Genomic DNA, 70,087 nt, shown 5'->3' with positions numbered 1-70,087 from the left:
CGCCTACTTTCAGGCCAGCTTTCTCCTCGTTTAGGCAAATGGATTGTGTGGAAGGAAAGTTTGGGGTATTTCCACTTTCTGAAGTCACCTTTACAAGCCTGTCCCCAGTGGCCCTGGACCAGTTTCAAGACTCACTCAAACCTGTCGGTACATTCCCAAAGAACGTTTCCCTCCTTGGGTGAACCTTGGGAATTGTATCTACTCAAATTGTATCTACCAGAAAAGGGAACAGAAACATGTTCACAAAGGCACATAAATGCAAAGGAGTCAGCTGCTGCTCTGTGCACCACGCCTTGTCCAAAGGCTGTGGCCCTGCGCCCGGCAGAGCTCCATCCCCAAACACTGTGCTTTCATAGTGGTGGGGTGGCCCTACCTGGATAGCCAGGAAGCATGGAAACTCATGGGTCAGGGATGTGGGTAGGTACAGCTTTTGCAAGGACGTGGTAAGCGTAACCCCTGCTAAAGGGCACACTCTGTCCAAGGATACACACACTGGCAAGGCTTCCTGCCCACCCAGAACAAACAGACAGCCAGAGCTTCCCTGGCAAACTCAACATCACAAAAGGCCAAAGATGGAGGAGGCATGTCTGTGCTGTTATAAAATGTCAGGACCACTGTGATGTCAGGGGAGGACAAGATGAGATGACCTTAGCAAAGCAAGAAGGACATTGCCCCTGGCCACTGCTAATGTGTCCTTTGCTGCAGAAATGCAGAACATGCACACTTTTCACACAGAGGCTTGTGGCCCATTGGCTCTGTGAGTCTGGAGGACAAACTTGCCTGAGACAGGAGCTTCCTTCCGAGAGCCCATCATTACAGTCACCTTGGAAGACCTGCTTCTGATGGTTTTATCATAAGCTAAGTTGGGAGGTTACTCCTTGGGCAAGACACCACCCTCCACAGGCTGGCACTGTGGTCCACTGTCAAAGAAGATTCATGCTATCTCCCCAAGGTGATACAGGTCTGTGCCATAGGTTTGTTTCTGAAAAGGCCATACTTATTCATGGTTTTTAAAATCAATGCAGAGTTAGCAATTCTTTGAAGGATGTTCTGAAGTTCCCTGATTTTCCAGTGCTGGATGAAGGCAGGGACAAGGTGGCCATGAAGGGTTCCTTTGGGACACAAGGGCCACCAATGTTTCTCTGGTGGCCTGGAATTAAGCCTATAACTGAGCAGGTTTACTCTGACTGTGAATAACCTGAGAGACAGAGGTAGAAAACCAGAAATGTGAGGTCATCCCTGATTCTAAATGCTTCTCAGTTGGTGGAACCCCATCCTCACCATTCTAAACCACCACCTCCAAAGTACATTTCTATCTAAACCTAGATCTAAGAGCAATAGAGTGGTTCAAATGCATGCACAGGACATAGGGAACATCGACTCAGACTCTTCTTGTCTTATATTTAGGAGTCTTGGGCCAGCTATAGCATTAATCTCCATAGTGTTCTGAAGTTCAAATAAGAAAACTAAACACACTACAGCAGTACTCTACATTTTCTGTTCATACAAACATATGCACATAAATGCACAGAGAAAGTTCTGGAAGGAAGGATTCATACCCAACAAAGGGGGTATCCATACCACACCCCTAGGGAAAAGGGGTATCAAGGGGCTCAAGATTGGCTAGGATGGGGGTGGTATGTCAAAGGGAACTTTTTTTATCCTCACCTTCAGACATTTTTATTAATAGCCATTGATTTCAGAGAGAGGGGGAGGAGGGAGATACAGATAGAGAGAGAGAGAGAGAGAGAGAGAGAAACATCAATGTGAGAGAAGCATCAGTGGGTTGCCTCCCAAATGCACCCAGACAGGGGAGGAAACCCGCAGCCCGGGTATGTGCCCTGACAGAGCATGGAACCTGCAGCCCCTTGGTGTATGGGATGACGCTCCAACCAACTGAGACACACCAGCCAAGGCTTAAAGGGAACTTTTAATCTCTCAATGATGTTTTCATCTTTTGCAAGGAAGACATATTTATAAGTATTTGTGCAATTTAAAATAATACATATGTTATTAGTCTTCCATTGCTGTGTAACATTACCACAGACTTAGCAGCTTAAAATAATACTCACTATCACAACATTCTGTAGGTCTGAAGTTCAGGCACAATGTGACTAGGTTCTCTGTTCAGGGTAGCCCAGGCTGAATCAGGGCATAGTCTAGGCTGCATTCCTTTCTGGAACCTCTGAGGAAAATAATCCTTTTAAGATCACCCAGGTCATTGGCTAAATTCAGTTCCCTATGGTTGTAGGACTGAGGTCCCCATTTCCTTGCTGACTGTCAGCCAAGGGTCCATCTCAGCTGTGGGGACTGCATGCATTGTTTGCCATACAGCTCCCTCCACCTTCAAAGCCATCAACAGAGAATCTCACTTGTGTTCAACTGAATGAAATTGCACACTTCAGTCTATTCTCCAGGAAGAGCCCAGTCCCTTTTAAGGGTTCGCTTGATTCAGTCAGGTATCCCCAGAATGGTCTCCCATTTTTAAAGTCAACTGTGCTGTATGCATCACCTAATCACAGGAGTCACTATCCCATCATATTTACGAGCTCCCATAATTACACCGGAGTGTGCACACCGGGGAGCAGGAAACGGGTCAGTCCTGTGGTTCTGCCTGCTGCACATGCTAAGTAGGAGAGCCGTCTCAGTGGCTTAGAAGCCAAGCAGAGGCTTGATATGAATTTAGCTGGCACGCCAGTCTGCAGCAGCGGCTCTGGAGGTATGGGCTGGAGTCCCCTGGGGGTCTCCGAGACCTTTCAGGATGCCCATCAGATCACAAGGACTTTCATACTGATGCACACGATCTTTCGTTTTTCATTCTCATTCTCCCATGAAGATACGTTAGAGTTTCCCAGAAGCAGACACGGGATAGCACAACAGACTGAATGCGAATATACAAGAATCCAGCCACTTTCTCTGAAGGCACACATTAAAGAGCTTTGCAAAAATGTAAAATAATGTCACACTTCTTAGTATTCATTTTACTTTGAAACCTTTTAATTTTTATTTTGGAAACTTTTTTCATAAAAGTATAATATTTATGTTAACATCAAACAATAAATGTATTGCTGTTATTAATTTTAGATAATGTTATTAATTTAGCTTTAAGTTCTATATAGTAACCGCCAGGAAATAAAATCACATAAACAACAGCTCTTTGAGATCACCAATCATTTAAACAAATATAATGGTGTACAGGCCCGAAAAAGTTTGAGAAAACCACGGATTGTGAGGAAATGTGTACTTTAGGTTCGTTATCCTTTTTTATTTGTATTTAAAGTTCCACTTCCTCCGTGATTCAAAACATGCATACCCCTATCCAAGACCCCTGTTGGCCACTGGTGGGATATTACAGACACCATGCATTTTTGGCCATTTTAAAAGGCTTTAAATATAACTTAACAAATTTAAATGATTGAGGAGATGGTTAGATAAGGATGCCCCATGGGGCATCTCTTTGGTTGTTTCTTAGAATCTATATTTTGTCAATTTCTACGAAGAATTCATCACCCAATTGTCAAGTTGCTCCACTGGAGAAAATGGTTAGATTGTTGATGCTTTGTCTGTGATGTGGTTTCCAAGCAGCCGTCTCTGCCTTACCAGGCTTTGGGTGGGTCCCAGCGGTTCAGGACACAGCTGTATCAAAGCTGCAATTTCTTGGCGGAGGCCTGATCACAGGGTGCCCGGTGTGGGCAGGTGGGGGGTGGCTAACATTTTCACAAAAACCTTGAGGACTGCTTTGCTTGGAAACCACACTTCCTGTTTCATTTATTTTCACTGCCTCTTTGCAGTTTGTTTCAGTCCTGACACAAATACACAGTGTCAGGGAGGGAAATACACAGTGTTTGTTCCCTGCCCACCACTTCCTCAAGTTGTAAGTGAATCTTCTGAGGTAAAAATCACAGCCTCTCAGCTTCCCAGCCGCCCCGTAAAACAGTGGGCTGCAATTGGGAAAGCAGGAGGGAACAGGTATCTGGCAGGATAAGCCTACCTAGGTTTACATATTTCTCTATAAATGGGCCCTGATTTGTCTTACTCTGTTTTCTTTCATGGGATTCAAATCCACCTCTCTTTTTGTAACCCCCACCTCCTCACTGATGTCTCACTGCTACTACCCAAGCCTCCTCCTTCCCGAATTATAAGCAAGCAGGTCACCAGCAAAGGGACACCCTCTCCTTATAGGGTCCTTATAGGTTGCAGTGGTGAGCATTTGGGGATGTTTCTATTTCGGTAGGTGTGGAGAGGAACTTGGATTTGTTTAATAAACACTCCTAGAAAATCCTGCCGTGCTCAAGCCTGCAGGTGAACAAAGGGCTCTCCAACTGAGTCTAAAATGCTCCTCAGTCTTTCTGTGAAAAGAGAAACCCCAGGAGTGACAACCCAGGAGTGACATGAGAGGACGCGAGCCCGTCTGCTGACCTCAGAGCGCTTGGGTAGAGTTCAGGGTGGAAGGAGGGTTAGTGCTGGCCATCCATGTGGGTGAAAGGTCCGGGAGTCTCTCTGCCGGCAGCTGAGAAGGGCCGGGAAGTCATCCCCCTTTCTGCCTGCAAGGGCCAGGATGCATTTACAGAGGAGTCGATACTGGGCCTTGAGTAACAAACAGAATTTTCTCAAACAAGGAAGGAAGGTTTTGCCAACGAAAGAAAGAAAGGGCTTCCCAGATGGGAAATAACATGAGGAAGTCACCGAGGGGATGGGCGGGTGGGGAACAAGGAGGGAGATCATGTGGGCCTGGGGCCCACGCAGGGAGCAGGGGTAAAGCCTAAAGTTTGGGGCCGCTCCTCAAGGGCCTCGAATGCCAGGCTGAAAACTCTGGACCATAGACTATAGAAAGTGAGATGCCATTCATTCGTCTGCTAATGGCTCATCTGACAAATATTTACTGAGCGCTGAACGTGTTTTAGACACAGCACCAGATGTCAGGGGTGCCACTATGAACAAGAGACACAGACTCCCTGCTGTCAGGGAGCTTACATTCCAGCAGGAGGAGACAATAAAGGAATAAGTGCATGGTACATCAGGGTGATCCCTGCTGAGGGCAATCACCAAGCAGGGAAAGAACAGCAACGAGACACTGAGGCGCTCTTGTGGCCATGGTGAAGGCCTCTCTGAAAGGGCACTTTCAGCCGAGACCTGAAAGGAATGAGAGCAAACCACACGCCCTTCTCCAGCCACAGAAGCAGCATGTGCAGGGTTCTGAGCTGGGAACGTGCTGCACATGTTGGAGAGAAAGCAAGATCAGAGTGGGGAGGGCCGAGACAGCCAGGAAGCGAGCAAGGGAGATGAAATCAGAGACCTGCGGGTGGGCAGGCCTCGCTAAGGAGTTCGGGCTTTATCTGAGTGAGTGATCATGTAAGCGCTCTGGCCAGAGTGTGGGAACCTGACCAATGGGACACACGGAGGAGCTGGGGGCAGGGGAGAAGACACAGGAGATCAGTCAGGCTGGAGATCTAGTGGTGGGAGTATGGGGAATGCCTCTTCTGGTTGCTTCTCTTTTCGTAGTGAAATCCTGAGCAAGGCCATCAGCTGGGAGCAACGGGGCACCGAGAGCATTGGAGCAATAGTGGAGGTTAGAGGAGAGAGGTGGTGCCCAATAGCCATCCAGAGGGGAGTCGGAAGGAGACCTGAGTAGAGGGATACATTATAATTGCCAGGCTGCACGCAGGGCCCACGTGTGGTTTGAGCTCCTTGGTGAGACCAGATGGCAAGTATGAGTGGTTTTTCCTGCCCAAGCTCAGCTTCTGGGTACGGGGGCGAGATTTAACCAGGGTCTATGCCAGGGTTGGGATTATGCCAAGGTCTTACAACGATGAGGGAGAGGGGTGTGAGAGTAGAGGGTGACCACCGGTGTCGAGATTTTAATGATGGCCCATCGGATCTAAAGTGGTTCAATGGGAAGTATGGGCATGAGGGGGTGAGGGATGGGTTGTTAAAATAGGCCCAGGAAGCAAGGATGAACCCCTGAATCAAGGAGTAGAGTGATGGGAATGAATTGGAAACTGTGTGGAAGTGGTGACTGATAAGATCTGGGGGGAGGGAGGAGGAGGGTCAACGATGAGCCCAGAGTTCCTGGTGTGAGTGCCTGGATGACACCAGGAATTAGGGTCTACTCTGCAGGAGTTTTGGTTGGGAAGATAATAAATTTGTTTTTGAGGATGTACTGATGTTAAATGGAAAACCCTGAAACCTCAACTGCCTATTGTGTTTGAAAATGGTGATCCAGGTTACCCAAGGGTTGAATACAAAACCCTTTGGAAGGCCTTCCTTGCTGCCACAATATAGGCCTTAGCAGGCATGTGACAGTTCATCTGATCTTTGAGGGTCACAGAGTTTTTATTTCTGACATTTGGTGGCCTCTAGGAAACTGAGACACAGTGGAAAAGTCTTCTTTGGGTGGGGCTCCCAGAAAGTTATGGTGACAGGAACTACATTCGAACGGGGTTTAAGTCCCTGCTGTGCTATCTATGAGCTGTCTTTGGACAAGCTGTTTATTCTCTCTGACCCTCGGCATCCTCACCTGTAAGATAAGGATAGAAACACCGGCATCCCCCAGTCAGAGACATCGTGAAGGTTGAAGAAAGTGACATTTGCAGAATGACTGGCACACAACCAAAGCTTCATTCATGGTAATTCATGGTGGTTCTGCTGTCTTTGTCTTCCTCTGCCCCATGTCTGAAACCTAAGGGTGTCAGGTATTTTACACAGGAGTTTTTGGGGTGTTTTTTAAAGGGAAATTTGCAAGCTGAAAGTGGCCAGCAACATTAATTTAATACCTTTTGGAGCACCTACAACATGTAGGCACTATTCCAGGTACTGACGTGAGAGCCCAAAACATGTAGATGACAAAGTCATAGTGTGTTTCTACTTGGGGAGATGTGTCCCCACACAAAAATGGTGCCCCCACAAAAATGGTGCCCCAAGGCCACAACCACATGAGTTCCTCATTGTGAAGTTAAGGCTCTTTCTGCCAAACTTTAAGGTCATTTAAATGAAGTTTTCCTGCAACACCAATTTCAAAAACTTTGCACCTGCTTGTTGACCCCTATAAAACAGAAACTGCTCTTTCGGACTAAGAAGGAAATGAATCTGCCTTCTCACCCCATTCTGGGATCAGTAGCTGAAGAAACTGACAATCAGCTTGGTCTCGGAGCCCACCTGTAATCTTTACACGGCGCCTCAGGCCAGAGTTTCAGACCAAGAACTACTGGCTGGATCTGTACTGAGGGCTGTGCTGTCTGAGGGACCCAGGGTTTCAGAAATCTGAGCCAGCTGTTAAAACTCCAGCATTACAACATGAAAATTCAGACTTTGCTGCTTGGCGGAAGTCCAGAGGAGTTGCAAGGAGGGGCTGACCCTCTAGAAAGCGCATGCACCCTCGAGTTAACCTCAGAGCCCTGTTGACAGAAGCACGGACACCAGCAGGCCAGGCGCAGGGGCGTCCCCAGCTCTCCTCCACACCCCGTGGCAAGGAGACGTGGGAAGCTGGCTCCCTCTGCCTTCCTCTCACCCTCCCTCCTCGTCTCACCGACTTCAAAGGAACATGGCCTGCGACAAGATGGAAGGGAATTTTAAAGTAGACCTCAAACCCTTCAGTGATACCTTCTGTCCCCAGATGGCTGGTTCTCAGAATGCAAGGAGCTCCAGGAGCCAGTTCTTTGAAAGCGACCAGGGCCTCCACTCAAGGAGGCGTCTGTTTGCTTCTGTGATTCAGTGACATCAGCGTGTAGCCAAATTGTCTTGTTGCTCTGGCTGCTCCTCGCTAATGAGAACCTTCATTTGTCTCCTAAATTGAATTAAACTCAACTCTCTTGCCCCAGATGAATTACAGGCCCGAGTACTTGGAGAACCCAGGAAAAAGACTTCCGTTGTGTATCTGTGGTCTTGGAGGACCCGCAGAATTTAAAATGGCGCTGGAATCTTAGCGACAGGAGGAAAAGTGTCCCATGAAAAAGCATACAGAGGACCCCACACACCACCCACCAGAGAGCGTAACAGATTGCAGACGTGGTTCTAGAGTGGATTTCAAAGGGGAAGGGGCTTCCTGCTCTGGAAAGTAGAATGACTGGTCACCGTGACCACGCTCAGGTTAACCAAGCACAAATCACGTCGGCCTCGCCCTCACTTCCTTACTCCATGGCTGTGTTAGTCGAGCCGGGGATGGAAATACCCGAAATGGCAGGTCTTCACGGTTCGGAGATCACTGGCACAGGAAAGACCACATGAATAAGTCCACTTACAAAAGAACCCAAAATTTCATATAAAATAGTGAAAAAAAAAAGGTTTGTACTCAGACTTCACCTCGAATAATCAAACTTAAAACTAGGAAAATAGATGACTTTTGTTGTACTTTAAAAACTATTTAGTTGATAAATACTTACTGAGCATCTATTATGCCGCAGCCTCTGGCAAGGAAGACATAGTGCGGAGCGGGGAACATGTTAGTCAAAATCCCTGCCCTCATTGGGGTTTACAGTCTAAGGGAAGACAAGAAAAAAGTTTAAATACATAAATAAACAAAATTATTATAGCTAGTGATACTGATAATTGCTTTGAAGAAAAAAAAGTTGGATAATCACATTTTAAAAGGCTGGCGGGAGCAGGGGTGGGTGGGTACGGTTGCTGCCTTAGGTGAGAGATGGAAAAGGTCTCTGTGAACGTGACATTGGAGCTGAGATTTGATGGTGAGGAGAAACCAGGCAGCCGTGCTCTGGAGGGAAGTGTGGTCGGCAGAGCAGAGACCCTGAAGGCGGAGCCAGCAGGGCAGCAGGTGTGACTTTCAGAAAGTGAGTGAGGGGACGGACCGGGTGTTGAAAAGAGACAGGAACAAATCAGATCCTGTCTGCTATGGGACAGTTTGGGCTTTCACAAATGTGATGGGAAGCCATTGGAAGGCTTTAGGCTGAGGAGGGACAGAACCTGATCCAGGTGTTGAAGAGATGACCACAGGCGCTCCGTAGCAATGGGATGGCCACGAAGGCAGAGTGGGAGCAGGAACACCAATGAGGAGGCTTCACGGGGTCTCAGCAAGTGAGGTGGGCACCTGGCCCAAGTGGTAGGAGGGAGGTGGAGTGGAGTCGCTTCAGGATGTATTTTGAAGATCGACCCAACGGAACTTGCTATTCCATTAAGTGGGTGGAGTCAGAGGCATCATGCTTGAGCTGTGACTGGTGTGGCTCAGTTGGTTGAGCAGTGCCCCACAAAGGGAAAGGTCACCAGTTCAACTCCTGGTCAGGGCACATGCCTAGGTTACGGTTTTGGTCCCAGATCGGGGCATGTGCCAGAGGCAACTGATCAATATTTCTTTCTCACATAGATTTTTTTCTCCCTCTCTCTCTTCCTCCCTTACCCTCCCTCTGAAAATAAATAAATAAACAAACAAATAAATAAATAAAATTAATTAAAAAATAAATAAAATTTTAAATAAATAAATAAATATGACTCTTGAGGTTTTGACTTGAAAATGCTCCTGCCATTTACTGAGCAAAGTAGGGACATCTTTCAAAACAAGTTTGAAATCAAGAAGCTTGTGTTTGGACAGCTAAGCCCAAGAGTCTATTAAACATACAAGTGGAGATATCGAGTACAAAAATATACACCTGAAGGCCAAGTCTACTGATATGATTTGAGAGTCAGCTGCATATGGATGATGTTTAAAGCCGAGGGGCTGGATGAGATTCCTCAGGAAAGGGGAAATGCTGAAGGGAGGAGAGCCAGGACGAAGCTCTGGGGCAACCGACATTTACAGGCTGGGCCTTAGACAAGAAGCCAAGGAAGAGTAGTGCCACCCTGCTCACTCTAAAAATAGCAAAAATAGCCCTGGCTGGTGTGGCTTAGTGGGTTGAGTACTGGCCTGTGAACCAAAAGTTCACTGGGAATCACCAGTTCGATTCCCAGTCAGGTCACACACCTGGGTTTCGGGCCAGGTCCCAGTTAAGGGGGCACCAAAGACAAATGATCGATGTTTCTCTTAAATCAATGATTCTCTCTTCCTCCTTCTCCCTCCCTTTCCCTCTCTCTAAAAATAAATAAATAAATAAATAAATACAATCTTTAAAAAATAAAAATAGAAACAATAATGATCAATCCATTGTCACATTAGGGGTTTTATTGGCATATTTTTCTGATAAAATTATGAGATTATATAATATGAAATTATTCCATTATAATTTGACTTTCACAGCATAATCATAAACAGTATAACTATGGAAAAAAAACTTAAGGCATTTGTTAATTTTTCCAGGTGTCTCTCTTACTCCTCTGAGGTCAACATTGTTTTTGTATGCAGTGTCTTTTTGGCCCTTATCTTCATCAGTTCTCTCTGGCCTAATGCTGCCATTTCCTCATTTGTCAATGGCCTTGCCAGTGACAAGGGCACTTCCTCCAAATTGCTTTCCTAACCTTGAAATCATGCTTATTTTGCAAGAGCGATGGTTTCACTTTGCCATCAATTTTTGTTATTTGTGTTGTATTTGCATGATGTTGTGGCAGTCTGACAACTCTAGAGACAATAATGAATAAAGGCTTCGACTCAATAACCAGGGACAGAAATTTGATTTTAAAGGGAAGGTGTGTGTGGTCAGTTTATCAGTGATGTTAGTTTTACGTTATCATTATGTTATTTGCCTGTAGTGGAGACAGACCACCAGCTGTTTGCTGAATCATTCTCCCCTTTTTTAAGCACTTAGCTAAACAGCATTTCACTACCTACCACTTGGCTAGGTGTGGCCCTGTCACTAAGCGGGCAGCAGCGATACGGCATTTTCAGGCCTGTCTCACAAGTGCTCTTTTGTGCTCTTTCTACCTCTGTGGCTGGACACCGATGACAGCGAGGCCCCAGAGAACAGCAGATCCGCAAGGCAGAGAGAGCCTGGATCCCCGAGTGCCTGCATGGAGGAGAGCACCCACCAACCTGAGTCCCCTGAATTGTCACCCAAGCTGCAAATAAAATTCCATTATGATTAGCCAATGAGTGTTTGGGTCTATTTGTGACTGTGGCTTAATCCATCCTGACTAACACACTGCTCTACTTAACTTCAGGAACAGGGTAGTGAGTACCCAGTAGTGAGGAGCCCCTTACATATTCCAGCAAGGCGCTTAGTCAGTGTCCTGTGACTTCCTATAGACAAGCTGAGAAGCACGGGTGGTTGCGAGCCCGTGTTAGAGAAGCAGTGGCTGACTGGACAAGCAAACCGAAAGGTCACACACATTCTTTGGGCCTGATTCTCAGCCCTGCCCTTTTCAACACTTGTAATAGTGACTCAGGGAAATACAGAGAAAGCATTTTTCTCAAACTTGCAGAAGATGCTGGAAAGAGTACCCTGGATTCACCAAGATCTTGGCGTCGGATTCTCATTATGTTGTTATATCATGACACTAATAGAGGAAGTAATTGACAAAGACTTTGACCCAATGGGTAAGGAAGAAACTTGGCTTTAGAGGGCAGGTCAGTGGGCCATATAGAACATAGTAAGACTCATTGAGGTTAAATATAATGTCCTGCACTTAGTTTGAAATAAACTAGAATGAGATGGAGAAGGCATAGCTTAAAATGTCGCATTTTTAAGAAAGATAATGTGTCTAGCTGCATTACTAAAAGAATTGTGGCTGGAATAAAGAGGTGATCATCTCCCTCTCTCCACCTGAGTGAGCCTCCCCCCTAGAGTGCTGCAGTGCGGTGCTACCCTGGACATGAAATGCATTCAGAGGGCAACATCCAGGACTGAGAAGGAATAGGGATGGAGATTTTCGATTTAGAAAAGTAACTTTCTGTTGGTTAAATCTGTCCTAATTTTAACTGGGCTGCTGCAATAGGTAGTGAGTTCCCTGTCTCTGGAAGCATGCAAGTAAGTTAGCCATACAAAATTACTGCTGTTTAGTAATATTTGAGCTGTAAGTATGCAAGTTCATATGGCTCCACCTAACCGTTAGTGGAAACAGTGGAGGGGTGAGCAAAGGAAGAGAGGAGCGGTAGTGGAGTGGGAGGTGTGTTGGCTCATATAATTTAATAGTGCAGGGGAATCTAGCTTCCAGCATGGAAGCTATATCCAGGAGTCTGCCCCACCCTCTCCCTCCCTCCCCCCTGCTCCCCTCTGTGGTGTCTCTATTTCCAGATGGGCTGCCCCTCATGGCAGACAATTGGGCACCAGCAGCTCCAGGCTTAGGGGAAACCACTTTAACAACCCCAATCAAGGGTCTCCACCCACCAGTGATTCCTGGGACTGCCTCACTGAATGAGTCAGTGTCCATCTCTGAACCAATAACTGAGGCTGGCGGGTGGGGGGAGTAGAATGACTGACTGGCTCAGCCTGCATGTAAGTTGGTCCTGGAATCCAGATAAGGATGGGATGTGAAGAGAGGGGCTTTAGCTACGTGGGTTGAAGTGAAGAAAGGGTGGCTTTCTCCCTACTCCCCCCAAAACAAACAGAAAACCAACCAAACAAACAAATGAAAAACTGAGGGGCCCAGGCCCACCGGAAGGATGAAAAGAAACAGCCAGGCAAAGACCTGGGGTAGGTGTGGCCCAGGCAGAGACCAGCTGGGCCTGAGAAAGGAAGGAGCTCAGGGGGCTTGAGAAACAGAAAGAAGTCCAGTGGTTCAAGTGTCTGTTGCTGTAAAAACAGCAACAAAACGTAATGACCGCCTTGTCTCTCCCGACCCCCTGAAATGGCTGCACTCAGGCAGTGCCCTGTTCCGTGTGGTTCCAGCTGGCCGCAGTCTGGAACATGCAGTGTGGCTCACCCATGTACCTGGCAGCCAGTGCTGCAGCCTGGGCGCCTCTGAGACCTTGACCCAGAATTTCTCCTCCTCTTCCATGTGGCTCTCTGGGTGGCTTTTGTTTTCTCGTAGCATGGGTGCCCGGATTCACAGAGTGTAGAGTATTTACTATCTAGTCCTTTCCAGAAAAGTGTGCTGACCCTTGGGCTAAGCCATGGGGTGCTTGGTAAGTCTTGTCAGGGGATTTGAATTTTATTCTAAGTGATGGGAAGCCACAGGAGGGAAACCCGTGAGCCACACTGTCTGACCTCCATTTTTAAATCATCTGCTCTGGGACGGGATTACAGGAGAGTAAGAGCAAAGCCGGGAGACCAGTAGCAGGCTGCGGCAATGATCCAGAGGGGAGACGGTAGAGAAGACAACTAGGAGAAGTAGAGACATTTGGCACATATACTGAGGAGAGGAAGCTCACAGGACTTGCTGAGGCCTTGGATATGGAGATGAGAAAAAGAGGAATCAGCGTGAGGTCTCAGAGTTTGGCCTGAGCAAGTAGGTTAATGGTTAGTGAAAAGAGAAAGAACCAGGGAACAGCAGGTTAGGAGAAAAGAGCAGCAAGAGGTCTGCCTTGCACAGACTAAGTTTGTGATGTTTGTCAGGTGTCCAAGAATCAAAGTCAAGTCAACAGTGAGGGACTTGAGATCGGATGGAGCTTGGGGCAGAAATCCGAGAATTAGCAGTGTCGACAGAAGAAAGTCCGAACCTGCAGAAAAATTTTATGAGAGTTTATTAGATTCTATTTAAGCCAAACAGATGATACACCTGGGAGCAAGATCTCAACAGACTGAGAAAAATGCTTCCCAGAGTGAGAGTTTGCAGTTGCTGTTATGCACTTGGAATTGAGAAGGAAAGGATGGAAGATGACGTGAAGGTGGGAGAAGGCAAGGCAGGGATTAGGTTACAGGATGGTTAACATCACGTGCTTCCGAGGGGTCTGAAAAGGAGGTATTTCCAAGGTGGGTTAACCTGGACACACAAACACAATGGACAAGGCTTGCTTACAGCAGAGACAGCCTTTCACTAGGGAAGTTACAGATCTGGGGCGTGGCTACCCACCATGACCTGCCCAGTCAGAAATGTATGATCCGATCACCCTGCGAGGTTGCTTTCAATAAGATTTATTATTGCACCGTTTTTCTTCAACTTCAGTAAATAGACAGTGTTGAAGTCAGAGGCCTGCAGGAAATATCTCCAGGGAGATGGTGAGGAGAGAACCCTGGGCTAGGCAAAAACCAGAGGCCACGGAGGCAGGGAAGTCAGTAAAAGATGTTGAAGAAGGAGTAGCTGGTAAGAGAGACGGCAGCTGGGAAACTGGTTTCAGGAGAACCTGAAAAGAATATTTCAAGCTGGAAGGAGTGGTCCACTGTGCTTAACACTGTTCAGGTAAGTGACCACCAAATTCAGTGATACAAAATTTCTCTGAAATCGTGACCAGGGCAATTTCAGGGAGTAGTGAGGCCTGACCGTAGGCTGGAAAACACTGGATGTGAGCACCTGGAGATGGCAAATCCATAAAGACCTCTCATGAGTAGTTTTGCTGCAAAACGGGCAGGTGAAAACCAGAGAAGGCCACAGCAGAGTCACACCTGTAAAGACTCTTTTGATCCTGAGAAGCGTGGACTCTATGAAGCACCTACTATGTGCCAGCTCATTACTTGTCTGCAATGCCAATGAGAAATTTCTCCCTGATGGTTCATTGGGAAGTTGGTTGGAGCACAACAGAAAACCATACCAACGACTTGGAGAAAAACACAGTGAGAAAGAAAGATCTCAGCCACAAAGAGGCCAGTGTGGATGTCCAAACGGGTTTCCTCTGCATTGTAGGAAGACCTGCAAACCCACCAGCCAGCAGTTTCATTTCTGCTGCGTGTGCACACCAGCTCTTCCTTCCACACTTTCCCCAGAAAGCTCATTCATGCAAGTTTCTGGAATTTGCTGTCAAATATAAATGTATGACCCAAAGAATAAGCATATTTCTGTAATCAGGACCCAAATGCATCTTGCAGAAGGCCACAATGTAACATTTTTTTTCAAATCTTTGTGAGCTTTTTTTTTCTGGAAAAGATTTAGTGTCTCTTGGCAAATATCCAGAACAAAACACTCACACTCATGCACAGATTACTTACTGTTATTTTTAAAAATTTCATCACAGACTGTAAGGAAGACATGGAGATAATTTTTTAAGTCTAATTCCATTCTCTATGGTTCTTCAAAAGAGATGATCTGACTCCAAAGTCTGAGCTCTGAACCATTTACCATCCTGTTTCGTAGAGGGCAGGCTGACCGGTGAGGTTGCCGATCTTCCCGGATCTATGAACTGCTGTGTCTATAGTCATACAGGAGCCATGTTCCCGGCTTTGCCCGGGAGCTGGCTTGGAACTCCACATCTGTTTCCTTACAAAGCTGTGTGACTCCAAGAGAGTCTGCAGCCTCTGTGAGCCACGGCTACTTCATGTGGCGACTGGTGATACCAGCTCTGACTTGCGGTTGTGTGTTAAATAAGCCAAGGCAGGTACAGGTCTGTGTATGTGTTCTGAGTACAATAAGTAGTAGCTATCATGAAGAATAGTATCTTTGGGTAGACCCAGTCTTTACTGAAAAGGATAAGCTGTGCCATGAACTGTGAAGGAGGGTCCAAGATCTCCTGAGTTACCGTATCCCGTAGTCCAGATTTTCTGTCTGTCTGTCTGTCTGTCTGTCTGTCTATTTTAAGGATTATCTCGGTGCTTGGGAATCCCATAGTTGGCAGTAATTTTAAGCAAATACCGTCAAGAGTCCCAGGATTTAGAAGGACATCTGTTGACGTGAAATGTCTCCCATAGGTGGCCCCCCAAGGGCCCCTTGCTGAGCCCCCCAACATTTCCTCTCCCTGTCCCAGAGTTCACGGCAGTCATCGAGACTTCTCTGGTTTCACCAGCGAGGAAGCACCTCTGCCCTTGCCTCCTCTCGTTTTGACATCACCGTGGGAACTTCTCTGCTGTGGAAGTAACTGCAGTTCTGGTCTGGGCCCCTTTGCATCTTGGCTTTGAATGTTCCCAAAGCCTCAGCTTACACTGCAGGGGAAAAGTTCTATCCCCGAGCCCTACATGCATCTGGGTCAGCTTCCTTAAAGACTCGGATGAAGAGTGACAACAGGCCTCGATGACCGTCTTCCAGGCCCGACGTTAGCTAGGGAAGCGCATCTCCAACAGGAGCACCCAGGACCCGGACGCCGCAGCACGGCGGGGAAGGGTTCTTGGCCCTTGCCCTGACCTGCCAGCGTGGCGGAGCCCGGCTGTCCTTGCCTGTTCCATCTTCCTGACACGAAGAGACAGCTGCAGGAGTCACAGCGGGCCTTGGGGATATTTTCATTTAAACATGCTTTGTTTTTGTTTTTTGAGGAGGGTGAAGAGGAGAGCTTTTAATTACCATTGTGGAGAGCAGGCGATACTTTCTGCCCTCTCCGCCACACCTCGTCCGCTGGTCTGGGGTTTTCGCTGTCGCCGGGAAGGACCGTCCCCACGCACACTGACTGCGCCCACTTTAAGCACCTGTGGAGTCCCTCAAGTTTTCCAACAGTTTCACCTCATGGCACCCATGAACTAAGCAGTCAAATTCTGTGGCTCACCCAAAAATATACTTTTTGCTGATCTGACAAAATTCACACAGGGTAACTATTATGTTGGCTATTTTTTTTTCTTTTTCTTTTTGACAACCTAAGGGAAAAGAGGTGAGTTCCCCTGACTAAATAGTCAGGTATTGCAGGTTTTAAAAATTCTTGCGGCACACCAGTTGAAAAATGCTGACTTAGCCCTCCCACAGGCAGCCCGAACTATGGGGTGGGGAGGCTAACACTCCCAGGACAGCCCTCAACTCCTGGAGGGAGGGAAAGTCAGTGGAGAAAGGCATCTGGCTTCTGGTTCTTCAGAGATCCAGTACAGGAGGAACATTCGACACCACTCCTCAGAGGGTCCCCAGCCAGAGCAGACCCACTCGCCCACTCAGGAACCAGTGAATTAACACATCTTTTACTGGATCTTTTCTCCCCTTCCTCACCCCTCTCCTGCATCCCAGGTTCCCATCCCAAAAAGGCTACCTGTGCCCAAGAGCCAAGTCTCTACCTGAGGTTTCGTTTTGGGGAAAACCTAAACTGAAACAGGCATTGATAAGCATGATGGGAGGGTTCTTTTCTTTTCTTTTTTTTCCCCACATTCAGCAATAAAGTTGCTCCTTTGTGAACAAGAACAGAAAGGGAAACTGCCACTATTGGGAAGGAGAGCTGTCCTTGAAGCTGCAGAAGGAGGAGCTCTGTTCCAGTGTCTGGAAACATAGTCAAACCCTCAGGTTGACAGGTTGACTGTTGAGAAGGCTGGGCCCCATGTGTTGATGGCTGGGGTTGGAAGAGCCCGAGTGACTCTGGCTGTGGAAGTATTTCTTCTTCCCAGACCTAGTGCTGTGAGCTGGAGGCGGAATGTGTGAACGGGAAAAGGATATGGTTGAGACAGAGGCGAAGGTTCAAAGCAAATCACGAAGACCTGGGGAGGCTGAGCTGAGCTTACAGAGTCCAAGAACAAAGTGGGTAAGGCAGGCTCGTGAAGCGGAGGTAACCTGGATTAACTGTGGGGACCCAGAGTGAAGGCCAAGGCCAAAGCTTCCATTCCTTCGCGAAGACGTTTGTGTGGGGAGCCTGCCACCTGCCACAGAACAATGCCTCGAGCAATCCCAGCAGACCCAATGACACCTTCCCTGGCGGTGGGTCGATTTGAATGGGAGGAAAAGAAAGGGCAGCGCAGAGAAGGAGACAGGAATACAAAGCAGTTGGGCCGAATAAGGGCACCTGCCTCCCAAGGACAGCTTTACCCCACGGAAAGGAAGAGCGAAACAAAAGGCCACCATTAGCAAAGCGGGATTTCCAACAATCAACAATCACCTGGAAATCAAACACTCACTGGCCTTCCTTCCTGCTGATTTTATGAGGCCGCATTATTCACATTTGGATGTGCAGCGACACAGAGAAAATGCGGTTATAGTATATCTGGGGAAAGAAATATTTTTTCAGGTGCTAAAGCTGCAGAACAATTACAGCCCCGCAAGGAACCTGGATGGTCAGCTACAATCACCAACATTGGACAACAAATATTGTAGAATAAATCGGATTGTCCTGCAACGGAGAGAGCAGAGTAGAACCCGCAAGTGAATCTGCACAGAAAGAATCTTGACAGTACTTCAGATGGATGTGCTGTCCAGAACTGGACCGCCTCTCTCCTACCCGCAGTGAAACCAAACCAGAAAGTCCAGCCGAGACCCTCCCAAACTGCAGGTCTTTGTCCACGACACTGTGATTTCTAGGAGGCTGCTGGTAGCTTCAGTTCAATAATCATCATCATCAGACCTCGTACTGCCGATCATCACAGCTGTTCCTCTGCCGGGACAGGATGCAGCTTCCTGATAAAGGACATGCCCTCTCATCTTGACTAAAATCCTCGCTTCATAATTCCTAGTCTCACAGTGGCTCCTTTGCAATGTTAAGTCCAAATGCCGCTGGGTCTGCTGACCACGGGGACGAGACTGCCAAGGCCTCCAAATGGAACTCACTGAGTACATTAAACATTCCCCAGTACCATGTGAAGAACTATTTGTTTATAAAAAGTAAGGATCGCAGAGATGAGTGTGCTTTGATAGGACCCAATTCGACATGTGCCTTTACATGCTTGTTTGTTTCAGTGAGCAGTGGACACTGGCATGAAAACCATTCTCTCTGGATTATTGTTACTAAGCAGGAAACCTCTAGGCCAGCGGTCACCTGCCTTTTTGGCACCCAGCACTGGTTTTGTGGAAGACAATTTTTCCACAGACTAGGGTGCGGGGGATGGTTTCAGGATGGTCCCAGCACATTACATTCAAGGTCACCTCCTGCTATGTGGCCTGGTTCCTAACAGGCCTGGACTGGTGCTGGTCTGCAGCCCAGTCTGAGGCCCAGAGGTGGGGGACCCCTGCTCCAGTCCTGTGCTGTCCAACACAGCAGCCACCTGTGGCTACAGAGCACTTGCAAATGCAGCTAGTCTGAATCGAGACGTGCTATAAGTGTAAGACATGAGATGTTGAGGATTTAGTATGAAAAAAAGAATGTAAAACAGCTCATTGGTAACTTTTTCTGTTGATTGCATGCTCAAGTGAGAATACTTTGGGCATAGAGGGTTAAAGAAAATACTAAACTTCTTTCACCTGTTTCTTTGTATGTTTTTAATGTATCTACTAGAAAGTCTAGGAGCACAGAGGTGTGGCTCCCACTGCCTTTCTACTGGACGGTGCTGTGCGGTGGCTGGTCTTCTACAGCTGGGGTTGGGGGCAATCTGTTGGGACAGGGCTCAGGAGGCCTATCATGAAGTTTCTTTACAAAGCAAGGGCAGCTCTTCCCTAGAGCTTGTGTTTGGGGAGCTTTAATCTTTGGGGTTTGCCGAGGGGTAACTTGTGAGGGAGGCGCTACAACTCTTCTGACCTCAGCGAGCTGTTGTAGGCCACTGCCCCTAGAAGCGGTTTTCCATTTCCTTGCATTTCAGAAATGATGGGGAGTGTACAACTCCCAGGGTTTCTCTGTCTCTGCATCCAACAGCCTTATTGTATAATTTACATATCATAAGACTCATAGTTTGATGGGTTTTACCACATTTACATAATTGTGCAATTACCGCTATAATCCAGTTTTAGGACAATTTCATCAACCCGGGAATTTTCCTTATGCTTGTTTAGACTCAATCTCTGTTCTCAGCAACCACTAGGACACCTTGGTATACTTGCTAGATCCTTAGTTTTGCCTCTTATTTTTGGGGGGGAGGTGCTGTTTTTTCTTTTTACTTTCACCTGAGGATACGTTATTGATTTTAGAGAGAGAGGAAGGTAGAGAGAGAGAGAAACATCAAAGTGAGAGAGCAACATTGATTGGTTGCCTCCCTGCATGTGCACTGACCAGGGATCGAACCCACAACCTTGTCGTGTACAGGATGACACTCCAACCCACTGATCCACCCGGCCAGGGTAGTTTTGCCTCTTTTTAAAGGAAATTTCTTATAAATGGGACCACACAGCACATGGGCTTTGTGCCGGCCTCTTCCACATGGCACCCTGTTTCTGAAGCCCATCCATGACTGACCATCGTGCTTAGCCAGCCTGTCCCAATTTTTAAGCCTGCTCTTATAGGAAACGAAAATGGGAGGTAGGAAATTTGGGGAGATTCCTCAGTAACTTGGTCTGAGCTTAGAAAAGGGGCCAATGGTAAGTAACTAAAAGCACACGGAAAGGTTCATGCCACGTTGGGATTTGATGACAGAAGACTGCTAACCTGTCTTTCCTCTTGTTGTAAAAGGAAAATACATTGTATTCACAAAACAGTATTCATTTCCCCATTTGACCTTCATGTTCTTGTCTACAAACTTACATAATTTATTATTATTTTTATTTATTTATTTTTAGAGAGAGGGGAAGGGAGAGGGAAAGGGAGGAACAGAAACATGATGTGAGAGAGAAATATCAACGGGTTGCCTCTCGCACGCACCCCAACCAGGGACCGTACCTGCAAGCCAGGCACGTGCCCTGGCTGGGAGTCAAACCAGTGAACTTTTGTTTTGAGGGACGATGCTCAGCTAACTGAGCTACTCCAGTCAGGGCTAAACTCATATACTTTATACACTGCTGTACCCACGGTGTAGATTAAAATGTGCTATGCTATATTTCCTTTCCTTTACTATTGAGTACTTTTAAAAATAATGATGATACATTTTCTTTCCAGCGTCCACACCCTCTCACCTGGAGACTGAACAGATGTAACTGCTTTTGATGGAATTTAACACTGTGACAGTCATTCAATTTATTCAGCGAAGTGCAAGCTGTTACGGCTCATTGAAATCTGACTGGATGAATCTAACGCCCCACGGTCATGGGACTTTGCATTGTAAGTTATGGGGTTTGTTTGATTAACAGATGACAGCAACTGAGAAGCACTCCACAAACTCAATTTTTTTTCTAATAAGCAGGTACCAAATAACGAATATCTTCTGACACACTCCTCCCCAAATCACTGAGAAGTTTACCCATAATAGCAGGTGGCTTTTGAAGAGTGGGTGGTTAGAATTTCTGATAAACACCCTTTTAAAGACTAAATCAAGCTGTTAAAGGAACCACCTGTGAAAATCACAGACTGTGACAAGTTGGGGTTTGGGGGGAGAAGTTGAAAGAGTCAGGCTGTTCAAACCCCTTTCAGTCACATTTTTAATCTAATAAAGTCAAAACTAATCTGTTTCGTGCCTCTTTTGCTTATTACAGACAGAGGTGGTAACTTGCCCGCCTCACCGAAGCCGACATTGTCAGTACCCCACCTGTGGTCACCCGTGGCTTTAGAAGACACTTCCGTGCACACTCTGGCTTTCTTTTCCTTCTGTGCACATTCGTCTTGATGCCTGAGGGTTTTTTTCCATCACAGCAGCGAGCAGAGCACACAGACAAGACTGGCCCCCAGGACTGGCCCTCAACCCTCAGGAGACAAGGGTGAGGAGCTGGCAGATGTGTCCACTGCCCCCTCGGCCTCCAGTGGGACAGCTGGGGGTGTGCTCTCCACCGCCTCTTAGAGGGTCCCCAGCGGGACTGAAACCCAGTTACCTTCAGAGGGGACCTGCTCAACAACTACCCTTTTTGGCTTTTCTCTCTTCCCTATCTCACTTCCCCACTTTGCTTCCGGGGGTCACTTCCCAAATATACATGACTTGTCCCAACAAACACATCTACCAAGCTTTTAGGTAAGTATGGACTTTAAAGAAATTTTATTGCTACTTTTTGGCAGAAATTTCTGGGTTATTCTTAAAAAGACCTAGAGGAAAAAAACACAAAATGATGAGAGTTGTAAACACCAAATCCAGATCTGTTCTGGAGTAGCCCCTGGAGGTTGTCACGCCCACTGATTTTGTTATCAACGCAGTGTGACTGGAACCATGGGCACCAGGCCAGGGGAGGGGGGTGGACTCTGTGCAAAAAGCTTTACGCACATTCACTGATTTAATCTTGACAAGAACCCCATGAAGTGAACACTACTATTGCCCTCATTTTACAGAGGAGGATACTGGAGGTTAAAGTGATTGGCCCGCGTCACCCAGCCCGAAAAGGCCGAGGCAGGATCCCAGCCAGGGCAGCTGGTCCAGGTTCTCCAAGCAGAGCCCCTGACACAGCCCTGAGCGTGTGACACACGTGTTGGATCAACCCCTGCTTGATTTCACAGTTACCGCGTGCAGAGGACGAAAGGAGATGTTCTGCAGAGAGTCTTCAAATGCTCGAAGACTTTGAGCCGTGAACCTCTGTGGAGTCTGGTGATTTCCATGGAGTCTTTCCCCGAATAATGTTTTTAAGTGCATTAAAACACACACACACACACACACACACACACACACACACACACAGGAAGACAAAGGAAACCAATAACATCGAAATGCATTTTTAAAAATGTTATCAAAAACTGTGCTACAGCATATAAACACTCACCCGACAGGGCGACTGGAACGGGCCTCACCAGTGTGTCAGATCTCTGTCAGTCAGACAGAGCCGGGAATGGGCGGAGCTGCCCAGACGGCTGGAGGGTTTCAGGATGGACGTCAATGGTTGGCTGCTTCAGAAAACTGAACTAGAAGACCTCTTTCCTCCAAGGCGCCCTTTTCCGTCATTAACTTTCTAAAACACAGGTTTGATTGCATTTCTCGCCAATTCTAAACCTTTCAGTGCCTGCCCTCCAGTGGCCCCAGAATCAAGTCTAGGATGCCCAGGATGACACTGAAGCCCTGTGTGACCTAAACCCAATGATTTACTGTACTAACCAATGCCCAGTGCCCCCCACGTCCTCCACACCCCAGCCACAGTCAATGCCCAGCCTTCCTGCTGCCCTGCCTGGGCCACACCTGTTCAGGGCTCCCTGCTTCCTCTGCCTGGAATAAGCGAGCGCCTGTGACAGAGGTCTTCCTCCTCAGCTGAACTCCTTCCCCAAGTCTTCGCTGTAGCCCCTCTCCCAGGTGGAATTCATCACTCCTTCTCCAAGGACCTCTTTCCATATGGCTCTGTGTACCATAGTTAATATGTTATGTTATAGTCATTATGGACACATGTTAGGGTCTACTGCTCGAACAATACCTTCTCAGTCTTACACAGGACGCCACAGAATACCTAGCCCGGGATGAGAGTTTGGTTACTGTTGGCTAAAATTGATGTGAGCACGGGAGGTGGGTAGTTGGTCTGGCGTAAGTCTGAGATAACCTGCCTGCATTGTCTCAATTATTTCCCACCAAGGGGCACAGATCTCTGAGGGTCTGTGAGCAAAGCCGGAAGCAGCCCACCAAAGTCACGAGACTTCCTTGAAGACTTGTACTACCTTAACATTTCATGTAAAACTGGCCGTCTCTTCCATAATTTATTAACATTTGTTACCCAAGTCATTTCTTAGTTTTGCTCACATTTTTAAGTAAAACAGACATTTGTAAAAAGAAAAATCTGTCCTCTTTTGCCTGTGACTTGTTGTACCCTCTGGCCTGCCAACACTCTCATGGGCACAGATGCCCAGGTGGAGACACTGGGCCTGGTCGGCTCCTCTTCCTGACCCTGAGCTGAGGGCACCGTTTGGTTGACTTGAACTCCGAGTCCCAGGAGGACCCTCCTCCCACCTCCCCCGGGCAGCTGGATGCTAAATACACCCTATCGGGCAGGACTCTGCCTCCGAGCAAACTGTTCAGAGGGGTAATTATTCCACAGCCTATCCAGTTTCTAATCTTTCTCCGAAGTTTTTCGGGGATGACTCATTCTGCAAAGCGAAGCAGCTTGTTGGGTTTTTCCGTGATGTCCTTTTGTGTTTGTCACTGTTTCCACGATGCTTTCATTGTGGCTGACACTCTTCACCCCCGACCGGTGGCTTCCTTCTTGTCCTGACAGGGCACACTGTCCCCTCCTTTGGCTGAGGAGGGTCTCAGCACGTGCCCCAGCCCTCCCATCTACTTGAGTTTGATCTACTTCTTTAAAGTTTAACTGTGGTGGGGTGGCAAGAGCATGGTTCTACGAGTCAAGCAGAGCCCACTCCTCAACTGCTGAGTGGCTATCCAGTAGTGTGCAAAGGGTGTGACCTCTCCTAGCTTCCACATGCCCATCAGGAAACAATGGAACGCATAGATCCATTTCCCAGGATTTTGTGAGAACCAAATGGGTTAGTGCGTGGAAGGACCTTACGTAGTATCGGGCACAGGGTGAATGCTCAATATCTGTGAATTTTTGTTTCCTTCCTTCTTGCACTAGAGCCTAGAAACCTGGGTCAGTGTGGGTGTGTAAATGAAAAGCCAGTCACAGTGAAATCTGCAGGTGGCCCCTCCGTGCCCCCCGGGGGTAGGATCTGTACCTTTTGCCTCAGTATCTGCAGCTCCTACCCAGCTTGGGGCGTGGCACATGGAATGGATTCCACACACAGCTGTTGACTGGATGAATGAATGAATGAAAGGACAGAGGAATGGGTGAATACATCCCTCCAGAATGATAAAGGGTTTGAGATGAATAATTTATTTCAAAGTAATCAAATAACTTGTAATAAGTGAAACAGCTTCAAAAATCACTGACACGTACACCTCCAACGCTGTTGAGTGACAAGGGGGTAATGGGAGCCTACCGCACTCGGTGTGGCGGGAGCGCAGAGGGTGGTGGAGTTCTTGAGGACTTCAAGCACCCCCTGACAGGAGGGCAGGTGGGTGGAGCAAATCACTCACTTGCTAGAGTTGTTAGGGCAACCAGGAGATAACAGGGAGGCGTGGAGAGGAGTTGCCTTGTAATTACTATTGTTTCAGCATAAATACATGTTTTCTATTCTGGAGAGTAATTGCTGTTTCTGGGTTGCAGCAGTAGGTTCTGACTGCAGAGCTGTCTCGGAGGAATGACTTCAGATGACTAAGCTCAGCTTTGCATCACCAGATGGCCTCTGTCACTGTCTCTGGCCTCAGAGGCAGCCTGCCAGCCTGTCTCAGGCGGGCGTCCCTGGTTGCTCCATCACAGTCCCTTCCCCACATCACCACCACAGTGACTTTTCCAGACTGTGAGTCAGGGCTCATGCACCTCCCTACTTAACCCTTCCCATTCTATCTCCATTAGAATTAAAATGCAGTGCCTTTGTGCTTGGTACCAGCCGCTGCATGATCTAGCCCTGGTCTGCCCCTCCATCGCCTGTGCCCTCTGTGCTCCAGCCGGCAGGCCCGGCCCTCTCAGTGGCTCCCCAGGCACGCCAAGGCCATCCCCCCCTCCACACACACAGCTTTGCACTCGCTGTTCCCTCCCCCTGGAAAGCTCCCCACCCCCACCCCCTTCACAAGGCTGGCTCTTCCTCCTCACTCAGCTCTCAGATCCTTCCATTCCCCCAATGTCCTTCCCTGACTTTCTGAGCTGCAGGAGCTCTCTCTGTTCCTCTGTTTCTCTCCACTCTTGCTTTCTCCATGTCACTTAGGACTACCTAAAATCACTGTATTTATTAACGTTTTAGGGTTCTTTTTGTCCATTTTTCCTTCCCCTGTTGGACTATAGGACTCAGGGGTTTACACCTATCTGATTCACTCACTGCTCTATCCCCAGCACAAAGTGGCCATACGAGGTGTTCACTGACTAGTTGTTAGGTGAGTAAGTGAATAAAATCTGTCCCGCTGAGAATAAACAAGCTCAAGTAGCAGAATCTCTGTCAACTTCCCAGCATTCTTTGCTAGAAGATGGGGGTGGCATCATTCCTGTGCGTGGAGAGAGCAGTGTCGGGAGGAGGGCGCATACAGGCTGCCAACAGCTCTCCCAGGAACTTGACCTTGGAGAGGCGATGACTCACACACACAATTATGCTCAGCAGCTCTTTGGGGATCCCTGAAGCCACCTGGTAACTCTGAAGAGCTGGCCAACCTGGAAGCTGCTGCTGAAGCCACTCCCCCAGAATCCTAGCACAAGGCCCAGAAAATGAATTCATTTGGTGTTCTGTCATCACAGCTGACACAAACACCATCATCTGCATCCCCATACTAGTCAGCCCCCTTGGTTAAGAGCGACGGGGGTGGTCAGAATGGTGCAATGGTGGTGAGTATCTAAACAAAATGGGAATTGACCAGGAAGCTATCAGAGCTCCGAGTTCCAAGAAGGAGGACTGGCCTGATTAAGCCGAGGAAGTAAGGAAATGCGGGGCAGAGAAGGTGAGCGATGGGGACACGGAGGCAAGCCAAGAACGTCACAGGGGCAGGAAGCCCATCCTGTTTGCAAGGAGCGTTAGGTGGACCCCTGCCTTCTCTCTTCCGTTCCTTTGAGGACGGAGAAAGAGCGAACTTGTCTGAAGCAGGATGTCCAGGGATTAAGGAAGCAGCGCCCTTTCCCTGCCAGCTCCGCTTGTTGAAAAAATGTTGAAAAATGAAGAGGTGACAGGAACGTAAGTAACATCGGTGTCATCCCCCCGAGGCCAACACGAAAGGGCAAAGTGGCCCCAGCGAGTCTGCACAGGGCCAGGGCCTCCAGCAAAGCAGGTGTCCCAGACGCCTTCAGGGACCAGCAGGCCGGGGGAATGCGGGAAGCCAGCTGGGGCGGGACAGCCTGCGGGGAAGCTCCCTGTGCCTGAGCAGAGATCAGGAGGTGTCCACCCTAAAAGGTATTTGTGGTATGACAATGTGGGTTCTCTGCTTTAATGTGTGGAGGAAATGGATTCATTGTGCCCAGCCTAACTTTGAATCAACCTCTATCTAACAGGGTGAGGCAGACAGCCCTTCCCAGCTTGTGAGAGCCAACTGCTTAATTTTCAGGAATTTTGTAGCTGGTTAAGGTCATGTTGATTGCTTCTAGCACCATTCTTTGCTAGAAGCAAAATTTGCTGCAAATTAACTCTGCTTACAATTAGTCATAGTGGGAATATTTACACCATAGGAAATGACAAATGAGACAAATTAGACCTTTTGTTGTTAAACCAGCAGCACACTACTGCTTGTATTCCTGAAATTAACTGTGCTTGGTCGTATTGTATTGTTATTTATCATTACTAGATTTGCATTTCTTTCCATTGCTTTTAGAGAGAGAGGAAAGGACAGAGAGAGAGGAGAGAGAAAGGGAGAAACATCGATTGGTTGGTTACCTCTCGTACATGCCCCAACCGGGGATGGAACCCGCAACCTCATCTGAGCCCTGACTAGGAATGAAACTCATGACCTTTCAGTCTATAGGATGACACTCCAACCAAGTGAGCCATGCCGGCCAGGGCTAGATCTTGTTTTTAACCATAAATGAGATTGTCCTGTAGCATGTTTTTATTATTCTTTTGAAGGGTACATTCTTTGTCAGCTTTATTTCTTAAAGCTTTCCGTATTTCTTGATGGCCTAGTTTAAATCTGTGATTCTCAACCATCTGGAGAGTATTTCCAATGAAGAGGCTCAGACCCCATACCCAATCAGTCATCAGAATCTCTGGGTGGGACTCACATGCCAGTATTTTTTAAACACTGTGGATAATTCCAATGTTTAGCCAAGGCTGAGAGCCATTGCCCTAGCCTAGTGCTTCTTAAATGTCCAGGTACGTACAAACCGCTTAGGGAGCATGTGAAAATTCAGGTCTAATTTAGCAGGTCTGGGTGGGGACCTGAGATTCTGCATTTCCAACAAGCTCCCAGTGATGCTGATGCTGATGCTGATGCTGCTGGTCCGTGGACCACACTTTGCAGAGCCAGGATGTGAATAAAGTTGTACTTACCTGTATCTAAAAGGTTGGAGAAAGTTCAGCTATGCAGTCCTTCCACCTTCATGCCTTTTCAACATCAAATCTCATCATCTTTTTTAAAGATTTTATTTATTTATTTTTGAGAGAGGGGAAGGGAAGGAGACAGGAAGAGAAACATCAGTGTGTGGTTGCCTCTCATATACTCCCTACTGGGGACCTGGCCCACGACCCAGGCATGTGCCCTGACTGGGAATCAAACCGGTGACCCTTTGGTTCTCAGGCTGGCGCCCAATCCACAGAGCCACACCAGCCAGGGCTCATTATCTTTCTAATAACCTCTTCTATAGTAATTGCTTTATTTAGATTTTTTCATTTTTCCCTATGTCAATTTTGATATTTTTCATTTTGAAGAAATCTGCTTTTCTAGGTTTTCAAATGTACTGCCACGGAGTGACATTTAGTGCTCTCATATTATTATTTTAAACTCTCCTGTACGTATAATTATAACAATTCAAATCCAAAGTTTTTACAAACATTAAGCCAACCAACCAATTATGTGTGGGCTGAGACCAATCCTTGGGCTTCCAACCCTGCCAACCTCCCACCTCCACCCCATCCCCAATTACTTCAGTCATTTCTCTGGCTTTTGAGTTGTCACTGATTCCAGAAAATCCTGTTATGACACATCACTGGAGAGGTAGTCTCAGAAACAGTTTCAGAACTGCGTTATGCTGAACAACTATGTAATTCAATGCCTTCATTTTACAGATGGGAAAACTGAGGCCCAGAGAAGAATGTGACTTGTCCACGAGCAGTGGAAAGGTTGAGATTAGAACTGGGGGCACCCAGGAACCCAATCGGGAGAGAAGATGTATCGCCTCTATATCCTTAACAGAGTGCTGCCATCCAACAGTTCAAGAGTGGTCATGGAACGTGAACTGTGCAGTGTTTGTCTGGCACCAAGGCCTTCTCTATTCAGACCACTTTTGTGTGCACAGCTTTTTCCCATGATCCCAAGGGCAAAGCCATGCTATTAAGGGACCAATGAATGGAACCCCTGTGTTGGTTTTGCATTTGGTATTTACTTTCACGCTATTGGTACAGCCTCTGGGGTTCCTCAAAAAGTTGATAATAGAATTACCACATGATCCAGCAATTCCACTTCTGGGTGTACAACCCCAAAATTGAAAGCAGAGTCTAAAAAAGGTATTTGCACACCTACATTCACAGCAGCATTATGCATAACAACTAAAGTATGGAAGCAACCCACATGTCCATCAAGAGATGGACGGATGAGTGAAATGTGGTCTCTACATACAATGGAGTATTATTCGGCTGTAAAAAGGAAAGACAGGGTGACAAAGAGCGGGGGGGGGGGGGGGGGGGGCGGAGTTTCACCCAGAGCCTGTAAGCGTGCATGCATTCACCACTGATTCGCTGGGAGGGCTGCAGCTGCTGCCACCGCCTTTAAATTCACAGCTTCTCATTGGAGACAAAGCCAAAACCTACCTGTGTCAGCCATTACACCTGCCATCCAAGCTGCTGGAGCCCTTAGCTACCCCAGGCACACTGCGGCCCCTGCCCTGGTACCCCACCAGGGCAGAGCCCACCACCTACCCCAGCTGCTGTGGATGTGGCAAACAGGAAAAACAAAACAAACCAAGAAAAAACTAGGCTTCTCCTTTCTGCCTCCCAACCAACCTCACATGAGTGCTTTGCACTACCAGAACCTCACCGGCAAGGAACCCAGCTGGCAAGGAAGTTTGGGAAATGCAGTTTCCAAGCTGCAGCCCCTGAGATACAGAGGAGATGGGGAAAGGCAGGAACGAGGCCGAGCTGCCAGACAATATGCAGGTACAGCTGCCAAAAGGAAGTGGTGAGGCAATAACCCGGCACCTGAAGGTTGGTCTTGGGATTCAAACACATCTCACCCAGCTGCAATCAGCAGCCCTGAGGTATCGCGGATTCCATTTGGCTCAGCCCTTTGTCTTGGATCTTCCTGTAAAAACTGCCCAGGCCAGAGGAGGCTCTCTTTTCCCCTCCAGGGAAACTTACTGAGCGCCAGCTGGGAGGGACCTGAGTCTTCTGTTAAAGCAGAAAGGGGCAGCCTACAAGCCAGAGGTCCCCTCCCCTCCCAGGTTAGGCGGTGCATTGATCTACTCCAGCTGCCTCAACGGACCACCGCAGGTTGGGAGTCTTAAACAACAGACATTCATTTTCTCACAGTCTGGAGGCTTGAAGTCCAAGATGAAGGTGCCAGCAGCGTGGTTTCTCCCGAGGCCCCTCTTCCCGGCTTGCCGCCAGCCACCTTCCCACCGCGTCCTCACATGGCCTTTTCTCTGCACGCACAGGCCCGGTGTCTCTTCTCATATGGACACCAGTCCTGTTGGGTTAGGGCCCACCTTTATGATGTCATTTAAGCTCAATTACCTCTTTAAAGGCCCTATCTTCAAATACAGCCACAGTGGGGCTTTAGGTCAGAAATATGCTGAATCACTGCCATCCCCTTATCTCTGTAATTGTGTGAGCTGATTCCTTACAGTGAGTCTCGTGTGTGTGTGTGTGTGTGTGTCCTATCGGTTCCACTTCTCTGGCGAGCCCAGACCAATACACAGAGACTATGCAGGGCGGTGAAAGCCTAAATCCCACCTCTAAGGAGAGAAATTTAAATTAAATCTGATTTTTACCTAAGGAGAGAAAATGAAATATTAAAGAATATGGTTTTTGTCAGAAAGGGTTGAGGTTTTGAGGGCCACAAAGGCACTGTACTATCTGAGATTATTTTGCTAATCCCCCATGAACCAATTTTTGCCCCCTCAGGAAACAATATGGCTCCCATGGGGAACGCATGCCTTAGAGAGGTACGAGAAGACGTTGCATCCATAAAACAAGAATAAGTTGCAAGTTTAGAAATGAACACTGAGCCCTGGCTGGTGTGGCTCAGTGGATTGAGCACCAGCCTGCGAACCAAAGGGACGGCAGGTACGCTTCCCAGTCAGGGCACAAGCCTGGGTTGCAGGCCAGGTCCCCAGTAGGGGGATGTGTGAGAGGCAACCACACACTGATGTTTCTCTCCCTTTCTTTCTCCTTCCCTTCGCCTCTCTCTAAAAATAAATAATAAATACAATCTTTAAAGAAGAAGAATCATCATTTAAGACAGCCATTCTCTTGTTCCTGGGAGGTGTTCTGCAGCTCCTGGTGGTGAGAATCATAAAGGCTGAAATGGCATTTCTAGTAGATGTGTCACAAGGATTTTGGGGAAGGAGTTCTGAAGAACTAGAATAACTTTTTTTTAAAAATTATTTTACCTTTTTTTAAAAGGTAAAAGTAATATTTACTCATTATAGAAAATGAAAATTTGAGAAAAGTTTAAAGAAGAAGAGGTATCAGCTGTAATTGAGCAACCTTGAAATAAGTACTGTAACCATTCTGGATTGGTTCCTTCCTATCTGGGTATTTTTAAAAAATATCATCCTACCTATCCTTTTATAATATTTATTATTGAACAGGATTAAAACCATTTTATATATAGTTTTATATTCCCGCTACATATATTATTATGTTACATTATATATTTTATGAGCATTTTCTTATTAAAAGTTTTCAGAAGTTTCAATGACTGCACAATATTCTAATTTATACTATAATTTCTATAACCAACCTCCTGTTTTTAGACATCTGAACTATTGCCATCTTTTCATTGTTCTAAATAGTACTGAGATAAAATCTTTGTATAAATACCTGTGATAATTTCCTGAAATTGCATGCCTATGGGATTACTGATCAAAGATATGCATAGTTTTATGGAATTTGCCACACGATGCTACTTGTGTTCTGGTCCTGTGCTAATATGGTAGCCACTTAGCCACATGTAGCTAGCTATATGTAAATTTCAATGTAACTTAAAAACTAGTTTCTCTGTTGCACTGGCCGCGAGTCTTAGTCCACAATAGCCACCTGGTGCAGGTGGGTATCATAGTGAACAATGCAGAGAACACTTCCACTACTTCAGAAAGTTCTAGAGGACAGTACTGTTTTAAGGATAACATTTTTTTGTTCATCCATAATCAGTCTCTCTACTCTTTTATCAGCTTTGAATACTATCATTTCAAGCCTTGTTTGATAGGCAAAACGGGGAGGGAGTCTCAGTTTAATTCATAATCATGTCTAGTTTGAATTGACCATTCTGCCCATTTTGTCAGCAATAGTTTTTACCTGCAAATGCTAGTCCTGACACTTTCCCGATGGTTCTGGACGTGCTGGGTAAGATACCCTAAAGGACCTGTGGGTCACGCTCCCACCTCCATGGCCACGCCCCCAACCAGGGCCTGTGACGCCTCTACTGGCAAAGTGTGGAAACAGTCGTCCCCTTTCATGGTGACAGCTGTCCCACTCTGTTTTTCCGTAACCCTTCTTCCTCTTTTTCTGTCCTCTGGTGTTCGGAGTGCTTGTGTTTGGTTTCCTAGCTACTGTACTTTGTTTTAGTGGCTGGGCTGTTTCCCTGCCTGTCAGTGTGTGCCCATGCTCTCCACCACCTCCTCCCCCGCAGTCACTCTAGGCAGAGGGCTGCCTAGAACCTAGCGAGCACTGTTTAATGAAAGGCTACACATTTGAGAACAGCAGAAAGGAAAAGTAAAAAAAGAAAAGACTGCTAACTTTATTTTTAATGGAACTTTTGGTCTCAGTAGCAGAGCCTATTTAAGTATGTACTAGATATCTGTTCCCCAATAGCAAATATGGTTCAGTAAAACACTCTTGGTATACACAATTTATTTTACACGTTTCCCGTCTTTGGTTGACAACTGTGAATAGGAAACCAAATGCTATCCGAGGTCACTGTGAACCCTGCATGAAGCAAGCAAGCACCAGTGCAGAGAAGTCCCTTCTCTTGCTTCACCTTAGTCCTGAGCAATAGTGGAAAAAAATGCACAGGATCACTTGGGGATGAGGGGGGTGGTGCAGAGAGATTTTATTTACCCTCAAGAAAAAAATATACAGGATCCTTGATTGGGGCTCCCCAGCGTGCCTGCAGCAGGGGCCTTGCACAGACACTCAGAGCCCACTACCCAAATTTAGTTGAGAGCAAACTACCTTCAGTGGGCAAAGTATTTTGAATGCTGGATAAAATCTCCCTTCCTTAATCCCCACAGTGAGGCCAACGCTGATATTATGAGCTAAAGCTAACCCGGAAAACACATCGGGGAGCATTCTCATTCCTTTTCAATGACCATAAAAATGGACGCGATGAACTGTTATGAAGACGGGAGTTCAGGCCAATGGGCATATTTGCCATCTAGCGCCACCTGTTGGTGACACATCCAAATCCCGGGCCCTTTTAAGGAAGCTGTGATTTAAAAAATGACAGCCCTCTTGAAGAGTTTGGATTTAATGACAATCAAGGGAGAGGTCATTTCCTCGGAGAATACAAACAAATGGAAATAACTAACATTTGACTAGCACTATGTAGTAAATAAAGCGCTGCCACGTGATTTAATCTTGGCGGCAGGCCTGGGCTGCAGGTGGCAGGATCCCAGCCTTGGAGATGTGCAAGACTGAGGCTCCGAGAATTTGGAGACCTGAATTAGGCAAGTCCTGGCCTGGAACCCAGATGTTCATACTCCCAATTCTATAATTTATTATCATTGCACTATACCATGCAGCGTATATTAGAAAACTCAAAAGACGTACATAGAACTATATGTTATAGTATAGTATAGGGTATATGCTGTGTGGTTACTGCATACTCTATACTATATATAGCCTGTGTCAATACTATATGGTACATACACCACACTGTATGGTACTACAGTACTTAGGCTATTTTCTGTAGTCATGCCAACCAGTACGCACCACCGTTCTGGGGCCGCTTTCTGTCCGTGAAGACAAGGCAGTGCTGGTTAACGACAGGCTATGATTCATTGAGAGCTGATACAGTTCTGCTAGTGAACCGTGTCCTTGCTTTCCTGGGTCCCCAGGGACCCACACAGTGGGAGACCGTACTTCCCTGCTGTCTTAAATCTGGGGCGCCATCACGGAGGTGTGCCAAGGGAGAGCGGACACAAGGGCACCGAGGCAGTGGGACTGAAGCCATGCGTTTATAATGCTCAGCCTTTTTGTCGTTTGTTTCTTCGCCCGATTTCCCGATGGACTTTGTCACCTCATTCATTTAACTACAAGTGTGCCCGCAACCCTTCCGTTTACAGGATGACACTCCTACCAGCTGAGCTACTCTGGCCAGGGCATAACCAGTATATTTTAAAGTGGGGTTACCTTGCTCAGTGTCAGGGGTGGGCACATCATTAGACCTGCTTTAAAACTTCCAAGTGAAAACTTACAGGCTTTCCTTTATGGGGTAGGAATTTGGGGCCATAATTGCTCCTGTGATTCGAGACAACTCCAAGTTGTTTGGAGAAAACCACTGACCTCCTTCACAGGTGTCCCCTCAACTACTGGCAAAGGTAGAGAGGCCTTTCCTTAAGGACGGGTCCTTGTCAGCCTGTTCGGCCTTCCCTCGTGTCTCTCAGGCACATGGGCTGCCCTCGTACAGAGGCCCCCAACTCCCAGTACCGGTCCGAGGCCTGGGCCTGTTAGGAACCGGCCTTGAGGGAAGCTCACCTGAGCTCTGCCTCTGCCTCCCCACCCCCCATCTTCCAGGAAACAGTACAGCTATCCCCGTTTTACAAGTGATGAGGTCACAATTTCAGGTGACTTGATACCAAAAGCCCGGGCTTATCCTACTACACTATACTGCTCTCCACTTTCTACCTCAAATATCCTGTTTTTATCCAGCTCGGCTGCTAAAATCCAAGAAATGCTGGTCAGGACTAATGGAGGAAATAGGCAAGAGGACTTGCGGAGGGGGAATGGGGCAGTTCTGAGGCCGAGGCCGGGGGTGGGCGTCACTTGGTGGAGGGGGCTTAGAGGATGGAGTCCTGCCCTGGAAATGCAGGGCCTTGGCCTGGCCCTCGCCCCCCCCGACAGACTGCCCTGCGGCATGGTTTGACTCCACTCTGGAGGGCCGGTGAGCGTCTTCCTTACAGGCCCATCTTCTTCACATGTTGATTTCAAAGAAAAACACACTCCAAAGGACAAACTCTGTACTGGTATCAGCTTTGCTCTCACCTCGTACAGCCACCTTCCAGCCTGCAAAAGAAGGGGAGATCATATATAAAGCACGAGACCACAAGAGGATAGGACTTCCTTTTGCTTCCCCGCTCCACCGGCCCCTCCCAGGAAGTCAAGGACAGGTGGCGTCAGGACACCCAGGAAGCACACTGAGCCTCACAGCCTCTCCCTCTCCTCACCCGGAGGATTCACTCCAACTGTGCAGAATGGCTCTGATGGTGGCCCAGCACCTCCCGCTGGGACCCTCCTCTCCAGGCGCGGCTGGCTGGGGTGGAGGGGCCTGGCCTGCTGCATGTGAAGCTCAGTCTGTGTGCTCAAGACAGACACTCTCCTGAACAGCTTTCTCCCAAAAATTGGGATGCAGAGGCTTACAGGACCACCTTTTGTTAGCAGCCCCCAAGATCCTGGATTCTAGTTCATGAAGTAAAAGTCATCACATGAGGATGTGGGGGAACAGGTCAGCAGACTGGTTCAAGATTTCCCCCAAGTCCACCAACATGGGCCGTGTGCTTTCGGCCACGCCAGTCATTTGCCCCTGACCACAGCTTCCTCATTCCTCCTCGGGGAGATGGGACAGTCCGTCCACCCACCGTTCTTCTGTGGAAACTGCCTCAGGCAGATGACAGGAGAGGAGAGAGCTGGTGGCGGCCTTCCCTTCCCTCCCCTCCCTGCTCCTTGGGGCAGTGTGGCAGGGACGGGCCCAATTACAGAGGTCTCAAGAATTGGGCAGGGAGCCACAGTGGTTCTTGAGACCCAGCAAGAGTGGCACTTGTGAAACACTGGGCTCAAAGAGGCCCAAGAGTGAACTGAAGTGGAGAAAAATGGGCAAATATGAGACACTGGAAAAAGAGAACAACCTTCAGGCTAAAATACACTCAGATGAATTATCTTATCTGGCCCCGTTTTCCCACAGGGCTGTCTGCCTCGCTGCACGGGGCGGGCTCGCAGACTCACGTGGGTCAGGACAACGCTCTCGTGATGAAGGGTCCCGTGGCTTTCTCTCGGGGTCTCTGATGGTTGGACAACATGGCTAGATTACACCATAAAACGTTCTTTACTTTTCAGGCTTTGCAATTTTATTTGACTTTTATATTTCTATAACACACACAGACACACACACTTGTTACTTTTTAATACAAAAATTACATATACTCATTTAAAAAGTTAAAATATAAAAATATGCAAAACAGTAAGAGCGACCTTAAACTTTCCTCTTCAAGGGGAGGCACAAAGTCAACCTTGTGAAAGGTCAGGATGTGTGACCTAGGCCCAGGGTCCCGGGAGCTGGGTCCTTGGGAGACTTTCGGAATTTGCTCTGAAGGAAAACTCTCGGCACACACAGGCCTTCTTTTTTGTTCACCGTTTCACGAAACACATACTCGTTCACCACTTCTTCATAGCCTGTGTCCACGAAGAGCCGGGCCAGGAATTCTGTAAGACAGCAGGCCAACACCGCTCAATGCGGAGATCGGTAAGCTTGCTTCGCAGTGGGGCGAGGGGGAGGGCTGGGAGGCTGAGACAGATTTCTTTGTAATGTAATGAAAACTTCCATGCTACCATTTAAAGATTTTGATTTAAAAAGTGACACATGTCTACTTCTCATCATCTTACACTCCAATGAAACCCCCTAACTAAACAGGTAACCAGAGAAGCTCAAGGGCAGCTTGCCCTGTGCCCACCTTGCAAGTCCCCAAGTCAAATGTGTGAGTGAAAAGCAATGCAGTTCCAAGCTGGCTGCATTCACACAAAGAGAGCACGTGCTCGACTTGTTTGCACCAAGCACCTGGCCTGTGCAAGCACGAAGGAGGAGAACCTGTGACCAGTGTGGGGGAAAAACTATCTGCTGGTGATCGACCTTAAGAAAAATTTGACCCAAATACTACATTACTATGTGTGAAACAAACAAATAGAATAAATGGTTGTGGAGCAAAAATGCTCTAAGAGCATGACTCTAAAGACCATGCTCTGAAGCCCTTTATAGATGTTACTGCGTCTTCTCGCTTACTTACAACTGGTTTCATCAAATCTCGTGAATCAGAAACTTTAAATGCTTAATTTTCACCTGACACTTTTTATGATTTGCAGTCTGAATGGCATTCACTCATTTTTCATTTAGAATCTAAAAGAATATTTTATTTCAAGAAATAAAAATGTTTTTTAAAAGCTTAAAAAGATAATTATCTTATGGTCCAGATTATTAAGTAGGCTTAAAACTCATGTTTGGATTTTTTAAATAAAAAGTGACTTTTTAGAACCCCTCTATAGAAAATTTCTGCATTTAAATACAGACCCAATCACTTGCATAGAGAACTGTTTCTTTGCCCTGCTGGTACAGCTGAGCTGGTTGGGCACTGTCCCGCAAACTGTAAGGTCACCAGTTGGATTCCGGTCCGAGCACATGTCTGGGCTGCTCGTTCGGACCCTGTTTGGGGGGCGGAGGACAGGCAACTGATGGATGATATTTCTCTCTCACATCGTTTCTCTCCCTCTCTTTCTCCCTCCCTTCCCCTCTCTCTGAAAATAAATAAATAAAACCTTTAAAAAATGTTTCTCTGTGACCTGGGAGAGTAACTACAAGGCAATATATTGTCGTATTTCCTCCGTGTCTGACTGAACGACGTGAGGAAGATTCTGAGTTGCGCCCCCTTCCCCATCACAGTCCCTGGGAGGGTGTGCACGTGGCATGCCGGAGCCTGTCCGTTCACCAGGCTAACGAGACACTGTCACCAGAGGAGGCTGCGAGCTCACCGTGGCCAGAGGCTGTACCTATGTTGTCCCAGGTGCTAGGCAGGTGGCACGTGACAGAGAGCTCATTCCAGGGTCTCGTGCAGGTGCGTTAAGTAGCGCCATCCCCACCCCCAGCCAGTACTGCAGTGACGATGCAATCAGGTAAACAGAGACAGATCCCATTAATCTTACCATCAGTAAAAAAATACGATCTGGTTCCATCTTGTCTAACATAAAAGTTTTCTCCGAGTTTGCTGCCGGCTTTAAACCTAAGCATGGCGTGATCATATAGCCCATAGTCGCGGAACAGGACATTTTTGCCTGGTTTTAATACCTACAAAGCAAAAGTTGGCTGCATTGGCTGCATATAACTCTGGGAACCCAGTCAAATAGAGCTTACTGTGAAATAAAAATCTGATTCATTTGGAGATGAAATGAACTTGCCCGTACAGTCATTAGGAAAGGGGTCAGACTGGAACCCCCATAACCCGAAGGGAAAGGGCCTGCTAATCAAAGGCACGGCCAACCCGGCAGTGTGCCCATGAAGTGATACTTCTTGAGAGCTTACAAGACACTCTGGAAGGTCCAGTGTCAAACAATTAAAATGTTAAAGATATTAAACAAAACAGTCTTACCCTCATTAAAACACTTTCCCAACATTTTATTAGCACCTCCTATTCCGTGACCCTGCAGTCCAACTGTCTCTTTAAAAACACACGGTGTCATTTTGACTTTTTACTGACTGTGCCTGGCTTTCCTCACTCCGAGTCTCGCGCTGGTTTCCCTGTGCTAGAATTATGTGTGGCTTGCCCACCGTGCAGTAATGACACAGGCCTAGCATTGCACAGCTTACTCGAGACATCGTCTCACTGCATCTCCATCCAATCCAGAAATGAAGGAGCGAGTGTGATTATCATCCTCATGTGAGGAGAGGAAACCACATTGGAACAGTTCAGTGATTTGCCTGCAACTGCGCATCAGCTACTAAGTGGGGGAGTCGGGACTCACACTTGGGCCCATAAGCGTCACACTGTGGAACCAGAAACACCTGTTAGCCTCGGGACATGTGTGTTTGTGTGCGTGGGGTCATTCCAATTCCATGGACACTACTGACAGGAAAAGGAGGGGCACCTGAGCACTGTCCCCACACGGTGCTGCTGCACTTCCTGACGTGAGGAGGAGCCGGCCAGCAGAGCAGAGTGCGGGCAAGGGCTCCAACGTCAGGCCCAAGGGGGATCCCCCACTAAAGCCTGTCAGAGCCAGGCGTCACTGAGCAGAAAGGAAAGGTCAGCAGGGAGTGGGGAGAACTACCCCTGTTTCACAAAGCAAACAGCTCCATGTTTTTCAGGATGAAAAGGAAAGGGCACACTCTGTGACACTTGCTTTTTATGTGAAAAATTTTCAAACTGCATCAACATTACCAAACTAGAGTGGACTTCAAAGGGGGTACACATTTTATTAGCTCTTATTCTGACCCATTATATCAACAAGACATCTTTTAAGACATATGACATATACTGCCTGTTATAATAGACATTTGACGTAGTCTGATGTGGTTCTCCTTTCTGAACAGAATATAAAGTACCGTCCGTGATACGTATTTTCAAGTGTGCTACAGATTCTCTCATTTAGTAAATTCTTGTTGGTACTAGCATGCATTTTAAATATTGTCAGTAAAGAGCCTCTTGGATAGAAATTTCTTACCTTGGTCAAAAACGCTAAGTTTTAAATTGCGAGTAAGTGAGAGGGGAAAACTCTGAAAAAGCTGGCTCACACGAGAAAGCCTTGTTCTTTGTTTCGGAAGATGGGAAGGAAAGCTGCATGGGACGGCGGGAAGAACACTCAGGCAGGAAGCCAGCAACCTTGACTCGTACGGCGCTTCCCCCACCAGCTGAGTGACCCTGACACGTAGTTTTATCCCTCTGCGCATGTTTTCTCGTCTGTGAAGTAGCAATGACGATGCTAACGCCTCCTGTGATCACGGCACTGAACAGCTGGTGAACCAGGCATTTCTCGGTGCTGGGTCCTCTCGTTCCCCCAGTAACTCCGAGGGGTGGGCGGGTGAGCTCCACTGTACCCACTTTACGTACAAGCACTAAGGCTCAGAGTAGAAGGGATTTGCCTGAGGTTTCAAGGTGAGTCGGTGGCATAGGGCAGACCAGAATCTGGGTCTTCTGATGACAATTTGGTCTATTTACTTCACCATTCCATTCCAAAAAGGAAGGAATTCAACTTTAAGGTTTTCTTCCAGTTTAAAATTATGTGGTTTTTAAATTTCTCTGATGTTAACATCCTGGACTAATTAGATCTACCTTACAACAGCTTTTGTAATCCTTTTAATATTTTGTATCTAGGCAACTATATTATCTGAAAATAATGGGTTTTGTTTTTTTCTCATCCTTAAATCTTTTCTTGCCTTTTTGAGCTGACGAGGTCCCCCAGGGTAATGAAGAATGGCAGCGGGCATCCTCATCCTCATAAGGTTCCCGATATTCCTTACTCTATCCTAACTACTTCCTAACACCTGGAACCTTCATCGGTGAAACCACTAGTATCCACAGCCTCCTCTGAATGTCCCCTTCATTCGTGTGCTCACGAAACCCGGCTGTCCCCTGATGACACCAGGAACCTGCAACCTCGTCCCTGCAACCTCTCAAGTCACGGCTGCTTTCTCCCATAGCCCTGGTGGCCCTGGGCTTGAAGACCTGACTGGTTTCCGCCCTTGCTCCTCATTGCTACTCTCTGTGCATTCTCCTCTCTTCTCCCGACCACCCCCCAGCTCTGGGCGTCAGGTTATATCACCCACCAGCCCTTAATGTCACTGTCATCTGCTGGTTCCAGGACACGTCCCTTCATTTCATGACGGATGTGTCTTGTGGTTTACTCTCTTACTCTCAACACTGTTTCATTTGCAATTCTGGTTAATTTCCACATCCATGCAGATTGCCCTTCCAAACATGCTGGCTTCGTAATGACTTGAGCTTCTCCTCCGAAGACCTGTTTGCCCCAACCCCCCAACCCCCCACTGAAGCCACTCGCTCCCACGGTAACGGCCCGGGGCCTTGTCAGCACTGGAAAGTATGACCCTCTGTTCCCCCTCTGTCACCTGGGGCACTCTCTAGCCACCCCACCATCTTCTTCCCTCTCTCTAGTTCCCCATCTTTAATAACCCCTCACCTTCACCTGGACCTTCAAATCAGGTGACCCTACCATCTGTTCCCTCTTAACTCAGGTTAAGTTCCACGCCCATTAACTGGTACATGCTGGGGTCTCACGTGTTCAGATACCAAGGGCAGGGAAAGGAGAGGTTAAGGAGAAAAAAACCCTTAAAAAACCTCAGAGGGCTAAAACCAATGTGGCAATACCTGAATATCCTTTAAAATATTGTTTTAAGTGGGAATAATTATTCCCTAACAGGCTTCCAGTGTCCTGAAATTTCTACCTCACTACCCTTTTAAAATAATTAAAATCAGGGTTAAATTTTAATGTATAGGTCTAAATACACAGAATCTCTCTTACCTAACATTCACCTTTTCAACTTGCTGAATGCTTTCCTCTCCCTTTGTAAAGCAGACTGACTCACGGAACAGGTGAGGCGTACGGGCTTTCTGGGTGATGCACACTTGCACTTGGGTGCTTCCCAGGTGAGCTGCAGGGTTACCACTGGTCGTTTGTGTCTGTAAAAGTCATCCTTGCTCCAGGGCTGGCCGAGCTCCGAAGAGCAGTGGTGGCCCCCAGACAAATTGAAGGTTAGGGTGGATGTTTTACACGGGAGAATCCCTCTCCACACACTGACTATCCAGCCTACCCACTGAGAATGGGGGCTCTTCAACCTGGACAGCACAGGATCTGTGGAGGAAGGGAAGCAAGAAGACTGGGATGTCCGACCCCTCAAGTGCAGGCTCCAAACCACTAACCTTGTAAACGTTCTGTAAGACCAGGCGCATCTTCTCAGGGTGGATGGCAGAGAGCACAAATATCAGCATGACCACGTCCACGGACTCTGGGGGCACGTGCTCCAGAAGGTCGTCTTCTGTCAGGTCACACTGGAATACCTTGCATCTCTGCGTGTCGTATAAAGGATTTTGCTAAAGAGGAGAAAAACACAAATGAATTTTCATTCAACATCCACGTTGATACATATGGAAAACCACGGCCTCAGGAGGAGATCCTGTTTCCACTCGTGTTCTGCTGCTCAGAGTTTACTGATCGCTTTGCTATGGGGACAACTGAGTCATGAGCCATCTGCACATTAAAGCGTGTAATATTCCATGTTGCTGTGAGGGGCAAGATTTCATTTTAAAAAGTCATTTTTAATTGAGGAGAGGACACAGCCTATCACATATTCGAACCTGAGCATTTTAGAAACATTCACTGCCACAAGGATAATAATCCCAAACCGGCTTCTGCTGTGTACATCTTCCTCTGAATTATGCGCCACAAAACCAAGTCCTGCGAGAAATCCTCCCACAGTTCTTCTGGGTATGCTTCCCCTTGCTGCAGCAAGCTAAATAAACCAACTTTTGTTTACTACGAGTGTGCTCCTGGTACATTCTGGTTGGTGGGCTTCAACACATGTGTAAGCATGTTATAAAGAAAATTTTAAAACTTTAATATAAATAAGGGCCTGAAAAAATAGACATATAGAGTTATTTAATGGGAAGATTCAATATTGAAAAGATGCCAACACTACCTATCATTCCACTTGCAAATCCAGTGCAATTTCAACTGGGTCCTACAAAATTTCTAGAATCTTGACCAGGTAGTCTAATTAATCTGAAAGCAAAAATCTTTAGAAATAGCCAAGTCAACTTTTAAAAAGGAAGAACAATGAAGGAGAAGGGTACACTACTGAACATCAAAACATTACAAGTGCAGCACTAAAATAATGTGGTTTGAGAATGGGAATGAAGAGACTGAGAAGAACAAGTCCCCCAACAGACCCAGGTATGTGGAGAAATTCAGCGCTGCATGGGAAAAAACACTGACAAAAGTGACAATTACATTTATAAAATGGTAGATTATAAAGGTGACAATTATCAGGAAGGAAAAATGAATTTTTATTCAACTTATTGTGTTTGAATGACTAGCTACCTATTTGTATTAAACAACTACTGGCTACTCAGGTGGATTAAAGGACTCCCAGCTGCAGCTCAGGGATAGACAGAGGTGGGAAAATGTAGCCCCCCAACCCTACAGTGAGAAAAAAGCTGGACAGACAGCGGAGTAATGACTTTTTTGTGCACCCATCAAAGAACAGAGGTCAGAAAACAGCCACCCTTCCCAAAATCTGGAGAGAGGTGCCTTCAGGGAAAGATAGGACCCAAACACTTACTTACCTGAGGCAGAAGCCTCCACACTGGAAAGATAAAACTAGACATCTGAGAACCTGCTGGAGACTGAGTGTGGCTCTTACAGTGGCTCCTGGGGGCTGATGCCACAGGGGTGGTTCCCGCCCTTTTGCAGGGGTTTCCGCCAGAAACAGCACCAGGCTCTCAAAGAGAGGACGATGTTCTTTCTGGTGCTGCACTTTCCCATCTCCTTTAAGGAAGAAAGGTTTAATCTGCAGGAAAGGCCTGCAGCCTTTGGGCACTGCCACCGGGGAAGAGTACCACTCTGCCCAAATCTAGTCTTAATCTGCAGGGAGAATGACCTCAAGACCATAGATGAGGACACTGGTAGGTACTTCCCACCGCTGGGGGAGAGATGGGAGGGACAAGCTCTAGTCCTGGAAAGGCAGAAGGTCACACCCCTGAGACCAGGTGTACATGTAGTTTGAAAGCTGAAAATTAGAGCATTACGGAATAATCCCTTCTCCCATACCCTACCAACAGGTCTCCAGTAATAATAACGGTGGACTGCAGCTGGAATAGCCACGAGAGACAGTTTCTTTGTGGAGAACAGCATAAAGGGAAGACCCAAAGCCAAGAGGAGAGACAAAAGCAGTCACCAGAGGAGTCTGATGTCTGGGGTGCCCATAGCAAGAATAAACCTTGCAGGTAACTATAGCAACAACAGACTTCAAATACAGCCCAACTTCTGCCTCGACTATTACAAATCCTCAGTATCCACTGTCCTACATAACCTATCTGGCTCTCAACAAACAACTACAAGGCATACCAAAACAAGAAAAAACACAGTCTGAAGACACAAAGCAATCATCAGAACCACACTCAAATATGACACAGATGTTGGAACTAAAAGTCTGGGCCTTTAATATAACCATGATTGAAATGTTAAAGGTTCTATTTAAAAAGGCGACCATGCAAGATCAGGTGGTAATTTCAGCAGAGAGAGAATAGAAAGAGGACCAGCTGGAATTCTAAAAACCAAAAACACAGGAACAGACAGAATGCTCTGAGCAGGCTCTTCAATAGGAACACCTATCGCCTAGGAAAGGATCGGTACACTTGATGATGGGGAATGAGAAATTATACAAACTGAAAATGCAAAGAAAGAATAAGTAAAAAAACAAACAAACAGCATCCAAGAGCTGTGGTACAATAGCAAACAGCACAACAGACATGTAACTGGAATTCTAGAAGAAGAGAGAACAGAGCTGAAGAAATATTTGAAGAAATAATGACCAAAATGTTTCCAGATTAATTAGAAAACATAATAACCAAAATTGTAAAAAGAATATAGAGTGATTACAGAATCCTAAACAGATATTGAGAAAGCTAAGGTGGCAGCCTAGGTAAACACAGCGTGCCTCCGTGCACAGCCACAACAAAGTTACAACCAAACTACAGACCCACCATTATTTAGAACCACCGGAAATCAAGCCGACTCACAACTACAGAATTCAAGAAAAAGCCACATCAAGAGTAGTAGAAGAGGCAGAGACACGGAATGGGCTGGTCCTACACCCACCTGTGGGGATTAAAAATTGGGAGAACTATTTCGGGAACAAGGGGTTCCAGTCCCACACCAGGCCCCTCAGCCCAGGGTTCCAGCACCAGAAAGATAAGTCTCCATAACTTCTGGCCGAAAAAACCAGTGGAGATTGAGGCTGAGGATAACAGAAAGTGCTGAAATCCCTGGAAGTTCCTCTTAAAGGGCCCACACATGGACTTACTCAGACCCACTCCTGAGCTCCAGCACCAGGGTAGCAGCCTAAAAGGCACCAGAGGCAAACGAGAATGAGATGGAGTGTCTGGCATCAGGTGAGAGCTGGGGGGCAGCTTTCTCCCAGACAGAAGTGCTGGCAGGGGCCATGGTTTCTGTAATGAGACTCCCCCAGAGAGCTGGCAGGCAGGGCACCATATCTGAGACTCTAACAACCTGGACTGCACTGTTTGCCATGCCCTGGTGATTCCCTGAGGCTTGGCACCAAACAACTTTTGTGCACCCAAACTGTTTCTGGTGGCTTTTCCATACAAAAAGCTTGTCTTGGCTCATGCTTCAGATTTTCCTAATTCCTTTTAAACAAGCAGTAGCTGGCCTCAGCGAGCCCCTCTACCTCTTGCTAAGTGGCCCCAGGCCCAGCACTAGCAGCAGATGGCCTTGGTTCACAGCTTGGCCTCGCTTGGACACCTTTAAGCCCAGCACAAGTAGCAGCCATCTGCAGATTGCTTTGTAGCTTTATGTTGGGTGGCCCCAGACAGAACACAGGCAGTGGCTGACATTGGCCTGTACCTCTTGGGGAGCGCCAGAGCCAGTGCACCCAATGGACAGCTACAGACTATGTCAGAGCACCACCACCCAATCATCTCCACAATACACACTCAGGGGCAGACTCAGCAGGCACCAGAGCCCTGCTGAAGTAAGTCCTGCTCTATGGAGGGGGCCACTGCATGGCTGATCCTCCACAGTGGTAGGCAATGGTCACAGCCAGTCCACAGCCAGTTCATCAGCCTGGGTAAATCCCTCCAATTGACCTTCCAACATCAATCAAGGCTCAAATACAAGAGGAGGATGAACACAGCCCACATGAGGGGTACACCTTGAATACCCAGCTTGGGTGATGGGGAGGCTGTGCCACTGGACCCTACAGGACACCTACTACTTTAGGCCACTCTACCAAGCCAGGGAATCACAACAACTCTACCTAATGCATAGAAAGAAACGCAGGGAGGCTGCCAAAATGAGGAGACAAAGAAACATGGCTCAAATAAAAAAACTGATCAACACTTCAGAAAAAGAACTAAACAAAATGGGGACAAGTGAACTACTAAATGCAGAGTTCAAAATACTGGTTATAAGTATGCTCAATGAACTTAGGGGAAGAGCTGATGAACTCAGAGAGAACTTCAACAGCATACAAAAGGACACGGAAACCATAAAAAAGAACCAGTTAAGAATGACGGCTACATTAACTGGAATGAAGAGCAATTTACAGGCAATCAGCAGTAGAGGGGATGAAGCCAAGAATCAAACCAGCAATTTAGAATATAAGAAAGCAAAAAAACACCCAGTCAGAACAGCAAGAAGAAAAAGAATCCAAAAAAAAAATGAGGATAATGTAAGGAGTCTCTGGGACAACTTCAAGTATTCCAACATTTGCATCATGGGGGTGACAGAAGGAGAAGAGAGAAAGTAAAAAATTGAAAATCTATTTGAATAAAATGACAGAACACTTCCCTAACTAGGTGAAGGAAATAGACATACAAGTCCAGCAAGAGCAGAATCCCAAACAAGATGGACGGAAAAAGGCCCACACCAAAACACATCATAATTAACATGCCAAAGGTTAAAGACAAAAAGAAAATCTCAAAAGCAGCAAGAGAAAAGCAGTTAGTTACCTACAAGGATGTTCCCATAAGATCATCACTTGATTTCTCAAATTTTGCAGGCCAGAAGGAATTGGTAAGAAATATTCAAAGTGACTTCCAGCAAGATGGAGGAATAGGTGGACGCACCGTACCTCCTCGCACAACCAAGAACAGAACCACAATAATTTACAACAATGATTTGCAGTCATATCAGAACTGTCAGAGGATTTATCTAAATGGAAGTCGGACAGCCAAGAAGTTGAAGTAGACCCGTACATCCAGACTGGTAGAGGACAACGAGCCAAGCGAGCCGGCGCAGGGCCGGCGAGGGTCGCAGGCGCGCGTAGGTCAGGGGAAATTTGGCGCAAAATCGGCACAACAGCCATCCGGGGCACAAGAGCGCAGCGGTGTAGCGGTGATCCCTGAGTACGCAAGCAGCGGCTGGGGGAATCAGTGGGGCAGCGATTGTGGACCAGGGCAGAGCTCACGGCCCAGAAGCCCAGGGAAGTGTCTGACTCCAGGAGAACGGAAGGGTCGCCATTGATCCCTCCTGTCCCCGCTCCCGCCCCTGCCCCCACATATAACGTCACAAGCTAGCGACTGGGGCGCCCAGCCCCGGTGAACACCTAAGGCTCCACCCCCTACCGTAACAAGAGCGACCAGACCAGAGAAAAAATAAATAAATAAGTAAAATAATAGGAGAGAGAGGGAAAGACATAAGACATGTTTCCAGCAGAACAGATCAGTCCCCCAGGACTCATCCTTTTGAGTGACCAAGAAATAGCCAATCTATCAGATGCACAGTTCAAAACACTGGTGATCAGGAAGCTCACGGAACTGGTTGATTTTGGATCCAAATTACATGAAAAAATGCAGATTACCATAAAAGGGATGCAGGAAGACACACGGAGGAGAGCCAATTGTGAAAGGAAGGATTCTGAGTCTCAAAACAACACAGTGGACCAGAAGGAAGATAGAATCAACCAAGCAGGAGAGCATGATGAAATAAGAATTCAAAAAATCGAAGAAAAGCTTAAGACCATCGAGGACACCTTTAAACGTTCCAACATCCGAATTATAGGGGTACCAGAAGGGGAGGACCAACAAGTGGAAAAGTTATTTGAACAAATAATAAAGGAGAACTTCCCCAAACTGGCAAAGGGAACAGTCTTCCAAGAAATCCAAGGAGCGCAGAGAGCCCCAAAGAAGTTGGACCCAAGAAGAAACACACCAAGGCACATCATAATTACATTAGCCAAGGTAAAAACGAAGGAGAGAATCCTAGAAGCAGCAAGAGATAAGGGGACAGTCACCTACAAAGGAGTTCCCATTAGACTGTCAGCTGATTTCTCAAAAGAGACCTTACAGGCAAGAAGGGGCTGGAAAGAAATATTCCAAGTCATGAAAGACAAGGACCTACATCCCAGATTGCTCTATCCAGCAAAGCTCTCATTTAGAATGGAAGAGAAGATAAAGTGCTTTTCAGATAAGGTCAAATTAAAGGAGTTCATCATCACCAAGCCCTTACTTTATGAAATGCTAAAGGGACTTATCTAAGAAAAGAAGATAAAGAAAAGACATGTATAGTAAAAGGACAGCAAACTCACAATTATTAACAACCACACCTAAAGCAAAACCAAAAGAAACTAAGTAAACAACTAGAATAGGAACAGAACCACAGAAATTGAGGGCACAAGGGAGGCGGGGGCTAGCAGTAGGGGTGGGAGGAGGAGAGAGGGGGAAAAGGTATAGAGAATAAGTAGCATAGAATGTAGGTTGAAAATAGATAGGGGGAGGGCAAGAATAGTATGGGAAATGTAGAAGCTAAAGAACTCATAAGTATGACACATGGACATGGACTAAAGGGGGGGAATGTGGGTGGGAGAGGGGGCACAGGGTGGAGGGGAGTGAAGGGGGAAATGGGACAACTGTAATAGCATAATCAATAAAATATATTAATAAAAAAAATAAATAAAAAAAAAGAAATATTCAAAGTGATGAGACACAAGGACCTACAACCAAGATTACTCTGTCCAGCAAAGCTATCATTGAGAATTCAAGGGCATATAAACAGCTTCCCAGACAAGAAAAGGCTAAAGGAGTTCATCATCACCAAACAATTATAATATGAAATTTAAAGCGACTTAAATTTAAGAAAAAGATCACAAATATGAATAATAAAATGGCAATAAATACATACCTATTAACAATTGAATCTAAAAAAAAATAAGCAAGCAAGCATAACAGAATCATAGATACAGAGAACATTTTAATAGTTGCCAGATGGGAGGTGGATTTGGGGGGATAGGCAAAAAAGGTGAAGGGATTAAGAAGTACAAATTGGTTGTTACAGAATAGTCATGGAGATGTAAAGTACAGCATAGGAAATGGAGTAGCTAACAAACACACAATCATGACCCATGGACATGGACAATGGTGTGAGCACTGCCTGAGGGAGAGGGGAGAGCTGGGTGGAGGGGGCAAAATTTGACAACTATAATAGTGAAATCAATAAAATGTAATTAAAAAAAAAGAACTACTAAACAAGATACAAAACCTTAGCATCTCATCTCAAAGTGAACAGACTAATAAATGTGACATAATTTAAATCTTGTCATAGAACAATATAATAAAACATTGTATAAAACTAGAAGAAATGTTTGCAACATATACAACAGAATATATACTAAAAATAAGAGCAAAAATGACAGAAGAGTGGGCAAAGGTTATCAACAGACAATTCATGCTATAATAGAAGCTCCATACTAGTTGGGGTTTTCTGTCCACTTTGTTCACTACTTAACCCAGTGCTCACAACAGTGACCGGCACACATTAGGTTCTTGATAAATGTATGTGGAATGAAGGGATTCTTAAGCAAGAACCAAAAGAACCAAAGGGACCAAAAGAAATCTAATGCTTATTTACATATTACAAAGATTCACCCTCACTGATTATAAGAAATAAACACAGTAAAATATGTTGACATTATATTTTGACCATAAAATTGGGAGATATAAAAAAGACTGACATTAAAGGTTAAGGGCCTAGAGTAAAAGGTATCCTTATATTATTGGTTAAATTATAAACTATTAAGTTTCTGGAAGGAAACTTGGCATTATCTATTAAAATGTAAATGTGTATACTCTTTATTCCATTACTCAACATATAGAAACATGTAGAAAAGTGTGTACGTGTGTTTCGGAAGCATGTGTATAATGCTGATATTAACCCTGTTTAAAAAAGCAGAAAATTAGAAATAATTTAAGCAAATATCAACAGAGTAATTGTTAAAGCATGGTATATCCATTTTATGGAATACTACAACATCTAAATAAAATGTGGTAAATAAAAAACTCTGCAAGATGTAATGTAGAATGATAAAAGCAAGTTATAATACAATGTGATACCGATATTAAACAAAAAAAATCTAATGAATGCCAGAACTGTGAAAAGCTAATGGAAAACTAGATATCTGCATGTTGCCAAAGTATGCCCCACATATCTGTCAATGGCAAAAGGGGAATATTTGTACAACAATTAGGTAGTTCCTACCTTAACCCAGTGATCAAAACTAGCATCCCTTACAGTAAGATCACCAGATATTACTGCCTCCTGACACAATGCAATATGAGAGATACATCACCTATTATTTTTGCCAAAAATAACTTACCCAACTTAAGTCTAACTTCTAGTTGACAGCAAAAATAGGGGATAGAGGAACAAGTTAAACAATGATACAAAGAAACAATCAAACATTTTGAAATATAGGATCTCATTACAGAAAATGGCTTATTCTCCAAAAAAACTCAATGTTGGTACAAAAAAAGGTCAACGTGAAAGGCAGGAACATTCTAGGCCAAGGAGATTCAAGATGTGTAATGAAGTATAAGATGTAGCCCTTGATTAAATACAGCTATAAAAGACACCTGGGACTATTTGGGGAAACCCAAAACTGGATTGGGTACTAAAGATACTACAGGATTGCAGTTATTTTTGTTAGACGTGTGTTTTGTAGTTACGGAGAGAAAATCCTTACTGAAGACATATGCAGGCATGTTTAGTAGTGAAGTGTCTATAATTTACAACAGCTCAGCCAAGAGGAGTCTATAAAGTAAATGGGGCAAAATGTTAGCAATCACTGATTTTGATATAAGTATATGGGTGTCATTATGGTATTCCCACTTTTTCTGCTCTTTCTGTATGTATTATATATGTATGTAAATGGAAAAGTACATTTATGATGATCATAGCCGGTGAACTTCATGGAGAGGGCTGAAACCGGGAAAATGGGTATAAAGGGCAGGTCAAACAAATCTAAAAAACCAGAAACATAACAGGACACACGGAGGGTGCACCAACCTTGACATATTCAACTGCTCTTGGAGAAAAATCACAGGCATAAGCAAATATATTCAGATCTTCTTCTAAAAGTGGGAATAAACAGTTCCCAACCCCACAGCCAGCTTCAAGCACAGTCAATTTTTGATCTTCAAACTGAGGAAAGAGAACCCAAAGTTAGAGGGCACTACATTTGTGTAGTGAAGAAACAAACCAAACTAAAAGGTCCAGAACATGAAAGACAAGGACTCCATTCCCAGAGGTAATAAATAAGTAAACTGATAACCAAAAGCTAATATTGGCATCTCAACTTGTTGTCCAAACTGGGCAGTTTGGTGTGGAGAAAACACAGCATAATGGCTAAGAGAACAGACTAACTGCTTGCACTCAATCCAGACTTCACCCTTCCCCATTTTCTATCATTGAACAAATCACTTAAACAGCTTCTTGCCTCAATCTCATGAGTAGGTAGGGTTCACACTAGTGTCTATGTCACAGTGCTATTACACCACTTCAATTACAAATGTAAAGTTCTAGAACAGGGCCATGGTAAAGTGTTCATCATCATCATTATGAATCTGTCACTGAAGTTACTCAGTATGAATTTATCATTTACAACTTTCAGATAGCTTTAAAACACAGGTGGCAAACACAAGGCCCGTGGGCTGAGTCCAGCCCTCCACCTTGTTTTATCCGGTCCAGCACCTTGATTCTACCCGGTGGCAGCACCGAGCTCCTTGCCCCTAGTTAAGGAGTAGTTACATTTATACAATCCTAAAATTACACTCGGCCTTTTGAAGGCAACCGTGAGGCTGATGTGGCTCCCAGTGAAAATGAGTTTGGCACCCCTGCTTTAAAGACAGAAATGCTCACTAAAGTTCTCTTCTATGTATTATACAACCCAGGAACTGCTAAAACTACTTGAAACCAGTCTATTTCTAAGGTACAAACCATTCTGACAGGCTACATAAATTCTCAACCTCACTCCATAAAAATGCGATCAAGCACTCCTACACATTTTAAATAAACAGCTCAGATAAGGTGTAACATTACCTCCCTACATGACCTGAGCTCCTCGAACTCTCTGGTGGTCCAGTGTCTGTCTTTGAAGAAATTAGTACTATTTCTTTTGTAAAATAGATCCCAGTTCTTCTGAGCATCTTTTTCCAGTTTTTGTTGTTTAAAGTCAGACACTAAAACTTGGTCTCTTTTCAGTTTCTCCTCTTCCTCAGAGCTGAGAATCCTTCCTTGCAGCCCTTTCCTTTGCAAAGATGTCATCTCATAAGTTGATGGTAATGTGTTTAACACTGCTGAAGATTCCCCATCCCTGAACAGTTTGAGGAATCCAAGTTTATTCTGCAGACATAGGCACAGTTTTCTCAGATGTGGTTCCTCAGGTTGGGTTCAAGGCCCAGGCTGTATCCCTACTTTGCAGGGAAAAGAATGACATTCTGGTTAGTGGTTCCAAAACGGTTCTTTCACCAAACAGCTCGTCACCAAACGTTTACTAGTACTGACTACACGACACCCTGCCTGCTACACGAGGAGAGGTCACAAAGGAGATCAAGACAAAGTCCTCACCATCAGAGGGCTAACATTCAGTGACCTAGGTCTCTCATGCACTTCAAGTCAAAGTAAGTCATCCATTAAAATAAATCTCTCTAGTTTAGAAAAAGGACCCTCTCAAGAACTGAGAAATCTTGGAGAGAAAATACTCATTAACTTTGCGGTGATTTAACTCCAACAGCTGCCCGTATTGGATGCGGGTGGCCAATTCCGAGACAGAAGTGGGAACACCGTTTCCCAACGATCGGAGACAGTTTTCTTTCGGGGAAGATGGAGCTACGCCTGGGTGGGCTGAGATTCTGATCATAAGAAGCTCTCTCAAAACCAGACACTGAGGCCCTCGCACCGCCAACACCGCATGAAGGGAAAGAAGAGACGAGTTACGCGTGGCGTAGCGTCCCGAGGATCTACCGGTCTCAGGAGACTCGGGATAAACTCGGTCGACGCAGCCGCGACAGCCTGCGGAGACGCTGTCATACACAGAACGTGGCTATCAGCCCCACGTTAATCTAGCCCGCCGCGATCTAGACTCACCGTCATCAGTCCCTGTCCCTAGCTTTACTTGGAGAGAAAGGGCCGAGTGCATTTAGCCCTCACCCAGGCCCAGGCTACAGAAGCAGAATTTGGGAGCCACCGCGAAAACACCCTGAGCATGGACAAACCAGCGTTGAGGACCTCAGAATCCCGGCGGAATTCTATTGCCGCGGCACCGTCTCCGTCACTTCCGCTACGAACCCAGAAGTGCCTCCCCGACGCCGGAAGTCCCGCGGCCCTGCTTCCTCAAAGGCTTCCCCCACCCCTACGCGGAGGAGACTTGCTTCCGGCGCTGGGTGGGCGCCGGTTTGATTCCTGCTGCGCTCCGGGGTGGTGTCCAGGTAGCATCGCAGTCCCGGACGCCGGCGCCGGAAGCTGGTACCGTGGCCGCGCCGGAAGAGCCCCGGTCCGGGCGCGAGGCCCGTGCGGGGCCATGAACGGGACCGCGAACCCGCTGCTGGACCGAGAAGAACACTGCCTGCGACTCGGGGAGAGCTTCGAAAAGCGACCGCGAGCCTCTTTCCACACCATTCGCTGTAAGTCAGCGGTTCCTTTCGGCCGCTCCAGCAGCCTCTTGTCAACCTGGGCACCCCAAAGTACGGGGGACCTCCTGCCTACGTTAGCTCCCTTCTTTCTTACCCCAGTTCCTCCGGGACTTCGATTTTTTCCCTTCTTCCCCCCTACTCCCTTCAGACTCACTCTTCCCAAACCGAACCCTTCGTCGTTCCACCTCTTCTGCCTTTGACCCCAAACGCTTCTTCTGAAGTTCATTGGCTCCTTTCTCTTTTCCTCGCCGCAGCCAGCCCTTCCTTGATGTCAAACCTACCCCCTGTTTATTACCGAAAAACCTGACCCCACATTCAGACTCTAGTTCTTCCTGTAATTCCCCCCCCCTCCCCTTTTTCTGATGGTCTCACCAGGGTTCTCTGTGTTTAAAGGACTCTTCCTGTTTGCTCATGAGCCTCACCTACTCCCTCCTATTTCACTCTCTTTCCCCCCGTTTTCCTCAGCTTTCTTTCCTGGTGCTTCTTTGCTCTGGGTACCCTGAGACACCGCTTCACTCCCTCTTGCAGCCAAAGAATCCGCATCCTCCCTGCACCCCTTCAGCCTTCCTCCTCCAGCCTCTGCATCTCCTTTGACTTTGATGTCTTTTGAGGTCACTTATACTGCCCTGATGGACTCAGGACGAAGCCCCTTGTAGGTGAAGAATAAAATTTGAATTTGTGAGCCTGGAATAAGTTAAAGTTTGATCTGTGTTTGGAAGCAGGTATAAAGAATGTCAAAATAGTCATTATGCTGGACCTTCCTTTTCTACATGATTACAGACTCCGTTGAGGAAGGGCACTCCCACTCTGTGTCCTGGGTAAAGATTTGGCTTTTACTAATTGGCTGACTGAGCATCCTTCTATGATTCACAGACTCCCGGTTTCCTGTCTTTGTAGTGCTAATGCTGGTTAAGACATGTTTTTGCCAAAGAAGCTAATAAGTGTGACTCAACACTTAGAGAGATGTCGGTTGGATAATGAAGTTCCATCTTTGTGTGGTCACTTGCCCTGCCATTACATTGCTATGCTAACTACTGGCAGCATATCAGCTCTTTCAGAGGGATAATGGAATGTGATAAGACCGTCATTTCTTGAGCGGTTTACTAAGTTGATGTTGTAGTAGAGTGAAGGGCAATGGGGAATTTAAATGAGACACTTTACATATGCACCTGGCTTGCAGTTTGAGGCAGGTGTGTATTAAAATGGAGTAATTGTGCTTAAATTGCAATTCAGAAACACAGGCAGGATTAACCTTTGGAGATAAAGTTCAGCCCTGTACTCCCAACATCTACAGGAGTATCTTTATTAAAGCTATGGAACTTGAGTGTGGCAAGTCATAATTTTGACAGTTCCTACACAAAAAGAAATCAGCTTATATGATGCTATAGCTTTGTATTTCATGTAGGGTTTTACAATCACAGAATGTTATTAACATGTTACCACTTTTGATCTCACAGCAACCCTAATAAAGCACTGTATAATGGATAATAAGCATTGATTTTCATCTGTCACTCTGGAGAAGGGAGTATCTTTGCTTAATAAAATGGTATATAAATTCTAGTTTTTTTTCTCCTTCAAAATAATCCAGGCGGGGTGGGAGGAGAAGTATGTAGACGTGTAGATGAAACAAGATTGTCCTCAGTTGGTAATTACTGAGGCTGGATAATGGTGGTGCACAGGGTTTATTACACTGTTCTCTTTGTTGTTGTATATGGGAAGTTTTCCACAATGAAATAGTTTTTTAAAAATATTCTAAATTATTTGTATTTGCCATTTATTTGAGTAATAATTGTTAAATGTGAATGCCTAGAAAACCCTTAGTATAAATAACATGGTGGGTACTTTTCGTTTCCTTTTCCTTTAGATGATTTTAAGCCAGCATCTATAGACACTTCCTGTGAAGGAGAGCTTCAGGTTGGCAAAGGAGATGAAGTCACAATTACGCTGCCACATATCCCTGTAAGTTTATTCCATTGCTGTTTTTTAAAAATGTAGAATCCCAGTGAATTCTCATGTTTTGTGTGATTACTATTTGAATTACCTACTGTTTAAAAATTCCTAATTTTCTGAAGTGTCAGCATAAGGAAAAAGGGAATTTAGGGTGTGGGGTAGAATAGAATGTATATTTCGTAGGTGTTTGATTAAAAATGATTCTTTGTCATTTTCTCGAAGGTCCCATTTGCTATAAAGTAAACAGGGATCCTACCCAGACATCTGGCCCCTTTTTTAAACATGCATAGTTTCTCCCCAAGCATCTCCATAGAAGAAGGCCATGGGTTTCATGCTGATAAATAGCCATCACGTTTAGGAGTGTGGTGCTGCCAAGACAGGAGTTAAGGTGGGCAGGAGCAGGACTTCCATCTTTCATATAATATAGTGCCTGACAAACAGTGAAGTGTAGGCTGATAGTTTCAGGCAAAAAGTAGAGGTTCAGAGCATTCAGCTAATTGAGCAACAATGAATTGAGTTAAAAACTGAATTGAGAACTCTTTCATAGAAGGGTTTTTGTGAGGCCTTGCCCAAGCCTCACTCTGATCATAAACCCCAAAGGATTAGACAACATTCTCAGTGAACGTGTGTCATTGCATGTCACAGCCCTATCCTGGCACACAATGAGTTCTTGCCGACCTGTGGAAGAATGAAAAGGCACTGGACAAGGAGACCTGGGAAGCTTTATGTCTTGGAAAAATTGCTTGTCTGCTAGTTCAGACTGCTGTTTCATTACTTGTTGCCTTTGGCAGGTTACATCATCTCCCTTTAGACCTTTCTTTCCCAAATGTGAAATGAAGGGGTTAGATAAGTGATCCCTAAGGCCCCTTCCTACTCTAAATTTTTACTGTATGAGTGAGGAACCAGTTTTTGATTCTATACAAAGGATTAAATCCTATATTTAGTAAATATTAGTTGAGCACCTACTGTGTGCATTACTAGACACTGATAATACAGTCTTGAATAAAACAAGTACATTTTCTGCCCTTGTGGAGTTTATGATATGGAATTTAAATATAAGAAAATGTAATGCTTATTTTGGAAAACCAGGGGAGGCTTCCCTAAGGAAGTGACCTTTGAGTAGATTTGCAGGTTGAGTAGTTGACAGAGAGGGAGGGGCAGGCGTTATAGGCAGAGAAGCCTTGTTAAAGCCCTCAAATGAAAAGTTTGAGGATCTGAAAGAATGCCAGCTGCCTCCTGCCTTCTGCTCTGGAGCCCACAGAGCCCAGGGTGAGTGGCACTGGTGAGGCTGAAGGACTAGATGGTTGGTTTAAAGGTGTAATTATTGGACCTCAGAGCAGTGGGGTTGTGATCAAAGGACCTAGGCAGGTGACTGGCAGATGTGCTTGCTTTGAGCTGACCAGAATCATGAGCTGCCCTTCCAGATGCTCTGTCGGCTACTTGGCATGAGGGGGAAACCCTGAACTCCCCAATTACAAGGAAATTTTAGAGATCTCTCCCAGGTTTTACTTCTCACAGTGAAAGCTTGATCACAAGTAGTGGTTAATTTATTTTTCTCAGTTCACACTTTATTGTTATTCATAACATTTTTTTGAGTCCCTAGAACATATATGGTAATTTAAAATTTTATGTTACCTTTCTTGATTACTTAGAACCAGTTATAGAGTCATAGGTTCTTTCTATATTATCATTACCCTTTTCTTTGTTTTTGCCTGGGAAACCAGGAGTTCTTTTTGGGTTTCTCTGATAAAATGTTTGATAAGGTAGAGTCACCTATAAATTCAGTTTTGATATTCATAACTGGTGTGCTTAGTTTTGGTAAACTTACACTGTTTGTGCCATGTAGGGGTCCACACCACCAATGACTGTGTTCAAAGGGAACAAGCGGCCTTACCAGAAAGACTGTGTGCTTATTATTAACCATGACACTGGTGAATATGTGCTGGAAAAGCTCAGTAGCAGCATTCAGGTCAAGAAAACAAGGTATGGGAATCACCAGATACAGCGTGATGTGACATTTGTATTATCTATTCAGTTATTTTATAAGATCGTGAGCATCTGGGTACGCAGAATCTTGTTGATAATCTCAATAGCTCCACCTGTGTTTTCTCAGACAAATCAGTAAAATATCTTTTCCTTAAATGTAGTAGAAAGAAATAATGCTTTTAAGACCTGAAAAGTGAAAGCCATTGGGGAAAGGAGTGTACTTTATATGTAAATTGACTCTATTAATCTCATGATTTTTGAAACAGTACCGCTTAAGGAATATAAGATTTAAATTTACAGACTTATAATTATGAAAGAATAATTGAATAATATATATGGTTTATTAGAGTGAAAAAATTTTTATTAGATCTATTGAGATCTAATAAAAACAAAATTTTTGTAACAAAATAAAATTTTGCCTATTTTTGAACTAGTGTGCTTTTTAATATTTAATTCAATAGGCATTACATGCCTGATATGAAACCAGTTAGATTTTATTTAAAGTTAAAATTCATTCCATAAATAGAAATAATCCAGTGGTTCTGTTGTTACATTGTGATATAGCAATTATTGTAATATAGTGATTACATTTTAAAGAGTGTTAGAGCCTGGTATTTTTCTGTTTATGCTTCCTCAAGCCATTTTCTTCTTTCACAAAAAATAAAGGAGTAGCTACCTTGTATTAGCTACCTTGTATTAAGGAGTTATTATATGCCGGGAACAATGCTAGACACTTTAGGAATGATCTTTTCTCATCTATAAGTAGCTCTTAGGTGTTATTGTTGTCCTTAAAACACACCCACGCAGACAAGGAGACCGAGAGTAAGTGAGATGGTTAGCTACCTGTGTCCGGTGCCGGTGTGCCGCAGAGCGCCTGTTCCTTCCTGTGGCTCAGTGTATCTGTGTTAATTGCCTCCACGAACCAGGTGCTGCAGTTACTTCTCCAGGGGCTGATGGTTGTGAGCGTTTCTCTTATTATGCAGTGTCATCTGGGGACTAGCAGCATTTATCACTTGGATGCTTGTTGAAAGTGCAGAATTTCAGGACCTAATAAGTGAGAATATGCATTTTAATGAGATCCTCAGTTGATTTGTGTGCACACTAAAGTTTGAAAAGTGCTGGGCTAATCCACTTACAAAAGAAATTGTTAATGGATAGAATTTTCTCTGTTTGGAGTGAAGCACTTGGCTTGTCTGCCAGCAAGAGCTGGTGTGTGACAAAATGAGCCAGCAGTGAGTGGATCCTGGAAAAATTTACAGACTGACCAGGATTTTAAGGACTGGTTTTATTTAGTAACTGATACACTTGGGATTACCACTTTATATTGTTTACAAGTCTAATCGTCATATTTTCTATTAATAAAATGGGTTCTCATAATCACATTGTATTCTACATCTTCATTTCATCTGCTTCTGCTACAAAATGTGAGCTCCTTGAGGATCTCTCGCACTCACCTCCCCGTGTCTGGCACCCGTGCATAACTGGAATACAACAGATGGTTATCGAATGATTAGTTCATGCGATAAAATTTACGTGTCAGTATTTGCAGCAGTCTGAAAAGCATGGAGTTCTGCAGAGACTTCCAGGTGGTCAGTCACCTGGACAAATTTGACCATTGACTTTGTCCGCCCAGTTTAATATCTGTGTCCCATTTTAGGGCTGAGGGGAGCAGTAAGATCCAAGCCCGGATGGAGCAGCAGCCCAGTCGTGCCCCACAGCCGTTACAGCCGCCCCCGCCCCCACCACCTATGCCATTCAGAGCTCCAACGAAGCCTCCAGTTGGACCCAAAACATCCCCCTTGAAAGATAACCCTTCACCTGAACCTCAGCTGGATGACATCAAAAGAGGTAGGCACTTTCTGTAGGCACGGTAGCTTTTTGGAGTAGTTCGGTGTTGGTGTTTTTGTGGCGATCACAGGGCTGCTGTGGCAATGTGATGGCATGGGCATTCTCTTCCCTTCAGAAATTTCTGCAGATTTCACCCTTTGAGAGGTGATGTGGGTGAGGGCCTTTCCCATCTGAAGAGTGGCTTGTTGAGCCACCTTCAAGGCTGCAGGAGAAGAAAATTCCAAGGTGCTGGGGGTGAAAACCAAGTGTGCCAATGTTGGCATAGTATTTAGGTTAGAGGGACACTTAAAATACAATGACCAGTGCCTTGCACTACCACACAGTTGATAACTGTGAAAGTGACGTGAAGACCAGTGGCATGGGCAGTAGCCTCAAAGAGGAGCTTGCTCAGGCCTCTTCAGTCAGAGAGAGAAGCTTGCCTTGCTTCCTCTCCTGCACAGTGGATGGTTGTAGTTGCCCAGATCCTTAGGAAGTTGTGAGGGTAAGTGTTGTGTTTCATATTTGTAAAACTTGATGAAAAAAATTAAATCGATAGCAGTAGTCAACAGGGAAAGATAAAGAGCTGTCCTTTGGGAGTTTTCCTTTTCTACCCTATAGGAGTGCTCTTTGCACAGTGCACAGTTGTTAAGCCACTCAGTTATTTTTTTCCCCGAGTGGATATTGGAATGCCATTTATGGAAGTTTTCATTCTACTTGAACAGGAATTGTGCCATGAGTGGTTAGTTGTTCCATTATGCTTACAGGAGCCATAGTTGTTTAAGGCCACGTGGTGTGTTTGGACAGGAAAATCTGTTATGTATCCTTACTGTAGTCAGTGACGTTGAAACCCATGGTTAAAGCATGTTCTTCCTTCCCTGCCTTACATCATAAGAAATGCGGTACCTGGCAGTTGTGCCTGGTGGTCAGATACAAAAAGAGGGCAGAGGAGGAGTGTTGTTCCACCACATTTCTTCAGACACCGTGGCTCCTCCTACAAGCTTCCACGTGTTTGTGGGGCATGAAGACGCTGTGTGCCTGACCTTTTATTTTTCCAGGGTATATTGGAAAATTTGTTGACTTCCACTTGGGTCTCCCTGCTGGTTAGAGGTAGATCCAGAACGAGCATTCAGACCTTTCAATCCCTAGTCAGGTATTTTCAATCCCTTAGCATAATATTGCTCTTCTCTTATTTGGTGTTTGCTGTGCTGACCCCTGTCGTGCTGTTGTATTCCAGAGCTGAGAGCTGAAGTCGACATCATTGAACAGATGAGCAGCAGCAGTGGGAGCAGCTCCTCCGACTCGGAGAGCTCCTCAGGCAGCGAGGACGACAGCTCCAGCAGCGGTGGTGAGGACAACGGCCCTGCGTCTCCTCCACAGCCGTCACACCAGCAGCCCTACGGCAGCAGGCCAGCCATGGCCAACGGAACCAGCCGGCCGCAGGGAAGCAACCAGCTCATGAACACCCTCAGTAAGTGTGCTGTCCCTTCTCTGGCTGGGAGGGGTGGCATGTCAGGCCAGAGATGCAGCTTCTGTTTATCTTAGATGAGAATTTATAAACCTGAAGACATTTAAAGCATAAGAAAGGATCCTGACAAAGATAATTTTGAGCAGAAAAATAAATTATCAAACAGTTAAAAAAAGGAAGCATGCAACTGAAAAATCTGTTTTTCTCCTTTCCTCACTGGCACAAATTAGGTTTTATGAATTCTGGAAAATGCTAAATATGAACAGCTAGACTCTTTATTTTTGCAAATATCACCCTTCAGGGGTGCTGTCTGCCACATAGTGTTCCCTGCTCCAGGTCTTTCTACATACCAAGAACCCCGGGTCTCCTGACTGTCCTGTTGGATGTATTTGGAGACCAGCCAGCCTTTGGCAACAGGGAAAGGAAAACACATTGTAATGTCTGGCTGGCTTTCAGTGCAGTCAATACTAAAGTAAAACAGGAGAGCGATAACAGATCCTTTGTTTTGGAGGTGGGGAGAGTGCTCTGCATTCTTCTCTCTCCAGAATCCTTATGAGTGCTCTCCCCTGGTACAACTTCCTTTGAGGAGGTCGGCAAGTCTGGAGGCAATAGTGGAAAAGCTAACCTAGCGAACCCTACCGCTGTGGACTAGGCAGAGCTAATTCTCAACCTCAGCACTGTAGGCATTTTGCACCAGATAAATTTTTGCTGTGGTGGGTGTCCTGTGCATTATAAGATGGCTAAGAGCATCCCTGGCCTCTGCCCACCAGATTCCAGAAGCACTTCCTCTTCTCCCCTAGTTGTGTCAACCAAAAATGTTTTAGGACACTTTGCCCTTGGGCGGGTGGGGTGCAAAATCATCCCCACTGGAGAACCACTACACTTTTTCCACCTGAGTAAGTTCAGCACTGTTATGATATCAGTTAAGGAGATTGTCTGCTGTTCCATTATATGGGCCCAGATTCTGGATATCAGGCTATGCTTTGGTGCTCTTCTCCATTGGCTAGGGATTGTAAGTTTCACATTGGGTGTTTGATATTCATAAGGTAATAGTACCAGAAGGCTACCATGGCTTTAACTTAGTTCTTCATCTTGCCCAGTCAATGCTAAATTAATCTTCTCTTAGAACAAAGGAGCAAAAAGTGGTACAGTGGGCGTCACTGTGGCACTGCCCACCAGTTGCCTTAAACTCCTTGTAGCTCTTTATGTCTCCAGGTCCTTCTGTCCCGCAGCTCTCGCATGGCAAGACCTTAATCTGTGCATGAGGTTATGCACAATAAAGTGTTAGAGTTACTTAAACCAGTATCATCAGTCAGAACCCACTTACAAATCCTAAAGTCACACTGAGTACCACAAATTTGTTAAACCCTGATGTAAAAATATTTAAGATACTGTAATTCATTTTTAAAACTCATCACATTTTAACAAAAATAATTTTGTGAAAAATAAGTTTCCCAAATCAAGAAATATTTAGTAAGAAGAGTAACATTGCTTTAAATTGTGTAAATCTCTTTAATGTCTGGCTCAGCAGAAAGATGGATCCTTTCATGTGCTTTCTGCACTCAGCCCATTGCCGTTAGTTGTTCAGGTTGAAGTGCATGGAGGAAGTCTGGCATCGCACGGGTATGTGGTTAGAAAAGGAAGTACTTTGGGGTCGGACCCTCCGGAGAGGGTGTCAGGGACCCCAGGGTCCTCAGGGTAAACTTGGAGAAGAGCTAGTTTAGAGATTAGCAATCTGGAAATAACAGAAGTTTACTTTGGTGAAATCCTGCGTTACAATTGTTCACATGGAAAATACAGTGATTAATACATCGTAATACCAGAATAAACTCTTTCACATACTCACAACTGTAAATCTAGTTTTGCCTGTCCCTCTATTTTTTTATGATTTGTTAATAACACATTTCTTGTTTTTTATTTTACTAACACAGTTAACAGCTATCTAGACTACTTCTCCCCTGGTCTACCCAGTGAGCAGCATTATTTTGCAGATACCAAAATAGCATTTCTTTCCAAACAGTGACCGGGCCGGTTTTGTCACTGAGCCGAATTGCTCTTCTCTGCTGCTAAATTGGATTGGCCCGGCTTGCCTGCAGTGACAGCCAAGGCAGTCAGCCAGAGAATTGCGGGAAAGTTGTTTTTAAATTGTGTGCTTTTGGTTTGATTACTTGTGGGTTTTGTGTTTTTTTAATAGGAAATGACTTGCAGTTGAGTGAATCTGGGAGCGACAGCGATGACTAGAGCTGGGTCTTTCGAAATCAGCTCTTTGGTGCACAGGCCTGCTGCGAGACCAGGCTGCTTTGCGTGGAATCCGTTGCCAAGAGGAAAACGTCGTGGATCAGTGACTGTAGTAGGAATTTGAGGCTCTGCGACTCTGGGATATTCAAGTCTTTAATTTAGTGGTGATGGGTGATTTTTTTCGTGTAATTTTTGAACAATCTCATGTTTCAAAGTTTAAGTAGATCTATAGAAGAACTAACAGAATTATTTTTCTGTTTGGTTAACACTGTTAATGAGAAAACGGACAGATGTGCCCTGGTCTGGGTACTCAAAGGCCGTATCTTCACCAGGCCAGTGATTCCATTGTACACCCCAGGCTGACCAGGTGGTCTGCACCAGTGAAATGAGAGACAGTGTTTGAGGGGCAGGAGAGGGGGGAAGCCTCAATCTGTAGCATAGAAGTAAGTTAAAACCACTTTAAATTGTGGAAACGAAGTGGTGAGGAAGTTCTGTCTGATCCAGCCTGAAAAGCCTGTGTAGAAACAGACTTTAGGGGGGGTCCTCAGGTGTCAGCTGGCAGGACCCTGGAACCCTGGCAGTTCAGCCCCCTCGTTGACAGACAAGGAGAGGGAAGCACACAGCTGGTTTAGCCTCCTGTGCCCAGCCCAGGCTTTTCCTACTGCTCCCTTTCTCTAATCTCACTGGAACCAGAGGTTCTTACGCATGAGACCGACAGATGTCCATAGGAACTTTTATTGACAGATGAACATAGGAACTTATCTTAAAGATAAGCGTGTCGAGTCCTTGTAGCTCAGAATCAGATCCAGACAGTCCTGGAATACACGAGGCCGGTGTAGCAGGTCAAACCACTGCTGACACACAGCTCCCTGAACCTGGGGCTGTCAGTTCCACGTGGATCCACGCTAAGTGTCCCTCCTTTGGGGGTTGTTAGGAGGGGAGGCAGGAGGGGAAGAGATGTACAGTGAAGAGACCTTTCTAAACAAATGAACCAGCAGCAGGTTTTCAAAAACCAGAATATAAATAGGAGTTCTGCAATAGGAAATGAGCACATTCTTTTGATAAGATCTTTATGTTGATGCTTTTGTACCACTGTTTGTGCCTGACTCCCAGACTGATTTGTGGTTTTATATAAAGTTAGAAGAAAGTCACAAGATTGCCTTCTGCAGTGTGCAGTTTCCAAATGAATCTGTTGTTGTGGGAAACTGGTCACCAGTAAATGTTTCATATTGAGTAACTGCCCCATAATTAGTTTGTGGGTAAATTAGAATGTCCCATAATTAGTTTGTGATCAGTTGTCCCATCTCTCCAATTTGAGTATGTCCTGAGAAATTTCCATCTACTTTAGTTAGTGGATATCAGGAACATTAAGTATGATTTTCCTTCCAGGGGTCCCTATACTCATATGGCCTCACCTTCCTCAGCTAGCGGAGGGACGCAGTCTGGACCTGGAAGGGAAGTAGATGATCCAAGGTGGCACTTTGGTTAGAGTTGAGTCTTACAGAGTCACCTGTGTTAACTGCATAGCGACCCCAGGAGCTGGAGATGGGGACCAGCAGCCATTGTCCAGCAGCATGCGTGCACCACTCTACCACGTGTGGGTAGTGGGTACACACTCGAACCCTGTGCTGGGCGCTCAGCCCAGCACGAGGTGTCAGTGGGTTTAGTGGCACGTGGGAACTTACTGATAATTGATCATTGCTTTATAATTCCTTAGTAATAACAGCTCAGGGAGGGTGAAGGTCATGACTGGGAGACATGCATTGTTACTGGATGTAGGAATGTTTCACTGCTCTTAACTTGCTCAAGTTCGAGCAGGTTTCAGGAACTTGAACTAAAACTCTATTTAAGCCTCTTTGTGTTTCTCCCAAAGTCTTCACGTACATAGAGAGAACTGTGGTTTGGGCATGTCAGGTAACGGGATTTGTTTCTATAGGAAATGCTTGTGTGTAGCCCTGGGTTTGGCGACTAAAGCTGTCTCAACCTCAGACTCCCCTGCCACCTGTCCTCCCCACCCTCCACGGTGTCCTCTGGCGTGGCTCCAGTTTGGCTCTTTGCACAAAGATTCGGTGGTTCTCTCCCCTGCACACCCCAGCCTTACCCACCAGAGTGAGGAATCTTTTCAGAAATAGAGAATTTGGCCTTACAGACTACTGCTCACAAGTACACTCACGCCAGCCAAACGGGCCTTGCTCTTCCTGCCTCTGTGCCTTCTCAGTCTCTCCTCCTCTGCCCGCCAGACCTCACCCCCGAGGCGCCGTCTCCTGCAGGGCCCACCGTCAGGCTCGTCCTCTGTTCTCTTCTGCCGGCTGCAATGCGGTGTGTACCAGCTACTCCTTGCTTGGGCTCTGGTTGTATGAATTCCTTGAAGCTGAGACTTATCCTCGCCTCTGCCCCCTGGGATGTCCACAGGAATAGACAGGCAGACGCTTGTAGCTGGTGTGGGGTGGCGGGGGGAGGCAGAGAGAACCAGCCCATGGAGTAGAGGTGGTAGACATAGAGAAAACATTCCAGGCATTTGGAGATAGCTGAAAACTATTGATAAAACTATTGACTTTAGTTACTTTGAAATTTCCCAACTCAGTTGTTAAAATGACCTTTTCTTTGTTCTGTATGTCTACCACACTGGGGTCAGTAGGCAAGGTGTGAAGACTTCAGCCTCAGCTACCTGAGGAGCCATGGCAAGCCACAGTAAAGACATGAGTTGGGAAAACTCAACATGAACAAACCAGAGATGTATAATGATGCCACTCATTAACTATTTTATTTCTGTAGCAGGATCATTTTTTCTACGTGTGGTATTACTATGTATGTGCTTCAGTAGGGGGGAAACTTGAAAATTCCAAAATCCTCACTTCCCTATTTGAGAGGCTGGTTAAGTAGGAAATGTGTGGGTGTGCGTATGTGTGATGTATTTATTACATTATTTTGAAAGAGTAATACTATGATATGTGGATATATATTAGGTACAGCCAAATTGGATGTTTCTATTTGGCAAGGAAGGTAGGATTTCTGAAACTCAGGCCTTAACCAGTACATTGGAAGAAAGACCAATCGAAGATTTATGAAATGTGTGTTTTGTTGTTCCTGTTATTTCTGTCTTGGGTTCATTGTCTCATTCTTCAATGATTTTTAAATGATTTTAAAAGTTTATTTTGCTTAATTATGAAGTAGATGTGCATGTTTACATTTATGTAAGATATTTGCTGTGTAAAGTTTTTTTTGGTTTACCCTCTTAAAAGAGCACTATATTTAAGTAAAAATGAAGGTCAGCAATACACTTCTGTCTTGGTGGGTTTTATTTTCTTACTAGAACTCATGAAAAATGTAGGAGTCCTTTAAGAATCTTTGGTGCTTAACCCTGACTATCTAAATTCCTCCGTTTGGTGCTGTGCTAATTAGGACATACACCTCAGTTTCAAAGTCTGGAAGCTCGGAACTAAAGGATGACTTTCACAAGCCGCATGGCACCTGAGGCCGTTTCACTGGGTCTGGAAAGGCGGGCTTGGCTCTGGGTTTGAGAAAAATGCAAGGGTCAAACTGAATCCCTAGACAAACCTAGTCCTTTTAGCTCCCCAAACCCCTTCACCTGGAATGCAGTGCCACACGCACCCACCCCCGACCCTCAGTGGGCACGTGACAGCCGGAAGTGACCCGCCTCCTGCTTCCATCCCACTCCTCTGGCCGGCACTGCCCACATCCGTCTCGTGGGCTGGCTGCCCTGAAAGACTCTGAACTCCTGGGTGCACCGTGACCGTATTCCTCTTTAACCGTGGTATCTTTCACCTAGTAGATGCTCACCAAATCTGGATTGAATACAATTACACATCGGAGATCTAGCCCAGGAATCCTCTGCTGCTCATCCTGGGATGGGTGGAAATAGGATCGAGACCCGGACCAGGTCTCAGTGGGCAAGTGGCGAGGCACACTCATCACCTACGCACTGGCTGCTCAGTTGACTGTCCACTACAGGGACATGTGACAAGCCGTCCCGGAACTCAGTGGCTTAAAATAATAAGCATTTATTTTGCTCACAAGTCTGGATTGGCCATTTAGACAAGGCGTGGCTGGACAGTTCTGATCTTGACTGGACTTCTTCCTGGGCCTGGCAGTCAACAGGTTCAGCTTACCTGGGATGGCCGTGGCCCAACAATGGGAACTCAGGCAGGTGGGCTCTGTGAGTCTTATCCTCCAGCAGCCTAGCCTGAGCATGTTGTCATGGCAAAGGCAGAAGTGCTGGAGTGAGAGAGGAAACAAGTGCCTCTGTCACAATTGCTAACATGTCATTGGCCAAAGCGAGTCACAGGGCCAAGTTCAGAATCAAGGGGTGGGAGGAATCGCAAAGTACACTGGGAACATATGGATACAGGGAGGTATGAAACTTGGGGAAACTACCGCAGTCAACCTACCTCCACCTGCCCCCTGTCTCCACCGCAGTTGAGAACCCTGGGCCGTACAGTCACTGAGGAGGCCCCTCCTAGCTCTGGCTTTTCTCACCAGATAAAAGTCCCAGTGGGAGTTAAGACCTTTCTATTCACGGCTCCTGCAGAGGGCACCAAACCCAAGCCAGTGGCTTCAGTAGGCTTGCACTTCCCTCTTTATTCATTGCCTCCTCCCTGTTCTAATCTAAAACACTATTCAGGCTATCTATTGCTAAGTAACAAACTACCCCAAAACTTAGTAAGTGAAAATAATCACCATTTTATCTCATGGAATCTGTTGGTGAGTAATTAGGACAGAACTTGGCTGGGAAATTCTGCTCTTTTTGGCTTCAACTGAGGTCACTCAGTGGTACTCAGCTGGCAGATGGGCAGGCCTAGAGAGTCCAGGCTGGCGTCACTCACATGTCTGCCACCACAGTGGGGATGGCTGGAAGCAGGCTCATTTGGGACCATTAGCCAAAGGGCTTACGTGGCCTCTATAGCATGGGGGTCTCTGGAGAGTGGGCTTGATGGCTGCCTTCCCCCAGAATGAGTGTTCTGAGAAGCTAGCTGTACGGCCTTTTATGACCTAGCCTGGGAAGTCACACAGCATCACCTCCGCAGTATTCTAGATACCAAAGCAGTCAGAAACCCACCTAGGTTCCAGAGGAGGGGACACAGACCCCACCCATTCAGTGGAAGCGTACTAAAAAGCCACCCACCCAAAGCGCCCACCTTTCCTCCCTGTGTGTTTGGTCTAGTCTTCTGCAACTGTTTTCAGATGAGCCATGTCCCTGGAGCAGTGGCTCTCAGAATGTGGTCCCTGGCCCACCAGCATCCCCTGGGACCTTGTGAGGAGTCCAGATTCTCAGGCCCCACCCAGACCTGCTGAATCAGAAACTCTAGGGCACAGGTGGCAAACGTAAGGCCCGAGGGCCGAATCCAGGCCTCCCCCTTGTTTTATCCAGCCCGGCACCTTGTTTCTACCTGGCAGCAGTGCTGAGCTCCTCGCCCCTAGTTAAGGAGTAGTTACATTTGTACAGCCCTGAAATTATATTCAGCCCTTTGAAGGCAACCATGAGGCTGATATGGCCCCCAGAGAAAATGAGTTTGACACCCCTGAGACCTAGTAATGTTTTAACAAGCCCTCCAGGTCACTCCGATGAGCTGTAATTGAGAACCACTGCTTTGGGACAAAAATCCTTTGGTGACCTTCAAGTGATGCCCCAGGGCCACGATGCCTGCCTTCAACTTCCCATCTAGGGCTGGGACAGAGCGTGACCTGGAGGCAGCGCACCTAGCAGAGTGTGGTTCGTGGTTTGGAACATCAAAGGCAAAATTCATCACTGACCTTGAAGAAACTACAGGGACCCAAATAACCACAAGTGAAATTCACTTGAGATACTAGTGTTTCTGCAGAATTTCGGTGTTACAGTCCAGGGACCCTTTTCATTCCTCTAAAGCACAGAGGGCAGAGGAAATAACCAATTTCTCCCTTTAGTAAGGTTGTCTTGTCTGACTCTACAAGGCAGCTGTCTGGGGCTGAAAAGAACTCAGGTGAATCCCCAGAGAAAAAGCCCTCTGATATAAGCAATGTGAGTTATTTTCCTCCATTTTTCACGGGGGTTGGCTGAGGTGGGGCAGGAGCCTTTAACCCATTATTCTTGGGTGATTTATAGCCCTCTCAGATGGCAGTGTGTGAAGACAAGGGAGAATAAAGACCCCGCTGGAGCTTCCAGTGCCTATGGTGGGTGCTGTTCATGTGAACAGTCCCCTTGGTGAATCACCAAGGTCCTTGAGTTCATCATAATGTCACAAATGGAAGATCTGAGTTTCACTCACAGTTTAAGTTGGTTCACTCACCATAGGAGGAAGGATGGGGCAGACAACTCCTGTAACAGTCGGTGTGACCCTTAGTCATAATGGCATTGGAAGATTCTTAAGCAATTTGCCCCACATGGGCCCTCCTTGCCCCTCTTAGAGTGACGGGTGAACAATGTGTCTGTCCCAAGATGCTCAGCAACTACCATTTCCCTAAGCACTGCTTTCCAAGTACTAGTTACCAAGCTTCCTTCAGAGACCTCACTAGGCCTACAAACCTGACACTCAAACAGCTTTGCTGTGGGGTAGAGAAGAGCCCTGGGCCCAAGACCCTCCCCACACTTCCCCAGTTATGGTAGGAGCGTCTGGACCGGCCTAGAGGATCCCAGACACAGGCAGGCCTTGGGTCAGGACAGCAGAGCTGGTGCCTCTGTGACTGGTGAAGGCGCAGAGATAAACCAGCGCAGACTGAGGGTGTCCGGGTCCGGGTCCGCCTGCGCCCTGCATTCCTCAGGCTGCGGCGCAGACTCTGCAAAGGCTGCTGCAAAGTGCACAGGAAGCCGCCTTTCTCCCAAGGTCACTGCGGCAGCTCGGAAGTGTCAGTCACTCCTCCTACCTTTGGATGACCACTGCTTTCTTCCCGATGACATCCCCAACCCCCCGTTGTTATTCCTGCCACCAGAACAGAAATCTCTGCGAGACTTTGTGACTAGAGTCTGGGCTGTTGAAACTCTGCAGCGTGCAAGCCTGTTGGGTAAGAACGGGCTGTCCCGCCCAAGCCTGGAGGACTCACAGGAGCTGTGTGAGTCACTCTGAGGCAGAAGCAGTTTCGAATTCCTGCCTCAGTGCAGGATTTCTGATAGAGGTTTTCAGGCAGAACGTTCCATGCTTTTAACTTGATGGTTTTTTTGTTAATGAATCAGGAACTGGGTCCACTTCCCAGGCCAGGCTTGAAGTCGACCCCTTTACACACAGCCTGCGTTGCTTTGTGCCTGTCCCAATACGGCTCATTTACACCCGACGACGTACACCCCTCCCCAAATCCTATCACAATCTTGTCTTTCTTGGCTTGGGAAGGGCCCCGTTGCTCCTCCGGTGTCGGATCTCCCTACTGTAAGTCAGTAAACCTAACGCGGTGGTCTGCGGGTTCATCCCCGGTGGTAGTTACCGGATGGGCTGCAGTACAGCCGGGCTGGAGAGCCACTGCCTTGCCCCCCTGCTTCGCAGTGAAGGCTGGGCTGCCAACTGTTGCCAGAAATGAACTCACGTAACCAGCTTCAAGGGGGAAAACAAATACCCCCAGTTCCCACAGAGAAGCCTGGTACTCCTGAGCCACTGAATAACAATGACCCAG

The 70,087-nt window shown here is 46.2% G+C and overlaps 2 protein-coding genes across 12 annotated transcripts; one reads left to right on the top strand and one right to left on the bottom strand.

Moving 5' to 3' along the window:
* Nucleotides 1-35,713: 35,713 nt before the first annotated feature.
* On the bottom strand, nt 35,714-52,728 carry METTL6 (methyltransferase like 6). Of its 11 annotated transcripts, XR_004904216.1 has the most exons (7): nt 52,544-52,650; nt 51,434-51,804; nt 50,402-50,536; nt 41,245-41,415; nt 40,847-41,004; nt 37,520-37,661; nt 35,956-36,031 (listed from the first exon to the last, which is right to left on the bottom strand). XR_004904216.1 is itself a non-coding variant. In XM_036030628.1 (6 exons), exons 2-6 carry the CDS (start codon nt 51,656-51,658, stop codon nt 35,850-35,852), a joined length of 855 nt encoding a protein of 284 aa, XP_035886521.1. In that variant the 5' UTR covers nt 51,659-51,804; nt 52,622-52,728; the 3' UTR covers nt 35,714-35,849. The 11 variants fall into 11 exon arrangements, 10 of the variants coding, with proteins under 10 accessions (XP_035886521.1, XP_035886519.1, XP_035886516.1 ...); XM_036030628.1 differs by lacking the exon at nt 40,847-41,004 and having other exon boundaries at nt 35,714-36,031; nt 52,622-52,728; XM_036030626.1 differs by lacking the exon at nt 40,847-41,004 and having other exon boundaries at nt 35,714-36,031; nt 52,609-52,693.
* EAF1 (ELL associated factor 1) lies at nt 51,981-65,771 on the top strand. Its single transcript, XM_028518198.1, has 6 exons — nt 51,981-53,016; nt 54,890-54,984; nt 56,822-56,958; nt 58,619-58,809; nt 60,023-60,256; nt 62,448-65,771. Exons 1-6 carry the CDS (start codon nt 52,599-52,601, stop codon nt 62,492-62,494), a joined length of 1,122 nt encoding a protein of 373 aa, XP_028373999.1. The 5' UTR covers nt 51,981-52,598; the 3' UTR covers nt 62,495-65,771.
* The last annotated feature ends 4,316 nt before the right edge of the window (nt 65,772-70,087 follow it).

Source organism: Phyllostomus discolor, chromosome 7, assembly GCF_004126475.2.
Source record: "Phyllostomus discolor isolate MPI-MPIP mPhyDis1 chromosome 7, mPhyDis1.pri.v3, whole genome shotgun sequence".
NCBI classification, from domain to species: domain Eukaryota; kingdom Metazoa; phylum Chordata; class Mammalia; order Chiroptera; family Phyllostomidae; genus Phyllostomus; species Phyllostomus discolor.
The sequence above is the reverse complement of the archived record's forward strand: the minus strand, read 5'-3'. Positions and strand labels throughout refer to the sequence as shown.

Excerpts from the sequence above, each read along its gene's own strand:
- EAF1 (XM_028518198.1), top strand. The coding sequence starts at position 52,599 with ATGGACAAACCAGCGTTGAGGACCTCAGAATCCCGGCGGAATTCTATT. Across the intron at positions 53,017-54,889 it reads CTCTTTCCACACCATTCGCT|ATGATTTTAAGCCAGCATCT; the intron begins GTAAGTCAGCGG and ends CTTTTCCTTTAG. Across the intron at positions 56,959-58,618 it reads ATTCAGGTCAAGAAAACAAG|GGCTGAGGGGAGCAGTAAGA; the intron begins GTATGGGAATCA and ends GTCCCATTTTAG.
- METTL6 (XM_036030628.1), bottom strand. The coding sequence starts at position 51,658 with ATGACATCTTTGCAAAGGAAAGGGCTGCAAGGAAGGATTCTCAGCTCT. Across the intron at positions 41,416-50,401 it reads GAGCAGTTGAATATGTCAAG|CAAAATCCTTTATACGACAC; the intron begins GTTGGTGCACCC and ends TCTCCTCTTTAG. Across the intron at positions 37,662-41,244 it reads TCTTACAGAACGTTTACAAG|GTATTAAAACCAGGCAAAAA; the intron begins GTTAGTGGTTTG and ends TTTGCTTTGTAG.